This window comes from Lepisma saccharinum, chromosome 28, assembly GCF_977018435.1.
Source record: "Lepisma saccharinum chromosome 28, izLepSacc3.1, whole genome shotgun sequence".
Taxonomy (NCBI): Eukaryota; Metazoa; Arthropoda; class Insecta; order Zygentoma; family Lepismatidae; genus Lepisma; species Lepisma saccharinum.
The window spans coordinates 28363070-28435158 of record NC_139256.1 but is presented as its reverse complement, the minus strand read 5'-3'; positions in this window follow the sequence as shown (position 1 = coordinate 28435158).

Here is a 72089-nt window from a genome sequence, read left to right as displayed (position 1 = left end):
TGAAAATATAAATGAAACAGACGTAAATAAGAATTGGGAGCACATACGTAATGCAATAGAATCAGCAGCTAAAGAAAGTATAGGATACCATAAACCGAGAAAAAGTAAGCCATGGTTTGATAATGAATGTCATAATCTAATAGAAATAAGAAATCAGGCTAGACTTAGGTGGTTAAATAACTCTGATGATACAAATCTAAACAATTATAATAGAATAAAGCGAGAAGTTAACCACACGTTTAGAAGTAAAAAAAGAGATTACTTGAAAACCAAAATTAACGAAATTGAAACAAACAGCAAAAATAAAAATATCAGAGATTTATATAAAGGTGTAAATGAATTTAGAAAGGGGTGGCAACCTAAAGTAAACTTGATAAAAGATAAAGACGGTGATTTTCTAGCTGACCCAAGTGATATTCTAAATAGATGGAAGAACTACTTTAATGACCTTTTAAATGTCCATGTAGGAGATAAATCAGAAGTGAATGAAGTACACACAGCAGAACCTTTAGTTCCAGAACCCAACTTGACTGAAGTTAAAGATGCTATTAAAAGGCTAAAGAATAACAAAGCACCTGGCATTGATTTAATACCAGCTGAGTTAATTAAATATGGTGGAAATTCATTAATGTATCAAATTCATAAATTAATCTGTTTAATATGGAATAAAGAAGAAATCCCTCAACAGTGGAAAGAATCCATAATTGTTCCTGTGTTTAAAAAAGGTGATAAAATGAACTGCAATAATTACCGTGGAATTTCTCTACTCTCAACAACATATAAAATATTATCTAACATTCTTTTAACAAGACTAACCCCATATGCTAATGAAATTATAGGTGATTATCAATGTGGATTTAAACGTAACAGATCAACTACAGATCAAATTTTTCACATCAGACAGACACTTGAAAGAAAGTGGGAATATAATCAAAATGTTCATCAGCTATTCATTGATTTCAAAAAAGCATATGATTCAGTCAAAAGAGATAAACTATATAATATATTAGTTGAGTTTGGAATACCTAAGAAGCTTGTTAGTATGATAAAAGTATGCACCAGTGAAACAGAAAGTAAAATTCGTGTGGGTATTAATATGTCTGACAAATTTACAATTCATGATGGGTTAAAACAAGGAGATGCATTATCTCCTTTGCTCTTTAATTTTGCCTTAGAATATGCTGTTAGGAAGGTAAAAGAAACTAAAGAAGGACTAAAATTAAATGGTGTGACTCAGTTGTTAGCATATGCAGATGATGTAGACTTACTGGGGGATGATGTGAATACAATTAAGAATAATGCTAAAATATTTTTCAAAACTGCTAAAGAGATAGGTTTGGAAGTTAACAAAGAGAAAACTAAATATATGCTTACAGACCGAAACCAAGTGTTAGGTAATAATCAAAATCTAATTATTGATAACAACTCGTTTGAACCAGTTTCCAAATTCAAATACTTAGGAGTAATATTAACAAATGAAAATTATATTAAAGAGGAAATAAAAAGTAGGCTTAATTCAGGAAATGCATGTTACTTCTCTCTTCATAAACTTTTGTCTTCTCGTTTAATATCTAAGAAACTGAAAGTTAAAATATACAAAACAGTAATTTTGCCTGTAGTATTATATGCATGTGAAACTTGGTCCCTTACATTGAAAGAGGAACATAAATTGAGAGTATTTGAAAATAAGATCCTTAGGAAAATATTTGGACCTAAAAGGGATGAGGAGACAGGTGAGTGGAGAAGGTTACATAATTTAGAACTACATAATTTGTATTCATGTCCAGATATTATTAGAATAATTAAATCAAGAAGACTTAGGTGGGCAGGCCATGTGGCACGAATGGGAGAGGAACGAGGAGTTTACAGGATTCTTGTTGGGAAACCTGATGGTAAGAGACCTGTAGGAAGGCCAAGACGAAGATGGAGGGACAACGTTGAGATGGACCTAAGGGAAATCGGTAGGGATGGAAAAGAGTATATAGAACTTGCTCAAAATAGGGAAAGATGGAAGGCCTGTGTTGCTGCAGCCATGAACCTTCGGGTTTAAGAAGGCTAGAGAGTTAGTTAGTTAGTTATTAAAGAGGAAATAAAAAGTAGGCTTAATTCAGGAAATGCATTTTACTTCTCTCTTCATAAACTTTTGTCTTCTCGTTTAATATCTAAGAAACTAAAAGTTAAAATATACAAAAACAGTAATTTTGCATGTAGTATTATATGGATGTGAAACTTGGTCCCTTACATTGAAAGAGAAACATAAATTGAGAGTATTTGAAAATAAGATCCTTAGGAAAATCTTTGGATCTAAAAGGGATGAGGAGACAGGCGAGTGGAGAAGGTTACATAATTTAGAACTACCTAATTTGTATTCATGTCCAGATATTATTAGAATAATTAAATCAAGAAGACTTAGGTGGGCAGGCCATGTGGCACGAATGGGAGAGGAAAGAGGAGTTTACAGGATTCTTGTTGGGAAACCTGATGGTAAGAGACCTGTAGGAAGGCCAAGACGAAGAAGGAGGGACAACGTTGAGATGGACCTAAGGGAAATCGGTAGGGATGGAAAAGAGTATATAGAACTTGCTCAAGATAGGGAAAGATGGAAGGCCTGTGTTGCTGTAGCCATGAACCTTCGGGTTTAAGAAGGCTAGAGAGTTAGTTAGTGCTTAGAGTACGGCAAACTGTTCAGAGATATGTATATTAACCTTGTGTGTGTATAACACTACTTTTATGACATCCCAAACGGAACACCTGGTATATTAATTATAATAATTACAACAATTACAATAATTACGAACTCTCGCTGCATAAATATCTCGAATAACAAGTATCCAAAGGGAGTGCAAGATAGGTCCACCAGTGAATTCTGCCTCCTATGTACATTGTATTGTAGCGCTACAGCCAGGATGGGTCTTTTCCTTCCTCAAGAGGGCCTGCCATTCATTTCGTCTGGCGGCAAGAGCTTTCCAGTTCATACACCCAGCTCTTTCTGCATCCTCTTCAATTTACTTCTTCCATCTCAACTTCTGTCTTCCTTTAAGCCGTCTACCTCCAGGTTGACACAAGCACTTTCCTTTCTGGATCGTTTTCATTGAGACACATAACATGGCCTGCCCACCTTAGCAGAATAAATTCTATAAATGTACACATTGTACATAACTTATGCACACATTTATGTTTTACCAACAAAAAATTTAAAAGTGGGAAAATTTGTTGAAAAAGAGTTGTGTTCTGCACAAGTTTTGTCATATGTTATTCTGGTAAACCAACCCTCTCTCCTCACGAAAATTAGTGGGTTTTCCCATTACAATTTTTTTGGTTCCCGTGTGCAAATCTATGGTAGAATAAAGCGGTTACTTGATATTAATCGACATGTGCCGAAGGATAAAGAAGCCCTACCCTAACATCACCTAAATGTGACTTCATGGCACGGTTCTATATGCAAACTTAACTTTTACCTTAACGAACAAAATTAATACCGAAATATTAGAACATTTTAGGGAACAATTCAATTTATTTTCGCAGTTTAAAAATCGAAAAATTAGATGATGTGAACCTGACAGCCCCTCTGGTAATCTATGTGATAATATAATAAATTTGACCATTTGGTAAGGAATACAACGACGATTTCTTCGTATTATAATTTCGATATGTAAAATTGTAACTTTTCTGCAAAAATATCGATTGAAAATATTCCGATTTTTCAAACATTTGGAGCTTAAGCCTCTTTTCCCTTCCCAGTCGAAGGTCCGAGAATATCACCATCATTTTTCTGTTTCTGCACATTCAAATAACAGCTATTCTCTGCCATAGATTTCCGCTCCTCCCCAATGAGTAAACCCACTAATTTTCGTGGCGAGAGGAGGTTAGTTTGTCAGAATAACTTGTGACAAAACTCGTGCCGAACTTTTCAAACCACATTTTACAGCAAATCTTTCTGCGTAGTCCAGCCAGAGCATGCGTGTACAAAGAACTCCACTTCCCAGCCCCCACACCCCTTCCACCCGTCCTGCAAAATGGCCACAGACTTTTCTTTTGAGCCACCAGAAACCGTGAACAAAAGAACTCAACCGTTTTTCTCTTCACTGAAGAGCTCTTTTGGTCCGACTTTCGGTGTGTGGTCGCAGCCGTCTTCCCTTGACAAAGGACTCGAGAATCTCCAAACCAACTCCGTCTTCTCTAGCTGCCTTCCTACCAACTTTTTTTTCTCCCGTTTTTGGAAATGTTCCAAGTTACCTTCATTGCGAGAAGTGAATTGGAGGTTTTCGTAATTTTTTCCCTTCAAAAGAGTCTCTTTGCACAATGCATGTACTTCCTCGAGGAGGCGTTACTGTGTGGTGGGCAAGGGTGTGCTCTAGCCAACCCTCATCTTTCCTCTAACCGAGAAAAGTGCATAGCATTCCCCCAAAATCAAAAGGTGAACGTACGAATCATGCTCCAAGTAATTACACAAAGTGAATATGTGTGTAAGGAGTGCCCCTTTCCTAAGACACCCAAATGGCAACATTCCTTCCACTTTGTACACCCTGGACTACATTTTGCAGACTATACTATATCCAGGGAATGTCTGGAGCAATGTCGCGCGTAGCCGTAGAGAAGGGAAGAATGAAAGTGGTCCGAGCGATGCCTTGCATGCTACTGTACAGGCTGCTAACTGCAGTCGTTTTTCCCTCCACGCAATCCCGTTCTCTCGCACGTGTTCATTGGTCAAGCCTTCTCGAGTTACTACTTGCGCAGAGACTTGTTTTTGTTTGCTTATTCCAGAGATTCCATGGACAGAGTATAGCAAGGTTCTGACGTCTTGATACAGCCACTATAATCCTCTGTAAAGCTCGTGTCGTCCCTATATATTTGTGATTGTCCCTTCATCATCTCATCTTATCATTCATCCTCATCATTTGGCAATTAGCCAAAAGTGGCAGAAAAGCGAAGTAAAATAAACTAAATATATCAGTTAATCAAACAGAGCGAATAGTAGAAATCCAGTTTATTCTCCTGATTGATGGGTTAAGATAATAACTGAACTGTGATTTAATCACTGTGATTCCTAAATATTCATATATCACTGTGATTCATAAATCACTGTGATTCTTAAATCACTGTGATTCATAAATCACTGTGATTCTTAAATCACTGTGATTCATAAATCACTGTAATTCATAAATCACTGTGATTCTTAAATCACAAGCCGACCTCCGTGGCGGAGTAGTTAGTGCAGCGTGCTCCGATACCGAGGGCCCGATCCATTGTTCGAATCCCGGCCTATCACCCTATCATAACTCATTTTCGTCGCCACGATTGGCTAAAAGTAAAAAAAAGACTGTAATTATAAAAAATCAAATCACATATAATCATTAATTTCTATTACAATTATTTTCAACTGTGTACGCATTGTTTTAGGATGAAGCTTACATCAAATGAATTAACTTCGGCAATGATACTGTGACATTGATTAAAGAGATGAAGTTTTCTCCAAAGCATTTTTCACTTCATTTATACATTCATTTCTAAATTAGAGCTTAATTAGCGTATTAAATGTGGATAATTTTGCCCACAAAGCGTGTCGTTTTTAATTATAATGTTCGCATTCGTGCGCTCCATCTAGTGCATTTTTCAGAAAGCTCTTGTGCAGAAAACCGAGGTTTGTAACTGGAATCCTGAGCAAGACACTTGATTCAATGCGTGTCAGACCTTAACATACAATTTAATCAAAGACAGGTCTTCTCTGGTGACATTTCAGACGATAGGAAACCTTGGAGGCAAGGGTTGCTTGTTATAAATATTTTATTTTGTTTTTAAATGCATCTTTAATTAAGAGAAGGGGAAGAGCCAATTCCAAGAACTCAACAAGGAAGACTCTTCCCTGAAAACAAATTAGAGACGTTCAGAAACTTGGAAGTTGCTCGTATTCATTTGTAGCAAGCTCTAATTGGTTAATGAGCTGCTTGGAGGGAAGTCTCGCAGGCGTATAAGGAGCCAGGTTGGTTGTCAAAGCGACATCTACTGTTGGGATCAGAAATTTTCTTCGTCCCCCTATACTGAGCGCTGACCAGTCTCTAATAGTCTATCGATAGAATATTTCCGAACGAGGGAAAGTATCGATTCGCACGGCCATTTTAAAGTTTCAGCCTGTATCATTATAAGTTTATATTCGTTAACTTACTTAATTGGTAACCATTATCGATATTTCAGTTGAACAGAATGTGAAACGAGTTAAACTTCAGTTTCCTAACTCATCGCCTCCAGTCAAGGGCGCCCGCAGTAAGGGGGCATTGGAGGCACTTGCTCCCCATGAGATTTCTGGAAAGAGTTAATGTGTCTCGAATGGTAAAATTGTAGCGATATTTTACAAGTGACATCTGTGTTATTTTCTTCGACTTACAGGCCGTAAGTTACAGCAACTATTATTATTATTATTATTATTATTATTATTATTATTTGAAATAGGATTACATTTAAGCTTACAGTCTATTTTATACTGACTAGGGATGGCCAAACGGATCCGGATCCGAAAAATCCGGATCCGTTCGGATCCGGATCCAAAAGTTACGGATCGAGATGCGGATCCGAAAATTCCGGATCCGGGTCTGAAAGTTTCGGATCTGGATCCGGATCCGAAAATTCCGGATCCGGATCCGAGAGTTTCGTATCTCAATCCCAATATAATATTAATACACCTTAAAAGGTATTATGATCTTATTATGGTTACAAAGAAATTTTTCATTAGTTAGTCCTACAAGAATTTTTTTCAAGTGTTGTTCCTAAAATACTTTGCTACGCATCGGCTAACACACTCGTGCACAAAAATAATCTTACTTGTTTAACATAAAATGTCAGAGGTGATTTTGTAAATGCCATTGAAACGAATATGTATTCATTCGAATGTATTGGAAATGAAAACGCACATAAATGTGAGACATTCCATTCCAGGATGAAACCTTTCACACATATAACAAGATAGAAATGTTATACAAAAATTATACAATTGTTCTACAGTTACAGTTTTACAAATTAAAATAAAACATTATAATATATGCAGTGTTATAATATTACAAAGTGTAAGACTAACAAGGGAGGTTATCTAAGTGTCCCCCTCCGATTTCCATGAAACTTGGCAGGCATATAGTGGGGTCCAAAGGAAGAAATACGTGTTTTTTTGTTTCAGATAAAAAACGGGTTTAGGGGGCAAAACCCCCTCAAATGTCAAGATGAGGACAAATTGAAGTGAGGATCTGATCCCTGTGTGGGCATTTGACCTATGTGTCCCCCTCCGATTTCCATGAAACTTTGCAGGTGTATAGTGGGGCCCAAAGGAAGAAATACGTGTTCTTTTTTGTTTCAGCTAAAAAACGGTTTTACATTGCAAAGCCCACTCAATTGTCAAGATGAGGACAAATTGAAGTGGGGATCTGACCCCTGTGTCCCCCTCCGATTTCCATGAAACTTGGCAGGTGTATAGAGGGGCCCAAAGGAAAAAATACGTGTTTTTTTGTTTCGGCTAAAAAAAAACTGTTTAGAGGGCAAAACCCGCCTCAAATGTCAAGATGAGGACAAATTGACGTGGGGATCATCTGACCCCCTGTGTCCCCCTCCGATTCCCATGAAATTTGACAGGTGTATAGAGAGGCCCTATGCCCCCTGTTTCTTCCTATGCCATATTTACATGCTTTCGGGGTCAGATCCCCACTTCAATTTCTCCTCATCTTGACATTTGGGGGGGGGGGCCCTATACACCTGCCAAGTTTCATGGAAATCGGAGGTGGAGACTTTGACCTCCCTTGTAAGTGTATTAATTAATTACAATCGCGCACGCGCGCACACACACTATATATATACGTATGTGTGTGTATGTATGCATATTATATATATATGTATATTAGCAGGTAACAATATGTTATAAGCACATTCTTACTTTCCAAAGAAGAGCATGTGGAATGGCAAAACGGATCCGGATCCTAAAATTCCGGATCCGGATCCAAAAGTACCGGATCCGGATCCGAAAGTTCTGGATCCGGATCTGGTATTTTCGGATCCTGAACCAACAGGATCCGGATTTCGGATCCGCCAGGATCCGGATCTGGCCATCCCTAATACTGACTTATCTAACTATAAAAAACAGCATTTTGTCAGTATATAGTTATGCAAATTGTATATAGATATACAGAATATGGAAATTACAAATGTATGTAACTTTTAAAACAAACAAGTAGTGGTAATAGTAGTAGGAGTAACAAAAATAATACCAACAATAAAAACTAACTAAGTAACTAACTTTCTAGCCTTCTTAAACCCGAAGGTTCATGGCTGCAGCAACACAGGCCTTCCATCTTTCCCTATCTTGAGCAAGATCTATATACTCTTTTCCATCCCTACCGATTTCCCTCAGGTCCATCTCAACGTTGTCCCTCCATCTTCGTCTTGGCCTTCCTACGGGTCTCTTACCATCAGGTTTCCCAACAAGAATCCTGTAAACTCCTCTTTCCTCTCCCATTCTTGGTCACTTACATTGAAAGAGGAGCATAAATTGAGAGTATTTGAAAATAAGATTCTTTGGAAAATCTTAGGACCTAAAAGGGATGAGGAGACAGGTGAGTGGAGAAGGTTACATAATTTAGAACTACATAATTTGTATTCATGTCCAGATATTATTAGCAACAATAAAAACAGTAATAATATAAATAATAGAGGAAAAGGTCTAAATATGGGCCCCCTTTCTATTTTGTCATTTTCGGAGGAAAATAATATATCATGCACCTGCCCTTAAAATTCATATCTATGAAATATATACTTAAATGTAATAGCATGCTAAAGTATAGAAGGTCTCCCTTTTTTTTTTTTTTAAAAAAAAAGCAATTTCCAAAAAATGGTAAAATGATGTACAGTAGAGCGTCGATTATCCGAAGTAATTGGGGGACATGGGTGTTCGGAAAACTGGTTTGTTCGGATAATCGAACTGTACATGTTTATTTGCCAAAAAGAAGTACTGTACAGTAAATTTATTCATAAAAACAGGCATCTCTTTAAGTATGTATTACAAAGTAACGTACAAAGGCAACTTTAGTAGGAATATATAGTATGTGGTACAGTTTATTAAACAAAAATATGTACATATTACATACGCATTTTGCATGAACAATACGCACAGTACACAAAATTAATGTTTAAAAAAATCCTTTATTTTGGTCTGTCTAAGCAAGCCTACACGCTTACGAGCAGCTAAGTCACGTACTTTTTTCATTACAGATATCTGAAAGTGAGCGAGTACACAGTTCGGTTAAGCGGTCGTTCGGTTGACTGACGTTCGGATAATCGACGCTCTACTGTATTTAAAAATTATGGTCTAAATATGGGCTACTAGTGGCAATATCACAAATAGCAATTAAAATTAAAAAAAACAAACAGTCATTTATCGCGAAAACATTATAAAATTCATATTTATGAATAAGCTGTTGTTTAGAAAATCACGCGGAATGAGAAAAATCGAAATTAAGAAAAACATCCAAATATTTGTTGAAAATGTGATCTCAGCATTAGACCTCATGTCATAGCCCATATTTAGACCATCATGATATTTTTCTTCTTCAATTTATTTTCGCTCTCTGTGGTAGCCTACATATTTCACAAACAAATTATGGCATTATAAAAGCCCACATTTGTTTCATGTACTGCTAATATCATAACCTATACAAAGCAGATGAGAATTCAGAAAACGCTGAGTTAAAACATACCTGCCAAAATTTTTGGAGATTGCAATTCTATAACAGCGTCCAAGGCCGAAACTAACCACCACTTTCTCTTGCGAATTGGCGTCGCAACGTTTGTCCTTGACAGATAACCAGTTCCAATAGCCTCTGCCAGGCTGCAGCACCCTGGAGCGCTGATAACTCCAAACCCCATATTTGAACCTTCGCCCATATTTAGACCTTCTCCTCTAATAATAAAGAAATGTTTCTATGACGCTGCCTCCCTTTTCCATGAAGCATTTCTATGAATGTGATAATTGCTATGATATTTGGTACAGTGGTCGCGAAGATATTAACGAACATTCTAGACAGTCGACCACATCCTGTTATCGTCATACTTTCGTTAATAATACGGGAGCAAAAATACGCGTGGAATGCTCTCGGCAACTACATTTTTGTGTATGAATTAGGTTCATTATTATAATCATCATCATTTCTTTTAAAGATATACACACTGAAGCATTTGTATTTTTGATATTTACTGTATCTTTTCTTCGCGGCGATGATGATAATGATGATTGCATGAAACGACAAGGGGAACCCCACAAAACGTTCTTAGTGCCATCGACTAGTGACACACACTTCCAGACTGTAAAATAGCATTCATTGCACATGAGGGTCCAAACAGCAAACGACACGTTCATATTGCGTACTCGCGTGCTACTTGTTACTTCGGTCGGAAAGCTCCTTAAAGGAGCGCTACAGGGGGAGTTTCGAACTAAGTGACAAGCGACATGGTGCCTTCAGTCTATTAGCAAGCGTTCGCTGCTAATTGTTCGAACAACAGATAGGCGACACGATAAACCGCACATTACAACAACAGATCTAGGCGACAGGATAAGCCACACGTGTCGCTTTGTCGCTTGTGCGTCGCTCAAACTGGGCCATTTCCTCAATAGCTTGCAACATGTTGCCGTGGTTTGTTGTTCGCGCATGCGCGATGCAATGAGTGTCTTGCTTTAGGGAGATTGCGCACCAAAGCGACAAGCGGCACGCGCAACTTATCGCTTGAGGATTTCATTAACCGAACGCTGGCCTGTGCTTCTCGTCATGCCGCTACGATGTGAGATGTTGCTCTTGATTGGCTCGTTTCCAAGCAACACGTGTCGCTTCGGTGTGAAAGTTGCCTTGGACCGAAGGACCCGTGTCGCTTTGGTGTAAAATATCCTTGAGGAAACGGTGCAGTCAGAGCTTGTGTCCCTACGGTTCGAAAGGCTGCATTGATTACGGACTGCTCGCTTCCAAGCGATACTTGTGGTTTGTCGCCTCGGTATGAAATATCTCTTAGGATACTATTTATATTCTAATAACATAGAAAAATAAAACTGTAGTACACAATCCAACACCTGACGTACGGAATCACTTGGCGATGTTTCTTCTTGTGTTATGCGAGCTATATATTTATTAATTTTATTTTACTTTTGTTTCCAAATTAATGGAATTTTGTGACTGCAAATCACTCCACAAATATAACTGTTTCCATCAATTCACGTACCGCATTACAAGACAAACAAATCTACACAATATATTCCAAAAAACTGACTAAGCTACATTACTTTCATAAGAAAATTAGCATTCGTACTGATCGCACTGCCATCTATGTTTTTCATCCGTGTGGGAACTAGTTTCTTGGGTCGTTTTCCACACTACGTTATTCAAGGCGCTGTACTTTCGTTAAGACGGTGTTGCCTTTTTTCTGACATTTACTGTGTAGCGTAAACTGTGATTATTACCGCGATGAGATTAAAGACTAGTGAAATTAGGCGTTATATTACAATTATTAATAGTTAATATTATAGGGTGGCTACAAATAATTGAAGCGGTTTCATGATGTTACTTTACATGTATTATTGAACGTATCACGAAGTAACTATAAGTTTTGTAGAGAAACTCAACAAGTTTTGTGACACATTACAAGTTATGGGAGTTTTCTGTTCGCCGTGACACCATTTTTGAAATTGAGTTGGTGTTTTAAGTCCACTTTATGTACAGTAAGGTTAATCGGGACTGGACCTACGGTTTAAAGTGGGACCCGAACCACTGTGCCATGTGCCTTCACCGGGTATCGAACCCGGGACACCTTGATTTAAAATTTAGAGTTTACAGCCCCTTCTTCTTCAGCGAAGAACCATTACAGAATACGGGTGTCTTGACGTGTTAGAAAATTGGCTCATGCTACAGTTGGAGACTGACAGTGAGAACTTTATCCACCAGTTGGATGGTGCTCCGCCCCAGTTCCATCACGATGCCCATCGAATTCTTATCCACCAGAGTGTCAAACCGATGGATCGGTCGTTGTGGAAATAATGATCAACAACTGCTCTCATTGCCTATCTACTCAACGTGTGGCTCACAGCGCCTATCCTATGCAGTTTCTAGCCATCGTTACTGCTAGAAATCCTCTGGCTCTGTCCGAAAGGAACAAAGTACAGACTTGAAGTATGGTATTGGCGGAAGTGACGTCACCTAGTACAGTTCGAAAGCGCCAAGAACAGAAGTACGAAAGTACACAGCTCGTAGTACAGATGGCTGGTGACTAGGTCACGTGGTTTCCGCACTCGTTGTTCATTTGTTTAAAATCACGGAGGTAAAAAGCCAGCAGCACAGGTAGATATGGGGCCAGCAAGTTGTTGGTCATAGTTCTTCTAATGTGTGGAAATGTATGTGTACGAACATTTGAAAATGCAATGTGATTTCTATGGTGAAAAACAAGTGTTTAAATGGCGAGGAAAACAACGAGTACTCAGTTTTATCTACTGATCGTATTTGGCGCTGCAGTCGAAGTGCAATTCGAAAGACTTTCACTTCCAGTCCACGACTTGAAGACCGCACTCCAAGACCATACTCGGAGGATGGTCGCTTCAAGTACGGTCTAGCACCTTTCGGACACGGCCTAAGTTCATTTAACACTTCCAATACTTACTTCATACTTCCACGGACGTTATTTGCTCAGGGTATCCACAATAACGCGCTGGGACACTTGCTTGAAACGACAATGTAACTATGTGTGGTGGATATGTTGTCCATATATCACCATTACTTGCTGTATGTTCATGTATTCAAATCAATAAATCCTGGCAGGGATGAAACACAAGGCTCTCAACTTCATTTGGGCGTCTCTTATACTAGTCTCAAATTTTGATTTAGCGGTTACTTTGCTAGCCCTTAATCTGTTTCGCGGTTATTTCGTTCCGTCTTTCGATTGCAACTTTGTATCTCTCCGCGCTTCAATCTTCGATCCTGACAGCACCACTTTCTTCCTCACGGTTCACCCGAGGACTTCAGCTTAAGACAGTGACACCACTTGGTGACGTAGTCGCGTCGATTAAGGGCTTTAGCTCTATCGCATCTGTCAAAGCCGAACACGTGACACGGGGTTTCATTTTGCCACCTCCTGCGGGGCTGCGATCGCGAGATGATAACGATGGTCTTGGATTACCCTCGCCACTGCAGTCACGCTTTGATCAACTTCCTCGTAAATTTCTCTCTCCGCCTCCTTTTGTTCGCCTTCGGGCGTCGTGGCTAACTAGACAGAAGGAGAGATTTACGGCGAGTCTAGCCACAAAAAATGAACCTTTTTGTTCAATATAATGGTACACTGAGATCAGAGGATAGAAACACTGAAGCTATCAATAATACTTGAAGATGTATTGCTGTAGTCACACAGAGATAGTTGCCAAGTCAGTGATGTCTGTTTTGAGTTTGTTTTCAAGTTCAGTTTATGCACAGGAGGGTTATTCTGGACTGCCGAACCACGATCCCATACAGCACACAAATGTCCAAAAGACATCCATTGGATATTCCTTGGATATTCTGGTCGGAATTTCTGGATATCCAATAGATATCGAGGAATATCCAATAGACATTCATTGGATGTCCCCTGGATAACCATTTGTCCACATACGTGATATCCAGGGGATATCCAGAAATGGATATGTTATGGGCGTTTCCGGATCGCTTTTAGATATCAGGTGGGACATTATATGCTTTCATTTAGACATTTTTTCTACGTACTTTGGATATCGTATGGATATGAAAAGCTAATTTCTTAGACTACATTTGGATATTATCTGGATATCATTTATCAGTAAAAAAACTTTTGTGGAGCTAAGGGGATTTCATAGAGTTCTACACATTTCTAACATGCACGCCTCTCTCTCTCACACACACACACACACACACCACGCACGGACGCACACAAACTCACACACACTCACAACACGAACGGATGCACTCACAAAACCACACACTCGCACGTCTACACATCCGAAAAATATCTTACATACGCACGCATTTCCATGATAAGCAGAGTATAGACAGCTTGTTCTTCACTGCGACGTGTATTTATCGCAACTTCCTGATTCAAACTGGCGACAACCAGTGAGAGACAATACACTTTCACCTGGACTTGCGCGCGCATGCGTGACTCGCTGGGACACAAACAATGGCCGCACGAGTGATTGTCTGAATATCCATGCTGGAATCTAATATGGACGTAAAATGGATATGGATCTTATAATATCCTATGAATATTCTTTAGAGATTTGTGATGCTATAGGCGAGCATAGACCCGATTCTTGTCTGCATTTAATTGTAGCGTTTCTGATTGTAAGATTTTAAGAAGTCTCAATCGCTAATAATAGAAAATAACAAGACGCTCACGAACAAGGAAAACCGTTACAAGCTTCTGATTCACTCAGGCCTCGGGCGTAAAACACGCTTACTGAAAATGATGTGCAAAGCTACTGCCTGTGCTAAATATAAGGAACAGATTTTCCAGCTTGACACTAAGCAGGATTGACTCGATTTTAGTGTCGATTGTATTGTAGCGTTGAGTAAGGCTAAATCGAAATTTTCTGATTCTAAGAAGAAAAAAATTAAATCACTAAGTAACAGGTAAATAAGTTTAGAGACGCTAATGCATCAATGCAATTATTGTTTCAATTCCAATTCACATAATGGAAATACTATGATCATTTTCTAATAACCTAAACACATCCTATTTATGTTCATTGTTGGATATTCAGTTCTGGCCATATGTATTGGATATCCAGAATTCGAAGTGTGTTTTGGATATCCCGTCTTGGACAATATCCAGATATATTTTGGATATCCAGATTCGGATGTGTTTCGGATATCTCTTTTTGGACAAGATGTAGATATGTTTTGGATACCCAGAATTGGATGTATTTTAGATATCCCGTTTCGGAAAAGATCTGGCAACGTATTGGATATTTGGAATTGAACAATGTTTCTGACAGCCAGTTCTATACATGTTTGGGCTATGTATTAGATATCTAGAATTGGTCGAGTTTCAGATATCCAGTTCTGGATATCCCATAGACGTTCAATGGATATCCAGAAATGGATATCTAATGGACATCTAATGGATATCCATATAAATGGATCTGATCTGGACATTGTGGATATCTAATGGATATCCATTGAAGATTTGTAATGTATGGGATGTGCCTCCACCGGGTATTGAAGCTGGGACCCAATGATTACAATGCGACAACGTTACCACTACGGCATCAGGCAGCCCCTAGGATTTCTTTTCAGGTCATGATGGTTGCTAAAATAAATATACACTCCTCTTCACATAAAGTCGCACATATAAGATTAGACAGTTGAAATATGTTGCTTTACGTACACTTTATGCACAGATAGGCTAATCGGGACATGACCTAAAGTATAAAGTGGGAACGAACCATTATGTCTCTCCGCCGAGTATCGAACCCGAGGACATTTTGATTACACCACAAGGCGATGACGCTATCACTACACCATACGCCAGAAACCGGGATGTCTTTAAGGTCGTCGTGGTTGCTAAAATCGGTACAAAGAGTTAGAAAAATTTATGGTTTTGAATTCTCAACGAAATGACGAAACTATATTTCATCTAAAAAGACAGCCACTTTCCAACATGGTAGTCTATCTCTGTGGCGGAGTGGTTAACGTTGCTAAGATTGGGTACTTAAATATCCGCATTTGTAGAAGGGTGCTGTAAATAGTTCCATTGCTGGTGCACCTATTGTGAGTTTCAGATATAATGAAATATTTAAGGATAATGTGATATAGTGTCAGTTAAAGAGCTATTTGAGCTTAATTTGTGTTTTTCTTTCTTATCGACTAGATTTCTGTATGTAGGGTTGCACATGTTTTCTGCATTTTAACACAGACCTATTGCTCACTTACATCTTTTTTTAACTTTGAGTTAGTGCTTGTATACCTTAATAAGAATGAGCCTTTGGGGCAGTGATGTGACGTAGACTATAAGTTTACGTCTACATGCGTTGTCTACACGTAATCTACGCGTAGATTACATTGGGTTGTAGTTTACATAGACTACGTAGACAATCTAAAGTGCATTAAAATTAATTTTCAAGGTTTTCATGAAAGGAAAGTGACATTTTCAACTATATTGGTTCCTAACGAAATGAAAAGAATCCTATTTACAACAAAATATCTCTACTCTTCTATTATCAACTATGGAAGAAGATAAATAGTATGCAAAAAACAACAACAGATGGCAGTCGTGAGGCAAGAGTGGTCATTTTCCCATAAAACACTAGAATATTTCCTATATTAGGTTTTTTCCTATGTGAGAAATTGTTCGAATTTGGAAGAAAGAGTATGAAAAGTTCTCCTGACACATCAGCAACTGATACGCAGTATAATTTTATTTTTATTTCACGACGCCCTTTGCTAAGTTATCACCTTTCGCAATGTTGTTTACATATATTACGTAATCTACGTGAATAAAATAGTCTACGTGTAAAATGTAGACTATTGTTGTTTACGTGTAGACACACATCACTGCTTTGGGGTCTACGTGCAGTTACTTATGAGTAGGGAGACAAATTTATGGTAAATAAAAGCTGAGGAGAGCGGTAAATAAAATGTTAGATAAGCGATACATACCAGCGGTGGAAAAAAAAAATTGGCACACACTTTTTCATCATGAGAGGAAACAACATACAAAAGCGCTATAAATTGATAAACTACTTCATTTTTATATACTGTACACATACACAAGTACTTAGATTTCAACTGTAATTGCCAGTAGCGGCGATTGGGTGGGGCAAGGATAGATTACTTTTCTTGCTAGACAAGGCTTAGTATTTAGAGGACATAGTGCGGGGGCAAAGAAAGCTAGCAAGTTCAATGAAACTGGAAGTTGAGTAGACATTCGGGGGAAGAAAGGAATGCAACTTGACAGGGAGCGAAGTTTTCGAACTGGCATTATGTGCATGGGAAATCCCAATTTGCAGCGTCCTCCTGATGTGATCGAAGATAAAACGTTCTTCAGCTGCAAGTGGTAGGAAACGTTAGGCAAACGTTTCGTTACAAATCGACAGTTTGCGCGCACAATCTCGATTGCCGGTTTTTGCGTGTTTTCTACTTAATTTGATGACATTTCACGGTTATTTCGCGAAAGAGCGTTCATTTCGTGGAAAAGCACACATTTCGCATTACTTCGCGAATAAAACTCATGCATATTTCATCATTGGGGGTGTAGTTACGTGCAGAATGTTCAAAATTGCATCTTTTTTCACATTTCGCGATTTCGCGCATCGCGAAAATTCAATGTCCCTACTTATGTTATGAGCCACTGTAAACGCCTTTTCACCCATCTGCCTGCGAACGAGGCCATTCTCGAACTTTCTTTTCCATTAGTAAACTTGCTGGTGTGGTAAGCATGCACAAAGATATTGAATATTTTCATTTGCTGAGAAATTTCTGTACGTTTTAGGCTGACAGAGGGCAAGAAACCACTCCTCTCACTCGCGCAAGTGCCTATAGGAGGAGCCATCTTTAAAATAACAAGAATGATGTTTTGAAGCTCACTTGATTAGTGTTGCAGTAGTTTTGTAAATTGTCGTTGGTACCTCATGTAAATTTGAAGTGTATGCAGTCTGTCCTACAATTTTCAATGGACTTTTAATATTTTCATTTGACTCTCGTAGTAAAATATTCTATTTGAGATAGTACAAGCTTCAATATTAATCAAATGACCAATTAAATACAACCTCTGACAATTAAGTTCGGTGAATGATCCTGAATATCGAAAGTAGACGAATTCTTAATGAAACCTATCTTACTGTCCTTCGAAGTAGTCCCCTCCCATGGCTATGCACCGTTGAGAACGGCTGTACATGTTCTGGAAACTTTTAGAAAAGTCTTCTTTCGGGATGGTGTTCAAGATCCTCGTCACGTTTCGTTGGATGTCCGGAATATCCTCAAATCTCTGACCTTTCAAAGCGATTTTGAGGCGTGGGAAGAGAAAGAAATCTGGAGGATTCAGATCCAAATTTCTTGCAATGCATTGCTACAGAGGATGAGACCTGGTGTGTTAGGTACGACCCTGAAACGAAACGCCAAAGCATGGAATGGCGTTCTCCTGCATCACCCCGTCGGAAGAAGGCCAAGGCGGAAAAATTGTTGTTCCCTCCGGCAGGAATTCCTTGTGGATCATGCCATCACTGTCAGAGAAAGTGATAAGCATCGTCTTGATGCGTGATTTTTACGCCTTGACCTTCTTCCGACGGGGTGATGCAGGAAAACGCCATTCCATGCTTTGGCGTTTCGTTTCAAGGTCGTACCTAACACACCAGCTCTCATCCTCTGTAGCAATGCATTGCAAGAAATTTGGATCTGAATCCTCCAGATTTCTTTCTCTTTCCACGCCTCAAAATCGGTTTGAAAGGTCAGAGATATGAGGATATTCCGGACATCCAACGAAACGTGACGAGGGTCTTGAACACCATCCCGAAAGAAGACTTTTCTAAAAGTTTCCAGGACATGTACAGCCGTTCTCAACGGTGCATAGCCATGGGAGGGGACTACTTCGAAGGACAGTAAGATAGGTTTCATTAAGAATTCGTCTACTTTCGATATTCAGGATCATTCACCGAACTTTATTGTCAGAGGTTGTATAACTGTAGAACTAGTCTTACTCAAATTACGCGCCTAAGAGCCCTTCTGCTACAAAATGATTTATATTTTAATTAGGGCAAATGCTCCCAAAACCCCTTCCTGGGAATCGGGATCCAGCTCTCGCTGTGTTTCAATTGGTAGTCAGCATTGATAATCTCTGGAACCATCTCCCATTGCAGAGAACATATTTAGCACTGACAGGGTTTCTGAGAACTCCCTCTGCAACATGTGTTTTGTGCGAGCGGAGGGATATGCCGCTCGTAATGAGCTCCTTCCTATTAATTGCTCACCCAGAAATTCCAGCGGAGTTGAAACATTTGGAGGGCGCCTTGTCATTGCCGAGCGGGAAGGCAATGCTGTGACTTCGGTTCCTTTATATTTAGCCGTCTGCAACTGACTCGTTGTTCGCAATAAGGGCTCGAGTTAAGATGGTAGGGAGGGTGGGAAAATGCAGAGGGAAGGAGAGATGGTTACAGAGAGGGAGAGAAACCAATAGGAAGCATTTAAATACGGAGACCCCCCTCCCACACACACACATACATAGAGGAAGAATTGTTGTTGAATTGATGTTTTAAGTCCATTTTATGCACAAAAAGGCTGATCGGGACTGGACCTACAGTTTAAAGTGCGATTGGAACCACTATGATATATGCCTCCACCGGATATCGAACCCGGAACACCTTGACTGCAAGACGACGACATTACCGATACGCCATCGGGGAGGCAACATAGAGGAAGAGAAAGGGTAGAACGGAGAGGCAATTAGTAAAAGAGAGAAAGGAAGGGATACAGAGAAAATTTGGAAACAGAAGGAGTGATGGGAAAAAGGTGGAGAAGGGGGACAGAGAAACAGAAAGACTGTGGAGATAAAGAGAGAGAGAGAGAGAGAGGGATGGATGGATATAGAAATAGAAATAGATACAGAGAGAAGTTGAAAGAAGAGAAACAGAAGAGAGAGGGTGAGATAGAAAAGAAGAGAGAGATGGGGAGGTGAGATATATAGAAAAGAAGAGAGAGAAACAAAGAGAGATTGAAAAGGAAGAGAAAGAGAAAAATAAGAGAGAAACAAAGACAAATTGAAAAGGAAGAGAAAGAGAAAAGGAAAGAGATGGCGCAAAGAAGGTGGAGAGGAAAACAAGAGGAACAGAGATAAGTTGACATTAGAGAGAAACAGAAAGACGATAGAGATGGCAAGGATGGAACAAAGAGAGACAAAGAGAAGCTGGTTACAGAGAAACAGAGACGAAGAGAAAGTAGAGAGAGGGAGAATGAGACAGACAGAGTGAGAGAATGAAGCTCCCACACAGAGGGAGACAGACATAATTGAAAAGAGGGAAACTGAAGAAGATAGACACACATAGAGAGAATGACAGGCACCGATAAGACTAAAGAGAGAAATGAAAAGAGAGAGACTCACAAGGAGACAGATGGAAGGTGAGAGAAATATACTGACAGAGACATGCGAACAGAGAAGTGATAAACCAAAAAAGAATTAGACAATAGACAGGAAAAGCAAGGGAGAGAGAGGAGAGAAGCAAACGGGGGTATATGTGCATAATAATTTTTAATAATTATAACCGTATTGGAGGTATATCAATCGGGAAAACTTTTATTTCCTTTCTTAATTTTTATTATTTAGCGTCTATTTTCTGTCTCTTTTAATTGCGACTATGAGGATGAGTGATGCTGTGTTGAAATTGATGAAGGGACACTCACAAAGAACAGGACGGGATTCGAACCCGAAATCTATGGCCGACGGAGGTCGGCTGCGTTTGTGAATGAGTCCAGCAGCTTCTCTAGCCATTTTTGGCTTTTCTCCTTGAGAAAGACATACGATGGTTGCTATAGCTTTCCTGGAAAAAAGAGAGCGTCAGATATCGTGAAAATGTAGTTAACTGCTAAAAAAGAAACCTTGCCTCCTTTTCCTCACGAAATTCATGGACTCACAACTCCCTGCTTGCCTGAAATTGCAAAACGCCAATAGAACAATCGCGATTTCTAAAGCATCAGGAAGAGTACCAATTAGTCTGTCTACCGGCCGTAGAAAGTACAAGAAAACACTGCCTTCAAAAGGTTCATTTCTCATCTGACGTCCCCCCTCCCCTCCCTGCTATGATCTGGAGTCTTTCCAGAAGGAATTTTAAAAAGGTCAAGTGAAATTCTTGGAGGACTCTTTGTGTCATTCATAATGGCAACACGTGGGGGCTTTGCTGTCGCATTTCAAGATCATATTTCGAGTATTTTTCCCCTCTAAGTAAAGAAAATAAGACACTCGACCCTATGAAAACCTTTCCAAGAGTGCTAAGATGTTCAAGATATAACATCTTTGTCAATATGAAACCTTGGGCTGGTGATATGGAACCACCCACACACACATTTTTCACAATTTTCTTTTTTCGCATATTTGCTGTAATGCTGACACTACACCAAATTCATTTTCTTCACAGAGGGGCGTGCGAAACTAAATTTTATACAAAAGGGGAAAAATTTTAAGACATTGCAAATCAAATTCAGACAATGTTGACCCGTTAGAGCGGATATACTGGGAAATATTTTATTAACTACTAAGGATTGTTAATATAAATGCTTCGATTTGATTTTTGTTATTTAACTTCGCTTTTCTGCCACTTTGGCTAGTCGCGACGATATGATGAAACTGATGAAGAGACATTCACGAAAAACACCCATGCCCAGGCTGGGATTCGAATCCAGGAACCCTAGCGTCGTAGCGCTTCGAAGGCAGTAATGGTTCGAAATTGAGGGTAAATCCAGGTGTATTGTGATGAATTACCATCCGAATTTCATGACCATTCATAAAATTAATGGATCAAAACTATATAATCACCCTATGCACAAATATTTATTTTATGTACGGTAGTTTGGGCGAATAGGACCATTTTCAAGAAAATCACCTTGAACTACTGTATTGAATGTTTTAATGTAGGATTTTTTTACAGAAATATAATGAACCGTATGTCTACCACAGAGTCCCCATCAAATTTTGCTTTTCAAAAATTGTATAATGTTATATAATATAATAAAAGAAATACATGCATTGGTCCTATTCACCCTAACATGTCCGGCTGAATAGGGTCACTTGTAAGGTAAATAGGGCCACATATATTTTATGCATATTAACTGCACCAACCATACAAAATCCATACATAATATGAAAAATCACTCAGAGTACAATATTTCAGAAAAGAAAATTATAAAATGGCAAGATTTGCAATCTCATAAGTGCCAATGTTGGGAACGTTTCTTTTCTTATGTTCCTGATACAACTCAGTAGCTTTTCTCTGGCTTATTCCTGCTCTCACTGCCTGTTCTGCTTTCCTTACGTCATCTTCACTCCATTTCTGCTGTGTTTTACGATTATATTTCCCTATCTGAAATAAAAAAAGAACGAGAAAAAGAACATTACTTTTATTTATCAACGTCAGGCCAATTACGTACATTTCACATTTTAATCAGAAAAAGCGGCCCTATTCACCCTGATTGGTAATATATAAAAAAAATGAGTTGGCAACCCTGCTTTGGTTCATTTCCGATAAAGGAGGAATACATGACAAGTTGTCTCGGTCTTTGTTGAAGCTAAGAAAACAACAACGCCTAACAAGAATGAATACAAGACAGAAATATTAACAATAGGCCATATTTCATAACACTTATCTTCGATTGTTGCTGAAAACTGCTGCCCAACATAAGCATCCAACGTTTACGGAATCCAATTGCACAATAACCTCCTCACTTTTATAAAATGTTACATTGATTTATGTTGTGAGTGGCCCTATTCATCTGATGGCGCTATTCGCCCCAATCTACCCTACGAGGACTATACAAAATGAAACGGCTCTTTCGTGTTACTTGTTATAATGGTTAATCAATTTTATCCCCTTCAGCTTCGTTCGGTACGGGTTTTGTGAAATAGCTTGGAGGTCCCGTAGTGTATGTTCTTTACACTCTACTATCATCGGGAACGGCTTCCTTCCAGGTCATCCTCGAAAACAGAAAGATGTCCGTAGTTGCCAAGTCAGGAGAATAGGAGAGGTGGGGGTACAATGGGTATTATGCTTCGCCTAAACTCTTGAATAAGCCCTGGAGCATTATCTAAATTTTGTTCGGCGCTTCAGGCTACAGATACGAAACACGGTACACGGCCTCACTTGAATACTTTTACACTGGAAATGAAACAGCATAGACGAAAGCAAAGCATAAACGGAATATTACTTCTAAAGAATCTCCCTACGTGGTGCTAGTAGAAGAATAACGAGCATCGATATATTTGGCGCTGTTTCGAAAGTTTCTTTTTGGACAGACTCCGTACATATTGACGAAAAATAATGTTTAACAATAACAGTGTCTTTAAGTAATAAGATTTTGAAAGAATATACATATTGATTATTCATATTAATGTGCACTGTATGTTCTTTCAAAAACTTATTATTTAAAGACTTGACACATTGATTATTCATATCAATATGTATATTCCTTCAAAAACTTATTATTTAAAGCCACTGTTATTGTTAAACTGTAAAAATATGTTTGACTCCGGAAGATATTTTTTCCATTACATTATTTTTCGTCAATATATACGAGGTCTGTCCAAAAATAAACTTTCGAAGCAGCACCAAATATATCGATGCGCCGACCGTCTATCCTAATCATCCTTTTTTGATGACATGGTGTAAGTTAAAAGAGTAAATTTCTGAACGAACACATGTTTTAGAAATGAAATTATCAATGTATTATAATATATGCTCCCTTCTAAGAGTGAATGGTAAGGGAGGGGTCGAAGGAGATTTGCCCCCCTAGTACATTTTGAGGGTGCAGATGGTCTTTTCATTCCAAACTCGGCGCCTATGCTTCAGTATCTGTGATTTCTCCTAATAATCTTTTATCATCTTCGTTACAATTGTCGCAATATGGTAGAAAAGCGACGTGAAATAGAATACACAAAGCACTTAAGATAGTGAAAACTCATAAGAGCTGGAAACTCTGACGCCTGTTGCTCCTTGGCAACGCTGTAAACCATTTGAAACCTTTCTCCGATGTCTGCTAATTGCACGAGAAGATTAACGATGCCCCTTCCCTTGCTAGCAAGAGCTTAGGTCCATGTTTCCAATATGGTTGGTTTCTGTTTGCGTATCGCTCTGGTAGGAAACATATATCCGACTCGGTCTGTAATCTTTGTTGAAAACCATCCCCGAGCTATAAGACTCCAATATTAACTTCATAAGCGTCTGCTATGATTTTGCACTCTGAACAACTTGGTAGATTCTATTTCACACCGATTGACGTGAGCTCCAATAGTATTGGTAGCTGATGCAGCCAATCAAATACTCGCTCCTGTGTATTTTGGGGCTGTTTGACATTCTTATGGATGCCTTCATGTTTTCTAGGTTTTAGAACGGTGTTGGATAATTGACAATGAAGGCATCAAACAAAAAATGACTTAAACGTATTCGAAATGTGATCCTGACAGTAAATGCTCTGAGAATTTATGTCAGGCTATGTCGTTGCTACATTTTTCAATTCTTTGGTCTATACGTTGTGGTGAAAATGGTCTTGAGAACTTATTTCTCTTACAAGGAGAGGATACAGCTTGGGAAACGGAGTTTGGGAAGGGACTTCGTACCCTATAGGTATAGATATTGATATGCTGAGGTAACAACGGCCACTAGCCAGCCATTTGCGACAAAATGCGTTTAAAAGTTTCGAAGTTTTCGATGCGCGCCTCATTTGGCGAAAATATTGTCCGTGAAGTTGATCGATGCCCAGGTGGTAGCGTATCAGTTTCACGTGCCAAAGGTCCTGGGTTCGATTCCCGTTTTATTGGAAATTGCTGGCTAGTGCGCGCTAGTACCTTGGCATATCAATCTCTTTAGGTTACTGGTTTCTCCGATGGCGCAGTGGTAGCGTCATCACCTTGTAATCAAGGGGTCCAGAGTTTCGATATCCGGTGGGGGCACATAGTGGTTCGGATCCCACTTTAAATTCTAGGCCCCGTCCCGATCAGCCTTGATGTGCATAAAATGGACTTAAAACACCAACTAAATCAATCAATAAATATTTAGGGTACCCTATCACTACACGCAGTGGCGGTGATTTAATTCCAGAACTGGGGGGGGGGAAGGACAGTTTACTTTCCCTTGGTGGATAAGGTTTAGCATGGTGCAGGGGAAAAAGTGGCAAAAAGTCGGGGGCAACTGCTATCTTGCCCCCCATAATCGTTGCCATTGAACAAAAAATACTGTCCCAAACTGAATTTCTCTCTCCTTGTTAGTAAAGGAAAAGATAACCCTATATCCCGTTATGGCATATGGGGAAAAGCCTCGCAAATTCACAGTCTCGGCCATTCTCAGAGGTGATGGGATCAACACCACGCTTTAGCCGCCTTTATTCCCCACCTCAGTTATCCATTTTTTGAGGCTTGGTGAATCCCACAGCCGCTACATTAGACGGGAAAATTCCCAGGTGATATCCACCATCCCGTGAATCGAACCCGAGTCTTCTGCGTTGCGGCCAGACGGCATACCGACTGAACCAGCGCGTTCTCCCCGAGAAAGGTTTAAAGGGGGAGACCTAGAGATTGGTTACCAAGTAAATGAATAAATCAAATTAAATATTTTACCGAAAAACGTCTCAGACGATCTTCAGAGATGGAAATGGAGGAAGACGGAACTTCGCGCATCTGACCTCCACATGTACAGTCACGGACACTTCTGGATTGTAGTGGCCTCATTTACTTTTGATGGAATCTCTACAACGCAGAAGTGTCCGTGACTGTACAAGCCAAGTTCCCCAAACCTGCTATGAGGGATGTACTTTGCAAAACAAAAAGTTATGATAAAGGTTCTTTAGTTCCAGAACATTTGATTTGGGAGAGACAATCCCACTGCCGATAGTACATCAAAAGTATACTTCTCTCTAGATTTTAGTTGAAACAGATTTGAGTAATTCTGTGATATTTAAGATGGACTGAAAACCAAGCATAGTATGGTCTCAAATCAGGTAAAACATTGAATGATAGGAATGTACAGGCACACACCATATTTGTTCACCCAGATCACCGCTTCTGTTTTAGAGCATCCCTTTATTGAACCTCAATTCAAAGAGACTGTAGGGAATTTGTAGGATGAAACTAAGCACGGTTAGTTCCATTCCTCTCTTAATGCGAAATGACGTGTCCTCGGGTTTCAACAATTCCAAGCGTTCCTTGGCTTGAATTAACTTCGAGGAACAGTTGCTCCATCGGAATCCTCAGCATTCAATTTTATCTCCACCATTGTCTTGTGACAGTAGGATTCCGCTTGTGATATCAGGACAAGGACAATGGAAAAGGAAGACTTACGGTGTCGATGGATCAAGGGTTGTAACTTTGGTCCCCTCTTGGCATATCTTTGAAATGTTATCTTCTTTGCACGGTTACACGTCGTGATGTCGATGAAAACTAGCGGTTATCCTAATTGCCTGCAACCCAGAAGTTCTGGTTGTTATAGTGGTTGCATACCGTTCCAGGATATTCTCAACTTCTAAATTGAATCTGCCAGTCGATACCACTTCCTTTCTAACTTATTGATTGATTTGGTTTATTTTACTTCTCATTTCTGCCACTTTTGGCTAATTGCGAAGTTAAGAATGAGTGATGATGAGATTAATGAAAGGATACTTAGAAACACCCATGCTTAAGCTAGGGTTGAAACCCGTAACCCCTGACTTCCATGCTGTTGTTGATATTTGAACAAGCACAATAGAAAAAAAAGGTACATGTGACCCAGTTTGACATGCTGTGGACTACAATTGACGGAGAAAGATGACGGAAGGTTTGAATGGGGAGAGGGAGATCACCTCTCTGTCCCCCACACAATCTTAGTCCAGGCATGGAAGCACTGCAACGTCAAAGAGGAAAAAAACTCATGCTTTTCACACTTCTTAAATTATACTCTGATCATTTTAATTGGCCCAAGAGTTTTTGCCATAAATCAAATTGTTTAAGGTTATTTGGTTTGATATAATTATACAAGGTAACCAAAAAAGTTCTTGCCGTTCTAGAGCAATGATAAACAAAGAGCAATACAGTGGACGGTACGTATAGAGTCCAGCGCAGATAATTCTGCCGTGCAATGCGCGACAGAACTAAAGAAGCAGTGTTGCTAATGGAGCAGATAGAAAAATCGCTGCGGTGCGCCGATGCACAGCTGTTACGTACAACAATAAAATTAGAGAATTCAGGTCTATCTAACGTTGAGTTTTAAACGTCATGCATTATACCAGGACTAGGATTAATATGTACTAACAAGTGACTATGTATGTAGCTACATACATATGGACTAAAAATTCGCAAAATATGAACTAACACATAAGTAAAATTACCAAAAATGCTGCAAAGAAGACTTCTTCATACGATTCCTTATTTGAGTGATTTCAAACAAAATAAAAAAATATATATATTATTTTTCATTGCATTAATGCACTGGTGGCGTTCTAACTTTTCACTCCCAAAACCCGTATACACTGGTATGGAACTGCAACGGCAGATAATAACATGCCAACGTGTTAAACCGCTACAATTGCACCATAACACTCCTCCTGAAGCAGTATTATTATTTCCTCTCTGAGATCGGCGACAGTCGGTTGCCTTTGTTGTACATTTACAAAGGATGCCGGCTTCCACAACAATAACAAGTACATATACTGCCACTAGACGATAAGCTGCGCGGCTTTTTCTTTTGTTATGAACCAGGGCCGGCGCTAGTCATTTTGCCTCCCTGGGAGGTGGCGGCAGATGCCGCTCTATTTCGACCCCCCCGGTCATTACGCAGCAACGGAAAATTGAAAATCAATATATTCCTAACTAAAACATCAAAATATAAAATAAATAATGAGACTTCTTATGCTATTTCAATACTATTCAGCGCAAAAGAATATCTCGCTCGATCACAGTTTTCAATAGGCTTATTTTTTTCTTCTCTTCAAATTTTGCCGCTCTGGGCGATGGGACGGTTCGCCCTCCCCTTCCGCCGGCCCTGCTATGAACTTGGTCACCCATCAAAGCATGGCAATTTTAACACAGAAAACAATATGTATCGCATTAAGCAGCAAAAATGACAGCCTCCTCTATGCAATTTCTACAAGAACACGTGCCGGAGCCAGAGTTGAAATGATGTTGGAGCCACATAATTTATTTATTTTGAATAATTCCAAAATTATGAAATATGAACAATTTGTTGCTGCTGTTCGCTGCTCTCTTGCCAAAATGCTTTATTGGGATGCTAACACCATGACTGGCTTCCTCCTTCATGAACTCGTGCACGTTGCTTAGAATTTCCCGAGCTTGGCTATGCAAGGTTTTTGATTTCAACTTCGACAGAACTGGAGGCATTATGGAATTTAACGTTCATCAGCAAACACACACTTTTACATAAACACACGCAATACACGCACACAACGTCAAACCGGTCAAATACTTAGTATAAAATAAAAATATGGTGCTTCCAATCCAACAAAACTCACCGCCACTTTACCTGCTTTCCCCTTCCGTGACAGAAATAGTGCTTCATTATTACAGTTGGCAACACTAGTTACTAGCTAGCCAATGAACATGCACTGCATAAAAGAAGCAACGACTCCGCCGTGCTATATTGCCACATTGCCGTCCCTGCTGACCGGTGGGAACCGCGAGCTGGAGCGCTGTTCAATTGTTTTCAATGAAGTTTGCGCGAGTGTGTCCAGGAATGGAATGACAATATGGCAACAATAGCGAAGGTTTTCGAGCAGGGTAGAACACGTGATGCTAAGAGAGAGGGAGACGAAACGAAAATACGTTTCTACGCAACGGCAAATTTACGTGTGTGGCACTCTACCTTTAGGTTTCGAAGTAATCTCCAACAGCATCCAACATTTTTTGCCAACGTTCCTGCAGCTGCACAATACCCGTTGAATATGGTGGATGGCACAGTGTCTCCCAGCCAAGTTGCTGAAGGGTCTCCCGGGTCCTCTTTGCCACATGTGGCTTGGCATTGTCGTGCAGGAACAGCACACCCTTGCGATTCACCAATGCCGGCTCCTTCTGCCGCAATGCACGGTGCACCCTTTGCAACTGCTGAGAGTAGAGGTCAGCAGTGATGGTCTGACCAGGTGGAAGGAGCTCGTAATGCACCACTTGCCGACAATTCCACCATACAGAGAGCATAACCTCTCGTGGGTGCAGAGGTGGTCTTGAGGTGTGAGGAACAGGGTAACGTGGCGACAACCAATGTCTGGTACGCTTGGGAGTGTCATAGAGGACCCACGTTTTGTCACCAGTGAGCAAGCGATCAAATATGGGTGTGTTCAGGTGCCGAGTGTGCAAGGACAAACAGGCTTTCACTCGTTTTTCCTTGTTGGCTGCCGACAATGTGTGAGGTACCCACTTGCTTAACTTGTATGACTTCCCTATCCCATGCAGGTGCAGTCTGACTGTTTCAGCGGAAACATGGAACCTTTCTGCAAGTTCATCACACGTTAGACCACTGTCCTCCTCGATGGCTGCTTTCAGGGCCTCGTCATCCAACACATCCGCGAGGTTCATCTGAAAGGCTCACATCTCCCGAACGAAATTTCTGGAACCAATGCCTGGCAGTGCGTTCGTTCACGGCATTCTCCCCAAATGTCTGGCAAATGCGGCGACTTGATGCGGCAGCTGACAGGCCCACTTTAAAGTCATACAACATACACACGCGAACGAGCTGCTTCGATACCTCCATTTTTCTTCGACACTGGATGAACTATGACTGCTGTGTGTGCACAACGTGCCTGTATTACTGACAGTCGATGGTCAGACTAACTCCCGATCGCTTGGCAGGTACGTGAGTGATTTCGTTTCCTCTCTGTGAGCGCATGATTAATGGGACGTCCAAAAACTACAATCCTTGCTCTTCTGAGACATGCACGTGTACCAACTCGACCTAGATTTAGTGCAAAGTTCACTGTTCACTATTTCAATATTTTGTGAAAGATTAATTGTTTTGCAAGAAGATTAAATGTTTTTTTTGGACACTGTCAGCGTTAGATCATAAGGCGAGATGTATAACTAAACCTCAACTTTCGAACAGTTCCCTCCACGATCTGGGCTCTCGTCTCCTGGAAGAGCTTGCCAGTTATCACGCGAGTACTTCCACTCACTTCTTAAAACCCGTTTGCACATACTCGCGAGTTCGAAAATCTACGGGTCAGGGTAACTCTCGAGTTGAGATCATTTTCCATTTCATCAATCTGAAAGGCATAGCACACCGCCCTAGCCACGAAATACGTAGCCTCAGAGCAAGTGCCTAAACGTCATAAAGATGGAGGCACGTGATTGGTTACCTGCTTCGAGTAGGCGTGGTTCTACTCGTGGTGTGGTTTAATGAAAGAGAAAGGATGGAGGCAACATGACATTGGTCACGTGACAACTAGCACGACAGAAGCACGGGATGAAGACTGGAGAAACATTTACTTGAAAATATGTTGATATATTATTGCAGCTTGGAATCATAGTAAGTAGTTAGTGATGGTTGTAGTAGATTTCGACATATACATCTACCTTAACGTAATATTCACGTTCCTTTTATGGATATACTGTTCCACTTTCTGCGTTACTAGATGTATGCTTATGTTGGTATTGCATCTGCACTTTTACAAACTCTGTATCGCACAATGTGGACAGTAAATATCTACCAAAGTATGTATTTAATATTAGGTTATGTATTTGTCAATTTTTTATATACATAGTTTGAGTTTATTAATTCCCATTTTACATTTATTTAGTTTTGAAATTCTGAAGTGATACCGGTTGCAGATGGCAGGCGTTACTCCGCTCCACGTAGGTTAACTCCACTTTTACTCCGATCTATTCTTACCCACCGTTTCTGTTGGCGCAACACATATTCAGTCGATTCGTGGGTTAACAGTGAGTTTAGTCTTACTCGCGAGTAAATAGAAGTTGGTGCAAATGGGTATCAGTAGGAACATTGAATTTTTGCGATGCGCGAAATCGCTAAATGTGGAAAAAAAAGATGCAATTTTGAACATTCTGCACGTAACTACACACCCAATGATGAAATATGCATGAGTTTTATTCGCGAAGTAATGCGAAATGTGAGCTTTTCCACGAAATGAACGATTTTTCGCGAAATAACCTTGAAATATCATCAAATTAAGTAGAAAACACGCAAAAACCGGCAATCGAGGTTCTGCGCGCAAACTGTCGATTTGTAACGAAACGTTTGCTAAAGTTTGCTACCACTTGCAGCTGAAGAACGTTTTATCTTCGATCACATCAGGAAGACGCTGCAAATCGGGATTTCCCATGCACATAATGTCAGTTCGAAAACTTTGCTCCCTGTCAAGCTGCATTCCTTTCTTCCCCCGAATGTCTACTCAACTTCCAGTTTAATTGAACTTGCTAGCTGTAGCAGCGATAAGATTAGTCTGTTCCCGCACATCAAGGGAAACAATGGTGTCATTTGTGTTCAGACGTGAATGAATTTTGTTTATCAGCATGTGATTTTCAACATGTGTTTGTGTATGTGCAGTACTGATTATTTTATTTGTTGGACAGCAAGAATATCCTTTAAATATATACAATGAATAAATCACTCGAGATATGCAATTTAGAAATGAAGTGATTTTGTGTTGATTTTTTCTTTTTGGTTGGACAGCTAAGTACTTGTGTGTGTACAGTACATAAAAATGAAGTCTTTTTTTCAATTTAAAGCTCATTTGTATGTTGTTTCCTCTCATAATGAAAAAGTGTGTGCCAATTTTTTTTTTCCACCGCTGGTATATACCGCTGATCTAACATTTTATTTACCGCTCTTCTCAGTTTTTATTTACCATAAATTTGTCTCCCTAGGTATCAGTTGCACGTGAGTTAACTCCGTTTTTACTCATGGATCTCGGAGGGTAAAGTTGACTCTCTTCTGTAGCTTACCCGGCGTTTCTGTTGGTGCAACAGATATTCAGCCGATTCGTGGGTTAACTGTGAGTTACGTTTACTCACGAGTTGGTGCAAACGGGCAAAAGAGGAGGTCTGGAGAGAGCACGTGCTTTCCTCTCTGCTAATCAGAGCTCATCCTTTCCTTTTGGAGGGGAATTTGAACTTGCTTGCTACGTTCACGCCGGAGGTAAGGGAAAGCACATGGGAAGCAGATACTTCATGGTGAACTGAAAAGAATTTTCCAGATATCCATAGTTTCTGCATGGAAATTCCCACAGAGCAATACTCTACGCCATCACCCATCAATGTAGCTTTTAACAAACGGGCTGAAAATTGCATGAGCTAGCTAATTGATCTAAATTTGATAACCGTTAATTGCCGTTCCCATACCCCAAAGGCTCATCAGACAGGACTATGCTTATGTCCAGGCTAATTCAAATTGACAGGCGTAATCCTCATTATGAAACTTTGAAGCCAGAGGAGGGGGTGCGGGGTGCAGAGAGAAGGGTACAAAAAAAGAGGAGCAAATCCCACCCTGCGGTAAATGAGGTGGATTTTTTTTATCTCTCTCCCGTTTGGTACCGGGAAAGTCATTTTCTAAATTTGATTCCAGCCCTATGGTAGAGATTATCCCCGAGCTATTCGGCTACGCTTTTGAACCTAGCCGTAGAACAAGCCGAGTAAAGAAAAACCAATAAGAATCACCGAAAGAGAGACCAAAAATTACCGAAGCTAAAAAAGGGACGGAAATTAATTTAATATTTCGTAGTGTGCATGATGTCATCTGGATATTAATTAGTTTTTATTACGAAACACTACAGAACATCAAACGGACTCTGAAATTATGTTTTTTTTTATCTTTCCCCACTCACTCTTATCCGTTCATATTTGATACAACTTTTCGGCTTTGAACTTGCAAAAAAGTGTTCGGTTTTTGTTTGTTCAGCAAATTATCTCCTTACCACAAATTCTGTTTCATGACCTTTCGTGTAATACCTCTCGCTTCCGATAAAGGTAATTGGAATGGTTTCAAGAAGGGTTCTATAACTGTGGGATTAAGCAGTAACTTTTTGAGGTATTTTCTGCAGGCCTTTTAAAGGAAAAAAGAATCTATAAGGATTTGTTTAGATGATACGGAAAAATGAAAAGGCCTGGAGGGGAATCCTTGGAAATACTGCTATCTAACGGTCCCTCTGGTCATATCGACCGGGAGTTGCTTGTTATCCAATGATGCTTTGATTTTCATTCTAGAATATCCATCGTATCCTCACATGCCAAGTATGGATTGTCCACAAATAGAACCTAAAGCGTGTCAATTGACAGATATATGTTGACTCCAATAACACATTAACGTGCATAAATGTGCACTTTTATCATCTGATGTTCCTTATGATGCACTAAAAATGCATAAATTCGTAAAAATCCTCAAATATTCAAATACAGTAGATTAAAGCAGCTCCAAATCACAGACAAATGCATGCATTAGATATACTTTTGGCCTGGATAAACGCGACCACATCCTTCCCATCTCAAGCATATATAATATTTTAACAATGCCCAACAGGAGGCTACTGCACTATCTATCTTTCATTCATGATCTGCAAACTGAACGTAAACCAGCGTACTTATTTGAAAAATTATGTAATCGCAACACAATTCACAGCCACGGGACACGTCGTCACAACGAACTTGACATTCCTCACCATTCGAATAGGCTATATACCTCATCCTTTTCTATATCTGCCCGAAAGCATGGAATGCACTACCAACAAATGTGAAATCCATAAAACTCAATAAGAGTTTCAAAATTAAATTGAAAGAAATGCTTCTACAGGAGCAGCAGCAGAACAGTAGCACGTACTACAAGTGAACTGGCACTCAAGAAACGACAAAACACTCATATTCTATAACTTTAACTATTGGAATTTTATTAATATCTTCAAATTATTATTATTATTTACTTAAATGCAACCTTATGTTAACATTCACATTTATATTTTTTCTTTTCACATTTGTATTTTTTTAAAAATATCTTCTTGTTCTTTCACATTTATATTATCTTATGACTAATATTACGGAAATGAGAATATTCGTAATTGTAGGCAATGTGATTTTTTATTTCTCTTTAGTGTAATCCATTTGTACTCGTATATTATCATATTATATTATATATACTTATATTTTCTTATGTAGCTCATGACAAGGGTTAGGTGGCAGAGTAGCCTACGGCTGAACCTCAACCGCTAAATAAAGGAATTATTATTAATATTATTATCATTTTCCAGACAGGAACTTGACAATCAGGAATGCGGTGTCAGACAGACATTACCTTAGCTCTTCCTGGTCACCAACGGCGTACATATGTAAACAGGTGAAAGCCAGGAAGAGGCCACAGGTGACTGACTCCACATTGCTTAGCAAAATCTATGACAATAAATATAGGGGACACGAGAGGTCAGGAGCCAGTTCTTAGTGCAAACGTTAAGAGAGGCAGAACGAGGAATGAGCGAGGAAACGTTGGATCATCAGACAAGATAATTTCAAAGTTATCAAAAGTACATATTAGCTGTGAAATGATGCATTAAAATTGAAATTTTGTTGTCTTTGAAATGATCAGATGATAATAGTGCCCTTTTATGCATGTATGTGTGTATTTTCACACACCAAAAAGTGCATCATTTGTAGTTTATGCACTTTAATGTTAATGTGTTATTGGAGTCAACAAATATGTGCCAATTGACACGTTTTTGGTTTTGTGTGCAGAGACTTGCCGTTAGTGGAGGGAGGAGAAAACTAGTTGAAATGCAATCATTAAACACATTTTTCTTTTGTCAGACACACCAAGTAATTGGTAAAAATCAAGGGGCAATAGACGATGCAAGGTTGATTTCAGGATAGAGTGTGAGTTGAAAGGCACGTATAGTCAACCCGCTGTATTCGTTGAAGAGCTCTCTCGTATGCAAGTATGGACTGCAAAGCGAATATCGGTGCTGTGGCGTTGTAAAAGCGGCGGAAGGGAGGGAGTGAGAGAGGCAGGAGTCTTCGTCGGTCGCGTTCGTGCATTGGGAAAACTATCAGCATCTCATTAGTGATGGTCACCATCGTTAGTCCAAACTAAATATCGACAAATTAGTGGGATAAAATATTTGATTACTTTTTTCGACTAATATTAGCTTGAATGACCGCAACACGAGCACCCTTTCCATTTGGTTTTTTATCTGATGGAATTTCCAACCGGCAGTGACCTTTCCAAAGGAGATCCTTCTGATTTACTTTACAATAAACAATCCCCAACGTCAGACATCGTTGTGTGGAATGGGTCGTCCTAGGTTTCGACTAATATTAGTGGGAAATGTAGTCTACTGATAGTTCGACTTATATCATACCGAGGTTGTTCGCTTTATATCCGACCATTGTCGATTCGGTGCTTCCACCTGGCGTTTCATGCTGGAACCATGGGTCTGCTGGCGGGAGCAGTGTTGTGTCTGACCTTGTAGGTGCGTGAGTGTTGGTAGTGAATGTTATCAAATGGCGCCGAAAATCAACCGGTATTGGGAGGGTTACGTAATGGCCCTTTTCCATGCTAAGTTTTCATACGCACGCATTGTGAAACTGTATGAAAAGTACCTGGCGGGTTTCAAATGGAAGAAAGTTGTCACAATGGATGAATCATATGTCCATCTCAATGCTGGTGGTCACATTCGGGCGATCACATACCGTGACATTGACGGCAAGGGGCGCAGAAACTTTGTTCGTCAGTGCAGGGAAAGTTTCCCTCGTGGCTTTATGCTTGTGACGGGATTCGGATATGAGGATAAGTTGATGATACGCAAGGTGGACAAAAACGTGAAGGTGAATGCCAGATACTTCCAAGACTCCATTCTGACACCTATCTATCGGAGAGACATCCCAAAATTGTATGGAATGGACGCGAACCAGGTGATGATCCATATGGACAAGGCTTCGAGTCATACCGCCAGAACATCACTACGTTTTTATCAGGAAATGGCAGAGGAATTAGGAATTCGTGTCATTCCGTTTGAAGACGTTCCTGTGAAAAGCCCAGATGCCAGTCCAATGGATTTTTACGCATTTGGACTGTTGAAACGACGTCTTCAACATCGCCGCCCGCGCACCCTGGATGGCCTATGGAAAGCTTGCAGGGAGGAGTGGGACAGAATTCGCATGCCTGTCCTGCGCCGGAGCTTGCTGCAATGGAAACTGCGATGCCGGGCGATAGTCCACAATGCTGGGGGTCCAATAGAACATGATCGGTGGTGGCGGCGCGGTATCTCTTAAGGTGAGTACCCGTCAAAAATGGTCGGATATAAGGCGAACAACCTTCTGTACGGACGATTCCACTATCTCGACTAATATTAAACGAATGACCAATTCGACTACATCCACAGATATTAGTCGAACGAGTAACTTAACTACTTCGACTAATGTCAGTCGACTAATTTTTCAATTGACTAATTTTAATTAGGGCGGGGACTCCACGTTGTTGTTGTGGTATCGTCGTCTCCTTGTAATCAAGAAGTCCCGGGTTCAATACCAAGTTGATTGATTGGTTTGCTTTATTTTACTTCTCTTTTGTGCCACTTTTGGCTAATTTGCGAAGATGGGGATGAATGATGATAAGATAAAATTGATGAATGGACACTCACAAACATCCATGCCCAGCCCGAGTTCGAACCCGGGACCCCTGGCGTCGTAACGTGATGTCCTAACCACTCCGCCACGGGAGCCGGCAGTAAACAAGTGGTGGCACATAGTGGTTCTGATTCAACTGTAAACTATTGGTCCAGTCCAGATTAGACTATTTAGACACATAGTAGACTAAAATAGAAAAAAATCAAAGAAGTGTGCAAAAATATCCCAACAAATGGCACTGATATATGTAATAAAATAAATAGGTCTATGTAATTTCCAATTACATTCTGTTTACTTACTCCTCTTATGTTTTTATTCTAACATTACAAATAGTTCACTACGTAAGAAATTATAATTCCATTAGTTATAAATTTGTATTCCTGTTATGGTATGTTTATGGACATTTCCAGGTCATAAATGCATTTTTATTACACTTAATCTGGTGACTTTCTTATATAAATTGTGTTCCTGGCCATCAATTGTTCGTTACCGACGTAACATTCACAAGTATTCTTGAGACAGTTTTGCATTTTTCACTGCATATTCATTACTTCATTCAATATTAACACTACACATAAAATGATTGTTCATGCAAATAATAATAATAACCACTAAAATTTGGTTGTCTGTTATTTTGATTATTCCCATAATAGAATATTAAATATTCTGTTACTGGGGTAACACAAAAGGGACATAGTTCTTCAGTTCCATACATATTGCAAAATTTCTGTGAGATCTAAAGAAATAAAGACAATCTTTACACAATTTTTTTCCCCGCATATATGTTGTTTACTTTAGGCTCATTATATCTTGCTAGTTGCTTAGATCGAAAGAGAAGAAATATATGCAATATTTTCCGAACACCCTGTATATTCCTTACAAATACGTATGCTTTTTTTTCTTTTTTGTTTTATTTCGAATCCTCTCAGAAGCTGATTTAGGTGGCAGACATCTTGCTTTTTAGCTACAAAATAAGGTGAATATACCTTTAAGAACAGTAATACGAATTGAAACATTCTCGATGTATCATTCCTGGCTTTGGTTTGGTTTGAGTTGATATTTTAAGTCCACTTTATGCACAGTAAGGCTAACCGGGACAGGACCTACGGTTTAAAGTGGGATCCGAACGACTATGCCATGTGCCTTCACCGGCTATCGAACCCTGGACCCCTGATTACAAGGCAACGACGCTATATCATTACTGGCCTAACGGTGTTACCTTAGTAACGTTAGTATCTGCTGCTTTAGTGTGGAAATATATGTAACATTTATATTGTTTGGTTGGTATTTCTGTTCTTTAGAACATGTATTGGCATTTTCTGTTTAGAGCTAATAGTTTGCACATAATAACAATTTCACAACAATGTCTGTTACGGACGTAACAACAAAAGTGGCCACGTTTAAAGGGAAAGTTAAGCATGATGTCATCCTTGCAATGTTTAAATTTTTTTATGAAAGTGAACATTCACCTTTGGTTTTCACTAGGTCATATTTGTTTTCAGGCTGGCAATAATGCTGATTAATAATATATGTACATGTACCGCAATGAAGATAGTCCCCTCCCTTGGGTCACAAGGGAGGATGTGGGTCAAATAAGTATCAGAACTGAAAATTTAAGACGTTATATATGTACGCTATATTATGTCTAGTGTCCTATTTCCCATGGAATTGCCCTATTCTAATCGTATGGCCAACTCTTGTACTCAGTGGTCTCCACAGGGGGCGTTCATGACCCGCCTGCGTCATAGGAAGTTTTTTAGGGGACAACATTTTATAGTTTAGCTACCAATTCTACACTCCTCACAAAAAGTTTGGAATATTGTTACATTAGCCACCAAAAGTGTGGAATATTGTAATATTAAGCAAAGAATGTAATAGGGACGGTGGCAAATGTTGACGAAAACAGGAGAACGTCAGCAGACAGATACATAGCATGTGTAGTTGCATTCCAAGGCAACAGACATCGCTGCCTGCAATTGGTTTCTTCTGGCCGTGCACCCGTGCCATTGACTCAGTCCGTAAAGAGAGGTGTCTATGGAGCAGTGAAAGAGTCTAATGACGAACGATCACAATGTTCATTTCGCAGTTTGATCTAATCAGAATAGTGGCATTGCTGCAGGGAGGTCGTACACAGGCGGAGGTAGCGTGCCTTTTTTGGGGTTATGCATGGGGAAGTCTTCAAAATATGGACACTGTTCAGGGAGACCAACGGCGTTTGTGACTTACGGAGGAGTGGCCGCCCAAGAGTGACAACACCACGGCAGGACCACATAACGGCACGTATTTGACCTACGGCAACTGTTCGTGAAGAAGTGAGCTCGTGCGAGCATCTGGCATCCATGTCTCGACCCAAACAATTCGCAATCGGCTGCATAGTGTACACTTGGGGTCCTACAGGCCTGAGCGATGTGTACCCCTACAGAATCGTCATCGGGGGGAGAGACAAAGATGGGTCCTCCAGCATCTCAGCTGAGGTTTGCAAGAATGGCGTCATGTGATGTTTACCAACAAAACACGGATAGTACTGTAGCCTGACACACGACAAACACGGGTTTGGAGACGTAAACAACATGGCGTTAAGTACCAGCATGTGCAAGAAGTTGTGGAGTCATGTTTTGGGCAGGCATCATGTATGGTCGTCGGACACCGCTCATTTCTATTAGTGATGGGTTCAAGCCGTTCATTTGTGCGAGTCGACTCATGAGCGCTCGCTCACTGAGAAGAGTCGTTCAAATGAGTCGTTCAAAAGAGTCGTCAAGCTTCTTTTTCTCGAAACACATGCCTGAAGAGGAGGAAGGGGGGTAGGAGGTGTTGAAGCACATGATTGTATTTAAATAAACGAACACAACGGAATATATCAGCCTCCGTCCTTCAAGATTAATAAATTGTATTGCATTTTTGTGTATGTGTGTGTGCGTGTAGCCGACTAGATGGCCAAGATTCTGAAGTAATCGACATTTGATCTTGTCACAGAAGTTCCTGGGTTCTAGTCCCGGTCTGGGCAAGGATATTCTTTATGAGTGTCCCTTCATCTATATCATCACGCATCATCCTCATCGTCGCGATTACTTAAAATTTGAAGAAAAGCGGCATAAAATAAGAAAAATACAAATACGAGTCTGTGTGTGTGGATATACATATGTGTAAACAATAAACACACACGCACAAACAAAATTTATTGCACATACTTGTTTTCATTACTCTGCCTCATGAGTGAGATTTTCTATATTTGTATCTTGTTTCAGTTTACATTTCATGCTGCGGATAATGCAAATTATGCAGTACGATAGCATACACAGAAATGCTATATAATTATATCAACCTTTTATTAGTAATAACGTGCATTTACATATTCTTCCTTTTTTTGCATTCGATCACTGGTTTTAATATCGCAACAAATGTGAGAAAGCGAGTCAACAAAATGCACTCCAGATCTGCGCTGCGACACATGCTTGCATTTCCACGAGCATCGCTCGTTCACGACTCTTGAAACAGCACGAAGAGTCACAGCACAGTCCCACGACTCTTTCCCCATCATTCGTTCACGACTCTCGAGACGGCACGAAGAGTCATTAAGCACCTTAACGACTCGCTCGCCTTAACGACTCTTCTCCTCCCTCATCGTTCACGACTCTCGAGACGGCACGAAGAGTCATTAAGCACCTTAACGACTCGCTCGCCTTAGCGACTCTTCTCCTCCCTCATCGTTCACGACTCTCGAGACGGCACGAAGAGTCATTAAGCACCTTAACGACTCGCTCGCCTTAGCGACTCTTCTGCTCACTCGTCGTTCGCTCGCGAGTCGCGAGCTCTCTTACACAAGGCGCGGCGGCGGCAGTCTCGCCAGCAGACTGGATCTACAGTTTAGAGTAGGATCCACCCGCTCGCTCTCCGCGGATGGCTAACAGCTGTGTTTAAGAAATATATATCGCTCTTGAACATTATCCATGTCCATCCCATATCCATGTCCATAGCTTTTTGTTGTTCTACAGTCATTCAATATAAGTTTCTGCCAATATCATAATGTATGATCGAATTTCTATAAAGCGGGCCAAATTATACGTATGTATTTTTTTTAATGTTGCTTTCTACTAGTAAAACACCTTAACACGTAGGCTCACCGCAGATGGCCAACAGCTTTTTTTTTTACTTCGCTTTTCTGTCACTTTTTTTGGGTAATCGCGAAGATCAGGATGAGTAATGAGGTGTACTAACCACTCCACCATGGAGGCCGGCGCTTTAGAAAATAATTAAAAGTAACAGTCGCTTTCCACACTAAGTATTTTGTGTTGCAAATTATAAATTACTCCCCCCCCTTTTCTGATTCACCCTAATAGCATAGTGGTTAACGCTGTCATGTATTAAAATGCTTTGCTTGGCAAAAATTGTTATAAGTCCACTTTTATGCTCCAATAGGCTAATCGGGTCTTCCCGATGGCGTAGTGATAACGTCGCCGGTAATCAAGGGGTACCGTGTTCAATACAAAGTGGAGGTTCGGATCCCACTTTAAACTGTAGGTCCAGTCCCGACTATCCTATCTGCACATAAAGTGGACTTGAACAATAACAACTCAAAATAGGCTAATCGGAATATTGTAATCAAGAGGTCTGTGCCTAACACCTTCCCAAAATTTTTACAAGACTCCCCTAATATTTTTTACTAACATTTAATTTCTTGTAATTTTAGCGCTAATGGTTTGGCCGAACTTGAAATTACAGGACAAATTTGTTGGCTGTTCTTCGCTGCCCGTCATGGGCTGGGGTTGCGCGCTCTCTCTCTGCAAACAACAGTCGCGAGCTCGCGAGTCGACTCTTTCCTTCGTTCAAAGAGTCGTGGCACACTTTAGCGACTCTTTGAACGAAGGAAAGAGTCGACTCGCGAGCATGCTCCTTCCCCTCTCATCGTACACGGCACGTTTCTGCCCGCTTCAATCAACTAGGGGTAGGGAAAAGGAACCGGAGAGGACCCCCCCTCCCTCTCCTCTCCAGTCCCCATTTGCTGCCCGCAGAATCGACTTGCTTTCTTTCAAAAATTCCGGCCGCCAGGCGAGTATACACTTGCGCATGCGCCTTCCTCGCAAAATTCGTGGAAAGGAGAGGGAATAATGGAATAATAGTTGCTTGGCGGGCGGAGGAGTCGTGGCACACATACGACTCTTTGAACGTGTCGTTCAATTCTGGTGAACGAGTCGTTCACCGCTCACAAGAGAGAGTCGTTACTTTTGAACGACTCGTTCACGAACGACCCATCACTAATTTCTATACGAGGGAGGTTAACGGGCCGAAGGTATGTGGAGGACGTCCTTCCACCCTTCTTGCAACCATTTCGTGCCCAGTATGGCAATGGATTTGTGTTGGTGGACGATAAAGTACGCCATCACGGAGCACCGGTACCGAAACTTCCTGCGCGGGGCTGATATTCACCGCATGGACTGGCCCCCTATGTCACCAGATATGAACTGCATTGATTATATGTAGAAGTTGTTGAAAACTGTCATTTGTCGTCATCCACAGCCTGCAGGACCTCACTCACATTGCCCAGATGGAATGGGACCTTCTTTCCCAAGGATGACATTGATGTACTCATAGCAGGGATGTCTCGACGTGTCAGGGTACTTCACAAAACACGTGGAGGTCATACACGTTACTAAGTCACTGGGTACCAGTGAGTTGGACACACTTTGGTACGGAAACATCATCAGTCCTTTCCACCTGGACACATGTACACTTGTTTGTTTGCATTATTTGTGCTTGTTTCGGTTTGCTAGTGGACGGCCGCACCTGTTTTCAGTTTCTATCACTGTATGTACTCAGGCTGAATTATTGTGTGGTAGAATAAAGGTTTTACGTCCGTATTTCCTCAAATTTTCTTGATTTTCCAAACTTTTTGTGAGGAGTTCATATATCTTCACACAAAAATGAGGGGTCGTTTCGTTTGATTGACTTGTTATTGATTTTTAGTTACGGTCATTATGTACAGTTTTTCTACCTACCTGTGTGTGATCGCAGCGATAGGGTTGAAATGAGACACCACCTCTTATGCCTTTAGAATCGGTTTCAAAAGGGCTTACTGCGGAAACATTATTCATCTTGAGTCCGATATTATAAAAGTGGTGCAAAATGACGAAATTAACTATAAGTTTGCTGCAACAACTTCGCAAAATCAGAAGTTATTATCATTTACGTAAAATGTTATTTCAATCAATGTCAAATATGCATGTGAATGTCCATATTGTAAACAGTACCTAACGTAACCATATATTGTTTAAATATGTCTGTATTATATCGTTCCGCAAATTTTGTCTGACCAAAATAATTGGAGTATATAATTCGGCATAAAGGGGGCGGGGGGAATGTTCTACCTTTTGGGGGGAGTGCGTCATATGGGCACCTCTGCTTGTACTAGCCTTCAACTAAAACCCCTGCTTAGAAAGAATGCTAATTTTCATTGCCTCCTAAAGTCAGTCTCCAATTCGATTACCTGAAACGTTTGGCGCTGCAGAAGCAGGGGGGACATTTGTGCTGAACACAGCTTACTCCGGAGCCAGGAATGCCAACAACTAATTGGGCAAATTACATCGCGAATCCACCCACCCTTCTTTCTCCCTTCCTTTCATGTGTTCTGCAGGAGATTGGTATGCCACTCTCTCTTTCATTTCATTCCCATTCCTTCTTTTCACTGCTATCTCCATTATCTCTCGAGGGTTTTCATCAGGAGGAGAACGGGAAAGATAAGAGGATTGGGGGTTCCCCTTGAATGCGCGATCGCAAGACGCACGTGGATGATGGAGGATAACGATGCTATTCCTTCATCTTTCTCTCTCTGTGGTTTATTACGGTTTTTCCAGTTTTGAATTTTGATGGAAAAAGATTGTGATTTAGGTTCACTCAACCCTGGACTTGTTTTGAGCCATTCTCGTATATCGTTGGCTTATTTTATTCTTTTCACTGATTTCTTCGAGCTTCTTTCATGGTTCATACTTTTAATTTCAGCGACTCTTTTGTGACTGTGGTATAAAGGTACCTTTTCCTAGAAGTGTCAAGGTGTAAAAGTGCATCAACCTTTACACTCCTGTGTAAATTCGACTCACGTCTGTAGTCACTACTGTTTTCTTCATTTTTCTTATTCTTCAGTTAAATCCATAATTATTTTCGAAATTATTCTAAATTTTTTAATGTTTTTCGTTGTGTTCCAATTCTTGAAACTTTATTATCATTAGTTACTTTTGTATCCAGTATTTTGTTATTATATTATATTATTCTAATGTCCATAATATTTTTAGACCGATATATATGAAGCGTTGCGGATACGAAGGGCGAAACCAAGAAACGTACGTTTTGTAGGAAAATGTACAATTTCAAGTTGTGATACACAGGGCGAACTGAACGAAAGAACTTTGGAAATCACGCAAGAAAACTTTCCGATATGATGTTATGATCTTTTTGTTGAGTTAGCCGTGTGCCTCACAACTTGAAACGCATTTTCCTCAAAATGTACGTTTGTTGAGTTCGTCCTTCGTATCCGAAACGCTTCAAATGTGTTCATTGTGTTTCTCATGCTTATTGTATTTTTATTCTCTGTATCTCTCTTGTTATTCCGATGATAGGTTAAACAATTACTGCAACAGTTGGAAACAACGGACAAGCCAGAACATTTTTAGGAGGTGGGGGAGAATTCGGAAGAAAAGCTTCAGAAAGCACTCGTCTGTTTCAGGACCCAATTCTTTTAGTGCAATTATGCAGCATCCGTAATGAAATTGCGTTTGTGTTAGTGTTTTTATGTGTCCGTGTAATACATCAGGTTAAGCGTTATAGGTAGGGAAAGGATTTTAAAAAGGTTCTGAAAATGTTTTAAAAATAGGTGCTATAAACGGTGCTGGTAAAATGCCTGTATTCAATGCTCTCTTCTTTTGCGCCTTCTATATATAATGCGCGCGGACCGCAGAGAGAACTGTGTATATAATGCGCGCGGACCGCATAGAGAACGGTGGTTCTGCCGAATAGGTTTTGTAGAAGTTTGTGTTTTCTCTCGCGGGTTTTGCTACATTATCTTGGGAGCTATTGGAGCTGTATTTATTATATTATGCCATTTTATAGCTCTCGTTCTGCTCTACAAAATGAGACTATAGGATTTTCAGTAGCTGCTCAAGAAGAGTGAAAATCATTTAAGTTTCTGTCCAATTTTTTAACAAAGAAAAGGAAGGAAAAAGATGCTGAAGAATCTAAATTGACGTAAAAAGAGGACAAATGTGCTAATCTCACGAAAAGATGTCACAAGGTGTGGGTAAATTTTATTGATTTCATGTCCTAAAATAACACATCTCAAATAATCGGCATGAAGACAGCTACATTTTTGGTAAGATGCTGCACCTTAAAATCCGTTTCCTAGTTATAGTTACACAAAACGACAACCTTCAAACGTGCAACACATCTGATCGAGCGAATGACCATTAATAGCAGAGTCATTACTTCAATTCTTTCGTGGTCGTCCGTAAGACAGTTTTAGTGCGAGTGAACCCGTCAAACATACTTATTATTACGATGTGTCCAATTTCAATGTTTTTTGTTATAAAAAATTGACCGTAATTTGCACTCACAAGCTTCGCTGCCCTTTTGAAATTCATTGCATTTTTCGTCCCACTGGTGCGCCTGTTGTATTGGCTTTTATGCAATGTCAATTAGTATGTTCGAGGTACACGGAATTCCTCTTTTCATTTGTTTAATTTCGGATAATGAGGATTGGCATTCACTGCCACCAAATGTTAAGTTACTCTCTGTGTAATCGATGCATGTGGATTCATTTAGGTTTTTTGTTATTCAAAATGGTGTCCGGTAACTGTCGTGAATATAACCTGCCTCTAAACCTGTCCCTCCTAACCTAAAAAGTCTCCTTAGGCCTAATAGTGCATATGTGGTTAGGTTAGGAAGTGCATGGTTAGTGCTCATAGCATTTGGTGAAAGGTGCGTGTGCCCCACACCAGATCCTAGTATGAGGAGGGTCTTTCCTGTGACGTAGTGTTAACGTTGTCGCTTTGAAATCAAGGGGTATGAGGTTTGATATCCTGTGGAGGCACGTAGCGTTTCGGATGCGACTTTAAACTGTTCATAAAACGGACTTTCAAGAAACTTTCCAAACAAAACCCCTAAGTGGCAGGAAATTGTGACACCAAGAATAGGGTATAAGCTCCATGTGAGTCTTATGCTCAAACATATGGTCACAGATTAATGTTATTTTGTTTGAAGGCAATACTCTCGTTTCATTGATTGACTGTTCGGGGTGGTTAGCACAGGATCCTACGACAATACGACAATACGACCGGGAACTTCGGAGGGGAGCTGGACCCTTGATCGATGCCAGTTCAAATTTCCCCCTCCTTTGAAAACACCGCTATGATATTCAAAATCTGAAAAATTAAATATGCTTAGAATTCCGTCTAGAGTATTCACTTGAATCTTCATTCGCTGTTATCTAGATATTATCAATAGTTTAATAGACTCATGTAGCCACGAAACTACAGTAAAACCTCGTTAATCCGGACCCCGATAAGCCGGACTTCGCTTAATCCGGACAGACGAAAGGCAAAGAAAAAAAAAGCAGAATGCAAGGTTTTAAATGTGGCTAGAAGTTAACAAAAGAACTTCTCAAAGAAAAGGCAGTCAACCACTGATGAAATTCTGTTTCCCGCAGACTTTGTACTGTACTGTATAATGTATTAGGCCTATGCTCTTTAAATACACCATAATAAACATGTTTTGTTACTATAAACTGAGTTTTAATGCATTTTCTACTGTTCCTTTAGGTTATTTCAGTTAATCCGGACTTTAGTTAAACCGATCAACTTACCACCCCCACTAGTCCGGATTAACAAGGTTTCACTGAATTTAAAATATCTGGGCAACAGTGAAATAAACCACACGAAGATTCATGTTATTGCTCTAGAAAAAAATTCTAAGCAGGTGTAATTTTTTCAGTTTTGGAATATCATAGCGGTTTTTGAAGGAAGTGGAAAATTCGCAAAAAGCTGGCCCGGGACCAGCCAAAGGACTAGCCCTACCGAGGTAACGTATTCGATATGGCATATCCGGTGGAAGTACAGAGTGTCCGAAAAGTCACGCAACCCGGTGTTTACGACCGTATAACGGAATAGCGAAACGGAATGAGAAGAAACGCTTTCTGCCAAGAGAATGCTCTGTATATTGGGAAAATTTAGAGAGACAAACATATGTAAGAACATACATGTTTTAATAACAAATAAGCAAAGTGTTGCCAAAGGCGGAAAACAAATATTTGCAAATCGTGTGTATTGATGCACAGAACTCACTGAGGTAAATTATTGCAACATTTCACAATACCAACGAACAATTTGTATGGCCATTTATTGAATTTGACAGAAAAAGAACTTTGACGAAGTTTCAAAAACATTGCAGAAGGGAATAAATGAGCTGTGTTAGAAATCGATGTTTTCACAATATTACGCAGGACACTGGCAACACTGTTGGTGTCACGTGTCACTAACAGACGTGTTTCACCTCAGGCTATCACACTAAGGCACTTTTAACGACAAAGGAGAAAGTTGGTTATTCTCGAACATATGCAATAAATTACATACACCTTGCAACCCTGAAATGTGGGTACAGAAGAACGTGTATCAATTGTTATGTTTTCTGTGCCTTAGGTGGTTGCTGTTAGCCGCGAACGGCATTCCAGATTGTGTCTACTTATGCTGACGTCGTGTGTGTGTTTTTAAAATGCCATATTCTACACAGGAAAGAGTGTTTATTGTTGAAGAATATATCCGAACATCGTCATGTTCTTGCGTAAGAGAAGCATTTAGGGATAATCATCAGTGACACATCGGGAATGAAAAAAACAACACTAATTTATAAACTTTTGTTACCCTATAATAATTCTTGGTTTTAACCTTCGACATATTCTACTTATTGCTCTTAGATAATAATACGAAATATTAAATTCATTGTGATTATGCTTAATTTATATTATAGGACACCTGTACTTCAACCTAAGGGATAAAAATCTCTGACTCTTTCAGACCCATAAAAAATTGTGGGAATAGGCCTAAGGCCTCGCACCTATCTATAGTCGGCCCTGATATCAAGCATACCCAAAACCTTTCCCGAGGATCCTAAATCCATATTCAAACTGAGAGAAGAGATTAGGAATTTTAAAAACATTTTTCTAAAACAAAAGAGAAGTGTGTTATACACCTCAAAATGCTTGAATATCATAAAGGAATATGGGAAATTATTCTGGAATTCCAGGAATTCTGCATGAATTTCAATTTGCGGCCGCAGCATCCGGCCTCCAGAAATGCTCCTTTCTCCAGCATCTGCATTTAGCATCGGAGTCGCCTTCGGTCACGTGCACTCTCCTTGCCCCTTTGGCAAACTCGGTCAACTCATTACCTGATGACTGATCTCAATCACAATCAGATGCTAAACTGGCTCAGTTTTCCGCAAACCGTTGCTGTTCTTCGATCGGATTAGGCAGGTTCAATTGATACTGTTGCAACAATGGAATATGTTACTGTTACTGGAACCTCTGAAACGACGGCATCCTATATTGTTATCGATGACGATTGCTACTCACAGCGTTTCCAACGAAATGCAGTAAAAAATGCATATCCCGGAACCTCTATAAGAAGGAAACCTGTAAATACGGAAAAAAAAAGTCCCCAGAACGAACCGATTTTATACCTGAAAATGACCTGCTTAAGGCGGAAACGGAACGCCATTTAGAGACCAACGAGATGTTTTCATTCTCAGTAAGACGGAAATTTCTTCCTTTATTTTTTTCGCTCGCAAGAAAACAATGCAATACTGTAAGTGGAACGCGCCTCTGTTGCCACTCGCTTATCGGTAACATTGTCGATATGAAAGAATGCGCTACAATACTCATAGCTGTTACGATTCAGTATCTTTCTTTCATCTCTTACCCTCTTTCTCCACCTTTCTTTGTCTATTTCTCCTCTGTTCTTACACATCTTTCTATTTTTCTTGTTATCTCTCTTTGTTTCTTTCTTCTTCTTCACTTTTATCTCAATCTTTCTTCACCTCTCTTATTCCATCTTTCAATCTTTCTCTTTCCCTCTATGCACATCGCGCTACGACGCCAGATGTCCCGGGTTCGAAAAGATACATAAGGACGTACTGTACGTTCTTACAATACTGTAAAAAGTGTACCAACACGTTGTGTAGTTACATAATTGTAATATCTGCTATGCTTATTGCGTCTGTATCGCATTCTTATTCATGTACGTACATGCATTAGTACCCTACATTATAAGTAATGCGAAATGTAAATCTGTCTTTTCATTATTTCCTGCAGCGCTCTATACTGTATTTAAAGTCAACCCTGTATAAGAAGGAAAACTGTTAAGACGAAAACTTTTGCTCGGAACCATCATGTTCCGGGATAGACAGGTTTTACTGTATATTCTTAAATCATGCCTGATACATAAAATCTGATGGTACGTTCAAAGAAGGCCACGAATACTTGCCCCAAGTTGAAGCTGCTGTTATAATTGAGCATTTTCCAGGATTTAAAGTATTGCTGTAATTGCTGTATTGCTGTAATTATTCAGTTTCCAATGTTTCTAATATATTTTTCTTCTGTACTTTACTCTCTAGGATTCAGGCTTCGCAGATAGCCTAGCTAGCCTAGAATATACGCTCCTGTATTCCACGTAAAGTTGAAGTCTTGATTCGAATGCCAGTTTGGTATCTGACACAGCTCGGGAGGAAGCCGACCAGACGCGCATCTGGCTTCGAGCCAGCACTTGTTTCTCTGAAAAGTGCTGTTCCTTGTTACTTAAACCTCTAGTGTTTAGAGATCTTTTGCGACGTTATACTCCCACGCAAGGGCGGCCGCACGATTTTTATTATTATTATTATTATTATTATTATTATTATTATTATTATTATTATTATTATTATTATTACTGCTATTATTGTTGCTATTATTTTTGTGTTTATTATTATTATCATTATCATTACTACTATAACTACTACTACTACTACTTATGTTATTTTTAAAATGATATACATTTGTAATTTCTACATTCTATGTGTAACGTGTAGCAGTGTCCACGTTACAAATATGTATATAAACTTAATATTTTTATTTTTTGTAGCTATAATTCTATATGTTAATGGTTAATTACCAAGTAATGTGGAACACACCTCGTATATAAACTATACATCCTGGTGTTAGTTATAATTTCCAAGAGTTTGTTTCTTTCTGCCAGCAAGCTGAGCTGGAAGTTTATTATCGGTGACAACACTGCAGGAAAGCTAACCCTATTGTGTAAGAGCCAGGCAGACTCCACATTATGAAAACGTTGTCACAGAGAAAAGACGAAAGATTAGGCTGTCTTTTCCACTCTGTATCTGCCGTGTCCCTTGGCGGACAATAATTAGACGTATATCGTAATAATCCCTGATTCTTTAGCTGCAAGACAGTATTTTCAGAATTTAGTTACGTTAACGCGAAAGGAAGTTATGCCCGCGCAAAACAAAACCTGTATATAAATATTTTGCTTAACATTTTCACGTTGTATATTTTTTTCTTTCCTTGTTGGCATATTGCGTGGCCGTTTTAGGGATAGAGGGTAGTGGAAAGAAGCCATACTCCCTGGTCGAATTAAATACTGAATATAACATTTAAAATTCTATTACATATTTATTTATCACAAAAGGGTAAAAATAATAATTGTTACATGTAACTGATTATGTTCCTCATTGATATTTAGTTAATTTGTATTTTATTGTGATGTAAAATTGTTGTTAAGATAAAAGTTTGTAAATCCATCACGGCACCGAGAAATCCTATATAAGCAGCGAAGCTCGGTGGCCAAGGAAAAGCCGAGTCCTACGGGACGTTACTTACACCACTACCTACCAATGAAGAATGATGATGATGATGGCCCGTGGCCTTTTGTATTCGAACTTCTGATAAATGCGAGACACGTATAACCGTCTTTCCTTTCAACGCTCGAACTTCTGCTTTCACATCCACTTCGATATTAGAAATTAGTTCATTCTGGGATTACCTTAGGACAGTTACTTAGCTCTTCTGGTCAGAAGGCTTATGTTCTCTCTGTTCTATGCTCCTGGTCAGGAGATATAATTGTGAGAGTTGTGATTGTCTTGGGATATGCCGGAATTCGGGATCGGCCGATAGACTGTTGGTAGTCAACGTTTGTGACCCTGGTCAGGGTACACCTTTTCTTATTCTGTGGTCACGGAAGAATTTTCGGTTCTCTGGTCAGAGGCTGGAGAGAGAAAAGGAAGTTGGATACTTAACTGGATATCGACAGAACCTAGTGGGAAGAAGGATTGTCGACTGCTTGTAGAATCTTGGTCAAGATCTATAAGTAGGTTGAGACCCTTTGACCCAGAATTGCGACGAACCTTTAATCGAGAACTGAAGCAGCCGGATAAACCCGAACCTTGAGCCGAGGAGACTCAAGTCCCGAAGAGTTACTTAGCGTAAAGCCGAGGCTTAATACATCAACCAAGTAACTGTATACTTAACATAATTAGTTAATTCATCTAGAACAAAAAGCTGTTTTTTATAGTTAGATAATCAGTGTAAAATAGACTGTAAGCTTAAATGGAACCCTTTTTATAATAATAATAATAATAATAATAATAATAATAATAATAATAATAATAATAATAGTTGCTGTAACTTACTTTCTGTAAGTAACAGAAAACAATATTCTTTTTATAAATTATTTCTACAATTTCACCATCCGAATTACATGAACTCTTTCTAGAAATCTTAGGGAGGGGAGGTGGCAAATGCCCCTGCTGGTGCCCGTGCTCCCAAGGTCTCCATACTGTATGAAGTAATAGCACAACGCAACCTACCAAAGATAACTGCAACCGCGCGTTATGCAATCTCTAAAGAAACTGAATTGGCAACATTTCATTTACTCCACGTGGACTTGACAAGTACTGTCAGTTTCTAAAACGGACGCAATTGGAGAGAATGTTTTGAGGGGAGGATTTACTTGTGTACTTGGCATGTGGTTGTCAGAGGGAAACTGATATTTCGGAACTTTCTTTGAAGTAAAGTGGCGTTCAAATCAGGACTTTAACTTTACTGGTCGCTTTCTTTTACTATCCTGCCATCGTGAGCGCGTTAACATCTTGTAATTAAGGGATCCTAGGTTCGAATCCCGGTGGAAGCTCATATTAGTTCGTATCCCGCTTTAAACTGCTGGTATCTATATAAAGTGGCTATTGAAAATTTGTTTCTAGAATCCTCTTATCGCAGTAGATTTGGCAACACACACAATGTATTGCAGTGAAGCGTGTATTTCAGGATCTAGATGTCCTATTTGTATTGCCGCTTACTGTACATTGGATTATAGTTCAAATGAAATTATTGAGATTATCATTGATATTTAAATGAATATTATTGTTATGTTTCTCCCGTGTTTTTATGTACTTCTTGTTTTGAATACGGGAGGGGGATCCAGCGGGCAGAGCGAAGCAGCACCCGCTGCTGGGAAGATTGGTAACTACAGTCGTCCCCCCCACGCAGTCCCGTTCCTCTAACGTGTTCATTGGTGGAGTTGTCTCGCGTCACTACTTGCGTAGAGATTTGTTTTCGTTCGTCTGCTCGAGAAATACCCGGGATAGAGTGTATGTAAAAGCATCGAAACATGTGCAGTAAAACGTCTCAATAACGGACAGGCCTGGGGAAAAAATAAATGTCCGTTATTAAGAAGTGTCCGCTATTCAGAAAAAAGTGTAGGATGTTACACATTAGGATAAGCATATTACAGTACGTATTTTACAAACATAATGTTTTTTTCTACATACAAGTAACAAAATACTGTACTGCATACGGTGAATTTAAATTTACTAAAGTATCCCTAGATACATTACAAATTTTAAAAAAAGAAAGTACAGTACACATCATGTAATCCTTTGTTAAATTACTGCATTCAAAATGTCACACTTCTCAAGATAACTACAAAGAATACTGTGTAGAGGGAGATTATTTCCATAACATTTTTGGCTGTTATGCATTTGAAGCTTCGAAACGAGTCACAACTCTCGTAGCAGCCAATCAACGAAGCGAGCTACTGACGTCATCTCATGTTAGAACCTATCGCTAAGCCCCCTACTCCGGCTCTACACGCCCACTAGGCTCGCTAGTCAGACTCGCGTAGTCCGCTGGAGATGTTCCGAATGTAATTCGACTCTACTGTCTGCACTTTTAAAAATAAATACGTTCGGTGTAACATGAAACAATGCGCGCTAGTTCGAAATGCTGGCCATTGTTGTGTCGAATTCCAGGAATTGCGACCGTTTTCTTTCAGGCTGTCCGTTATTGAGAAGTTTTATTAGCGTTGTGGAAGTAGTTTTCAGTGTCAGCGTCCGTAATTAAGTATGTTCGTTATTGAGAAGTAATTTTGCCATTAAACACCATGTATTTCTGTCGGGGAATTTAAAAATGTCTGTTATTCAGAGGTGTCCGTTGGGAGAAGGTTTACTGTATTCACAAAGACATGCAAAGTATATCTTGCAAATATGTAGGTTAACTAAACAGAGGTAGATTATAAACCAGACCTTACTTTAGAACAGAAAACGTACAGCATTAAACAATAAACTGTTCGTTATCTTTAACTGAAGCCCAGCAAATTAACTACGCCAAATCCAACAGGTCTGTTGCCGCTACATTGTGCAGAGGTAATCCGATGTGCATGTTTCGGTGCAAAATTACAACCATGCTTTTTAGAATATGCAAAGAGGAAAGAAGGAATATCGAACGAGCACGATTTTTTTTTTCAAACTCGGGCTTCACAAAAACGGAATCGCGAGAAATGACGTTTAATATTTACGTCATTTCCTGTGGCCGAGTCGCACAAAAAAGCAACAGGCGTGCATTGAAACGACCAGAATGCAGTGCGAACCATAGACCCCGGTGTGTTTAGTATTCATCATCGCTATTCCGACGCGGCACCCTATCTAAGTCACAGGAGCTTTCACACCCCCGCCTACTCCCCCACACGCTTGCAGTGTTGCCAACATCTGACGGCACAATTTCCCTTTTTCGTCCATTTTTTCCCTTCACATAAAGAAATCGTATAATAATAATAATAATAATAATAATAATAATTACTACTACTAGTAGTAGTAGTAGTATCAGCAACATATTCCTTGGCCCTTGTTCGTACATATTAAAATCAAAATGTTAAACAAATTCTTCACATACCCGTAACAGATGTTCCAGGTTCGAATCCTTGTAAGTTAGGCATGAATGTACAATCGTGTTTCTTCCAAAATCCATTACATAAGTTCAACGTTGATCATCATTTTAATTTTTAACCGAATACGTAGGAAGAAGACGTAAAGTAAATATTTTATTAATATAAATAGACATTAGGCTAATACTCAAGAGAAGATCCCACTTTAAACTGTAGGTCCAGTCCCGATTAGCCTTACTGTGCATAAAGTGGACTTAAAACACCAAATCAACCAACCAAATCAAAATAAGCTATAAGAAATAACAGCAAAAGGTTATGAAAAGGAGAGTGGAATTAATATAATGTTTAATGCGTGTTCCAATATTGAGTCTGATGGCTTAACATTTACCTGATTTGTTTTGTATTTTTGAAGGAATTTCCCCCTTTCGCTTAAAATTCGGTCCGAAATTCCCTGCAAAAGGGAAATTTCCCTCGATGTGGCAACACTGATGCCGACAGCTTTAGTGGGACGACAAAGGCGCATGAGCTTAACCCTGCCCCTTTTTTCCATCCTCTGAACATCGCCCGTATAAAATGGATTTTTTCCCTACTTCCCTCTCGCTACATTGTGCAAACATATGATGCTCATAGTCCACCGTTGAACTCACTCGTGCTTTTCATCAGCGTTGCCAACTTCACCGTCTTCACGTACTGTCATGATAATTTCATGTTAGGTACGAGCGTACGGTTCTGTAGGAAATTTTGGATGAATCGAAATGACCGATTGGTTTGTTTTTTCTTGCTTCGCTTCTGTGCCACTTTTGGTTAATCGCGAATCTGAGATGAAAAGCCATAACATTTAATTGGTGCAAGGTTATCACAAACATGTGTGGGATAGAGTACAGTCTTCACAATGGAATCCACTGGCAGTGCGTCCAGACGCCAAAGATTCGTTAGTCTGCACAATGCAGTGCACGGTTTACTACGTGGAAGAGAGGTTGGTGTTCGGATGTCTTCAGAATGAACATCCAAGAATTAGCAATGACGTGTCATTATTGATTTGTTTTATTTGATTTTTATTTGCCGTCGCTTTTCTGCCACTTTTGGCTAATCGCGACGATGAGGATGAGGTATGATATAATGCCATTGATGAAGGGACACTCACAAAGAACACCCATGCTCAGGTCAGGATTCGACTGATTGATTGAATTGTTGTTTTAAGTCCACTTTATGCACAGAAAGGCTAATCGGGACTGGACCTACTGTTTAAAGTGGGATGAACCACTGTGCCATGTGCCTCCACCGGGCATCGAACCCGGGACCCCTTCAGTACAAGGCGACGACCGGGATTCGAACCCGGACCTCTGGTGAAGTAGCGCGTTGAGCTAACCACTCCATCACGTAGGTCGACTTGTGCCAATATTTAACTGTGATACAATTATGATTCTACTATTGTGGTGGGAATAGGCTGCATCTTCAGAAAATGTGAAAAATGAAATTATTTCAACACAAAATACAGGGTGTTCATAAAGTCCCGGTACCATTACAAAAACATATACTACGACATGTTTGAATAGTACCTTCTTCCTCAGTTGGAGGAATTCCAGCCAACCATAATCTTTCAACAAGATGGGGCACCCCCTCATTGGTCTAAGGATGTTCGAGGTCTTCTGGTTAGGCATTTACCTGGTACTGGATAGGCAGTGATGGATCTAGTCCCTTTCCATCGCGCTCTCCTGATATCACACCCTTGGATTTCTTTTACTGGGGGAATGTCAAAGATTCTGTTTACCGCACTCCTGTTCCAGATGTTGCTACTCTTCGAAGAAAAATAACGGAGAGTATACTAACTGTTACTGGTGATATGCTGGGGCGTGTATAGGCAGAAGTGGATTACCGTCTTGATGTTCTGAGAGCAACTAGAGGGGCGCACATTGAGGTGTATGGCATATAAACGTGGAGAGTTGTAGCTCATTTTGCAATGAACAGCATTGTTCTATTGCATGGGAGTTTCGGAGCTATGTTTTTGTAATGGTACCGAGACTTTATGAACACCCTGTATTACTTTAACAGTATGAAAAGAACATTCATAAGACTAAGAAACAGTTGTCGTTGTGCAGAATGTTTGGAGTTCCCACTGGGTATTGAACCCGGATCGCTGGCAAGAAGGGCGAAGGGGTTGCCCATTAAGCTGCGCGGGATCTCATATTGCTGTCTGCCTGCTGCTACATACAGTGGCGTAAGGCATTTTTGTTGAAGGTCATAACAGCCCCCCCCCCCCACCTGCCTCAATTTGGCCCATGATGCCTAATGCTGGAAAAAAAAAGACCATTTACAAAAAAAAAAAACGAACACGTGGCACCTCCTTTTTGATTGGTTTAGTGTATTTTACTTCGCTTTCTGCCATTTTTGTCTAATCGCGAATGGGGATGACTGATGATACGATGAAATTGAAGAGGTTTTCGCAAAAATCACCTATGCTTAGGCCGGGAATCGAACCTAGGAACCCTGGCGTCGTAGCGCGCGGTGCTAATGACTCCGACATTGGCCCGGCACTCTAATTTCCGAAGATTCAGAGCATGCCACTGGTCACACACACACACACACATATACTGAGAATATAATACAAGTGTATGTTCAAGGAAATGACAATTCGCTCCATTTGGCGTTCGTTTCGTTTTTGACGGTTTTGACATTGGGATGAGTTGGCAACGCTGCTTTTCAGGCAGAATTTGACAATGAAAAGGGTAGCGAAGATCATAAGCGAATTGAGAGGAAGTGTAATTTTCAAAAACAGATCCACCCTATCTCTCTCTCAGCGTGTAGATATTACCATCAACAATGACCAAACAAAGGAAAGAGTAGTTTTTCATCTGCCAAATCCAATTTTTCCTGTGTTTGCTTTCGTTTCGTGCGTATTTCGCTTTTCGATCTCCTCTCTGGCATCCATCAAGTCAAATGACAGGTTCGAATTAAAAGCACCCAAAGAATACACAGACTTTATTAGTGCTGATTCAAATTGAGAAACTTAAGAGTTTCAAAGTAACATTTAGCCTATATATAACTATTTCTACCTCGTATATACTTGTATATTCGCATTTTAGCCGTAATAGTGTAACAGAGGGCATGGGTGACGACAGGAGGGATTGAATTTTATTATTTGTTTCCTAGTTAAGTCTAATTCAACGGAAGTTTGCACATTTTACAGAAATTAATGACGTAATTTCAATTATATCTTTTATATTATTCAGTAATTCGAACAGAGGTTTATTTTCCTTGAAATTCCTATTGAGTTTCATATGTAATTCGAATTTTCGAACCTTTCATTTAGATAATTCGAAGGCAGCTATCCAGAGACTGTTATAGTAGGAGAGAGAAAGTGTGTTTGCTGGTATTCAGCTTCCGTCCTCTCCTCAATAGCATGGGATTGCCCATCCCTTTGTGTAAGTGTTCGTCCTTGAAACGCATTAACAAATGATTTGTGAAAGTCTTATGTGTCCTCAGTTGTCAGTTGTGATTACTGCTCTCTCCACGAAAATAGACCAATCAAGGTCGGAGCATCCCCTTGCCTCCTCCACACCCCTGGCCCTCCAATGTTGCCACATTTCTAAGTTGCTCATTCGACACTTCGCGCGCTGGACGTGTTCATTTAATTTCGTTCGTTGAAATTGTTGCTTATTGGCAACACTGAAGGTGAGCGGCGTGACCTTGTGTTATGTCCTAATATTTATGACATAAACATAAAAACATGTCAAGATTGGAACTTCATAAATAAGTATATTCAAACTTATAACAAGGTGGATTACATTTCAAAACTTAAAATCATACATCAAAACACACAAACAAGATGCATAATCGTTGCTATGTACAGACTATGTACATTGGTCATAGATGTTACTTTACCATATACAATAATGCATTTTATAGTATATATCACTTTGACTGGACTATTTTCATGGCTTTAGCTTTAGTCAGGGTACATTGTTTACAATGTGGATTTTGTGTGTTAATACAGTGTACTTATTAAGACTTGATTTCCACTACAGGCCCACTCATAAAATACGGCAATTTCTACTGTAAGGTCCACTATATGATTATACTGTATTACAGTAGTTCTGTTTAATTGATTTTCTTTAATAATGCCATGTTCTTGTTAATTCGAATTTTGGATAATTCGGAATTTTTTCATTTCCCTTTAGAATTAACATGAGTCCATTGTGTTAGTTATCTCGATTTGGCTATTGAAAAACCTAGAGAGAGATGTGCAATTATGAATATTCGTGTATTGAAATCTGAACTGATTTAATACAAGAATTGATTGATTGATTGATTGATTGGGTGTTTAAGTCCACTTTATGCGCACTAAGGCTAATCGGGACTGGACCTACAGTTTAAAGTTGGATCCATAATACAAAAATATTTGATCTAATTCGAATATGTTCCATTCCCAATATGAACTCGGTGTTAACCCAGCATCGTAAAGACAACTGGAGAATTAAGCAATACTAGTGAACACCTGTCTCGAATGACAAAGAAGAGCGGCGAATCATTGACCACAGCTCACTCAAACAAGCCGCTTGGCTAGCCTTGGCTGTACTATGCCTTAAAAGATATAAACTCTGCATTGGTTTATGAAAACAATATGTATTGAACCCTCTTAAATTCCGTAACAAGTTTCTACGTAAGTAAAACCCATACAACGATTTTTCGTTTCGTCATCACCATCAGCAAATACATTTTATTCGACTTACAGCTTTATATTTGGCTGTTTACGCCCAGTAAACATTTTATATTTATAGACATTTTTTTACATAAATTTCTACGTATTAAGTTCAAATACATTCTTAATGAACTTGTTTTACATAACTACTTTCACTCATTCATCATAAAAGACACATTTACAATATCATATTAGCTTGTCTCATAAAAGCAAGCATAATATATCCAAGGAGATTATCTGTTTCGTACAAAAATGAAGGCAAATTTATGGATAAAGGCACATTAATTTAATGCGTTGTACAAAATATTTCGTTTCTCTGCGTAAATAGGGCATTTACATGGGCAAGTTAAGGACGTAGACATGTATATACACGAATTTTCACCTTTGTGTAAGGGATGCTTACACATATTTAAGAAACGAATGTCATAATGACATGTACAATTATATTTTTCAAGAATGTCAGGTCTTCGAACTTGTACAGAGGGGTGCACAAGTATTGCTGGGAAAATGTTCCATGATTATTTTAAATTTTCTATTAAATTCTGCGTGGATTTTAGGACTGGCTTTTTATGTACACTTTGCAGACGTCGTCAGCAGTTCGTTTACCATTTCATTTTGTTTCAATTCCTTAAAATCTCATTGAGTAAAAGAAAGAGAATAAACATGATGATGAACAACTTGCTAGGTAATACTTATGCATTCCACTGTACTGCTTTTACGATAACAATTACCGTAATTTTGCCCCAACCTTTCTGTTTTCTGAACCATTCCGTGATCAGAAAGAGTAAAAAAATCGAATTATATTAAAATTGGAAAGTTAGAATTTGATTTACTAGGGGATTTATGAATAAGTGGACCTTTATAATAAAACAAAAAATGCTATATTTAATTACAAGCTGCGTGGCAGAAATGATCAAAATTGGATTACTTTTCGAAACAAAGAGTTTACATATTTAACTATACAGATGACATTTAATGCGATTTTTAAGTGAAAAGCTTGTAGACTGAATGAATCTTTTGTGCTTGCCAACTGTTCGACGTAGCGTAGGATTAGCTTTACCGCTTTCACAGTAATCAACCACTTCACGATTGGCCAGTTTCCCGTTGTTTGAACGGCCAGCAAAGTAATTGGTAGCAACGATTGTAGTGACCTAATGCTAGCCATTATTTCGCACGGGTGAAATCGGCTATTGCACATTTCGGATTCGTTCCCCCTAGAATTGCAAGGACAAAAAAGACGAATCCAAACGAGGAAGCAATTGTCTGTTTTTAGTACTGATTAAAAATCCCTCTTTCTCTCCCTCCGTGATTGTAGTGTGGGGGTCGAGGGGGAGGGATGGGGCTTGGAATCGGGACTCCAGGTGCGGTCCTGTTGGTTTCGAGCGGGATCAGGTGGAGTTCCTGGATTCGCGATGCTTATTTGACACATTTGGTCCACTGAAGTATTTAGGGAGTTTATCGTCTGTCTGATTTGCTCGGCTCCGCTTCTCTACTCTGACTGGCTTCACTGTTTGCCAATTTTGTACGCTGGTACTGACAGCACAAGTGTTCAAATGATCCGTCTTGGGTACGAGGGGTGTTCAAAAAGTAACGGCACTCTGCACCAATTTAGGCCCCCCCTTGGGGTAAATCCATGTGTTTCAACCTACCTTCATGTTGATGGCATGACATCTTTCGAGTCTTATTCTTACATACATGGCAATTCATAATGAATGGTACAGTGTCTCTCAAAAGTTTTAGGACAACGACATTTTAAACTAGGCAACCCAATTTACACAAGGTGTTGGTGGGTTGCGTGTAGAGTTAGGCTCAATTTCAGGGTTGCCACATGCACAATAAATATTTATAAAATACGCGAAAGAAATAAAAACAAGTATTAGTGTATAAAAAGTATTAAAAATATCAATATTATATCGCAAGTGACAAAATTCTTTCTGAAAGAAAAATAATAGGTTTTCTAGCATTTCATCGCTCATGAGTCTACAGAAAGGAGAAGAGGTGAGCGAAAACGAGAGGTGACAAAGGACAGGAGAAAGAGAAAGCGAGAGGAGAAGAGGAAAAGTAGAGGAGAGAATAGACGAGGAGAGGATATGTAGTGAGGAGAATGGAAAAATATTCAAGGAGAGATTAGGAAAATGGAACAAAGAAGAGAAAAGAGAAGGAAAACGAGATGAGAGAAGAGTGGAGAGTAGAGTAAAGGAGAGAAAAAGAGAAGAACGAAAAGAAGAGGAGAAAAGTGCGTGGAGTCGGAGATCTAAGACAGGAAAGGAGATACGAGGAGTGGAGATGAGTGGGATGGAGATAAGATGCGAGAAAAGTAGGGAAGGCGATGATATGAAATAAAAGCAGAGCAGAAGGAGGGGAGAGAAGAAGGAGAAGGAGAAGAACAGAAGGGACTGAAGAGAAGAGGTAGTTGCACAAAATATCGTCTCAGAGTCAAGAATTGATGCATTGGTCAAATTATCGACATGAAACATTCAATAACATTTTGAAATGTATTGGAGAATGTATTAAATCGGGTACGAAATGCCTTTTGGCTTAGTTCAGAGCAAGGTAAAATCTTCCATGTAAGATCTTTGATTTTACCTGCGATTATACCACTAAAAACATGAATGTAATTTTAATATTTATAAGAATTATCCAATTTTTGTCCACTTCTCGGTTCGTTGAAATGGAGATTTTGTAATTTAATATTTCCCGTCACCCCATCGTTAATTCCAAACTGAATCATTCCGTTTCACACGGCGTGGGCAATGAACACAATGGGATAGGTCTAAAACTTACGAAAATTTTCTGCCACCGGAAGGGTTTGAACCTACGACCATCAGATTAACACTCTTGAACGTTAAACACTACACTACAAGCTTTCGCTCCTGAAAGTAAGTAGAAGGAGCTGACCAATGTGAAATGTAGATGCAACTCTCCTCCTACATGTAATGTGCAAACAATACTTGTTTGTAACAAAGAAAACGAGGGTAGTACGACTCGGCGAAAACATTTAATGGAGAATTGCATATGATGAGAACTTCTCATTCGATATTTGCGGAGGTATCCTTGCATTGAACTCGAGTGGGGAAAAGGGGTAAAATTAGTATGTCCTGAATTGTCACAAATATAAATAGTTATTTCATTAATATTTGTCAGTGTCTTTGAAGCAGTACACAATTATCGTTAAAGTATTATAATTCACGATCTTATACATGAAAATATCCCTTTGAACGTATGTCAATTCATTTATTTGTTTATTTTTTTATAAATTCCATTTGCGTAACAATGTAGCTACTATACACTGCTATTACAATTAATGTTACCATGCTCTTGTTTGTAATAAAAGGAGAATTAAAAAAAGAAGACCTCCTAAGAAGGATCGAACCTGGGACCACAATCAATGCTTCCAAGAACTCTAACCAATACATCACACCCTTACTTTTGATTGAAACAACAATTTTTAAGTATTCTGTCTCTCCAATATTGTAAATGAAGTTGGGTATACATGTGGTTGAACTTTTACTTTAATTTTGGATTGCTTTCTTGTAGTATAGCAGATATCTTCGAGAAATAATTTTCGAAGTGATGAAGAAAAACGAGAATATTGGTAGTTGTGAAAATGCGAGTTATTTCTTCTAACTTATTATTGTGATTAGACATTATTAATGAAAAATATCTAGAGGCTCGAACATTGCAGGACGATGTTCTTTTCCTGTGATACTGCAACAGACGAAATGCTTGTTTACTGACGCAAGTCTGGTGTTCGGAACAGTCTTATGAAATGTATTTGATCTTTGCGTAAGGTAACACGAAATAATTACACCGTTTGCGAACTACCAAATCTGCGCAACGTTAGACGTAAACAGGCAGAAAATTTTATTCTTCACACTTGACAGTAATAGTCAAGAGAGACTCGTGGGACACTGTGTTAAGGTTCTGGAGTAAATCCTTCTTATTTTTCTTCCTCGAAGGACAACAATTTTTAAAGTAGAGCAACAGTAGTTCCGCTCTTTCTTATTTCTTTTAAATATATATATATATATATACTATGAGAGAGAGAGACAGATATTACAAAATAGTTCAAATAGTGCGAGCGCGATTCAAAAGTCATGATAATTCTATGTTTAGAAAATAATATATTTATAAATTAAATGTTGCGTACTAGGAATTATTATTACAATAAAGAACATGTCTAATTGTGTGTTAAGAAAACAACAATAACAAAGAGATTCTCGCATCACGATTGCAGTTCGAAAAGTCAGGACAGGTATTGAAAGTAGCGCACTGTCCTGACTAAATCGGTGAATCGGACGTCTGCTAGCCTTGCATTATAAAACTAAAACCATCCAATATGCAGCCTGAAGACAATGGACGTCCGCAGGATTTTTTCCAGGGAGGGGCAAGGAAGGTATTTTTTTTCCAGGGGGGGCAAAAAGTCACATTTTCCCCCAAAAGAGTGTTGTTCCCTAAAAAAACAATGCTTAAATTCGAATTTATGGTGTTCATGCAATAATTAACACATATTATTGTGGCTAAAATGAAATTTTATGTGTGAAATACATATTTTTTGGTTGACTTTTATTTTCCAGGGGGGCACGAAGTTCTCATCATATGCAATTCTCCATTAAATGTTTTCGCCGAGTCGTACTACCTTCGTTTTCTTTGTTACAAACAAGTATTGTTTGCACATTACATGTAGGAGGAGAGTTGCATCTACATTTCACATTGGTCAGCTCCTTCTACTTACTTTCAGGAGCGAAAGCTTGTAGTGTAGTGTTTAACGTTCAAGAGTAGTAGTGTATATTAGTCGTTTCAACGCAGTACTTAGTAGGTATGCCTTTTTTTTATCAATCGAATATCACTTTTTGACATATTTTGACAATTTTTTGTCGATGTTTTAGCGTTTAGCGATGTTTTAGTACAAATTTTCACCATACTCATTTTTTTTTCCACTCGTACTTGGTAGGTATATTATGATCTTACGTGATACAACTTAACCTATCCTTTTTTTACGATTATTTAATTTTTTTTACGATCCTAAGTGATATAACTTAACCTATCATTTTTTTTATTTATGCACTGTTTGAACGTTATTATTTGAGGATCATATTTTGTAGGTATTTTTTTTTATCAATCGAATATAAGTTTTTGACATATTTTGACAATTTTTTGTCGATGTTTTAGCGTTTAGCGATGTTTTAGTACAAATTTTCACTACACTCATTTTTTCCATTTATACTTGGTAGGTATATCACGATCTTACGTGATACAACTTAACCTATCTTTTTTTTACGATCCTAAGTGATATAACTTAACCTATCATTTTTTTATTTACGCACCGAACTAACCTACAAGGGGGACTCTGTTTGTTTTAATATTTCAGTATTATAAGGTTTTCACAAATTTTATATAACCTAAAATGTGTTGGATGTTGATTTTTAGTATGTGGCAATTTTTTATGAATTTTAAAACTGCTCTGTGACCCTCTCGTTCTTCACGTCGTAGGCGAAGGACTTCTCTGCAATCAGGATGACACTGCATAGGGTATCCTCGGGCAAGGCATCGTGGAACTCGCAGACGACCTTGATGTTGGTTCGATCGTTGACCACAACCTTCTTCCTCTTAGATGTGTTGATGACGGTCATGGGTCTCCGGGCTTTGAATTCGCTGGGCGTGTAGTACATGTCCACGCTTCCCTCGGTCACGCGTTTGTAAGCCGTGTAAGCTTCGTAAAGTTTGAGGTAATCGTCTTTGGTCACGTCGAGGTTGTAATTCTCGCGCGGGAACACTTCGTTGCGTCCATTCTTCAGATAAACGTTCTTGATTTTGCAGTCGTCGAACTTGCTGGAATCTTTTTCCTGATTCTTGTCCCTCCCGGTCTGAAAAAGCACCACGACGAAATCTGGCATGTCGAACTGTATGTTGTTGAACTGCGTCGTCACGTCGAATTCCATGTGACTTCCCGACGCCATCTTCTGCACGCACTGGTAACCGTGAAAGTGAATCGACACCTGCGGACTTTTCAAGATCTCCGCTTTGTACTTGAGGGCGTAGTTCGTTTCGTATTCCACCACCGGCATTCTCAATTCCATGCTCCGGATGACGCATTTCGCCGCTTCGGGTAAAGTGTTGGCTATCGGCGTGGTGCCGTCCGGACCCAAAGTAGCGTATCGCATCAGTGCGTCGTTGTCGTTGGCCGCTCTTCGAAACGTGACCCTCAGTCCTCCCTTCCACATGATCTCCTTGTAGTCCGAGAAGAAACCAGGCAGCAGACGCATGGGAAAGAGCACCGTGTGACTTTTCGTCGATATTTTGGTTCCGGCTTCGAATCCCCCGGCCTGGTAGTACGCTGCGTCCGTTTTGGATAATTTCAATGTTCCCACTGCCGTCGACGTGATGCCTCTATAATCTATTCTGTCGATGACGGTGTTGTGTTTCCTCACCTCCACCTGCGAGAACAGGTGAGGCACGAAGTTGTCCACGAGTATCAAGTTTGCTGCTGCGGGAAACGCGTCTCCGCTTTCTTTCATCACCACGTCGAATTGAAGGTAGAGGTCCGCTCTGTGAGGATGAATAAACCCGTCGCCTACGTCCACGTCGTATTCGATCTCCCTGTTCGCTTCGTTCAGATTGGCGAACGTGCGACGGTTGGGAGGGAAAGATTGCAATTCGTAACTTTCGATTTGCTCCATTTTACATGTATGGTTATTTATTATACGTTGATCTCCACGATGGCCGTCGTAGTGGCACCTGCGAAATCCACCACGTCTCCTTTCTCGTTCGTCACCACCAACTCTATGTCGTCTATGCGGTTGCGACATACTGGAAAATAGATCGGCGAAGAGGGCGTGTAGATGATCGGTTCCATGAACTCGGAACTTGGTTTGAAAGTGGCTATGATTCCCGTCTGCTTGTGACTTCCTAACAATCCGTCCGAAGATTTCGTGATCATGCCTTCCGCCACGTTGCAGTGTACGTTCAGAGTCTCTATGGCCAAGAATTTAGGAATGTTGGTTGCTACGTGCTTGATGCCAGCTTCGAGTTTGGTGTCGTTCTCGAAACCTAAAAGTTCTCCCATGGTGCCCAGGTCCACGGTCTCCGTCGCGGATAGGATTTCCACTCTGTGCGTGACCGAATTTTGAGAAAGGTATGTGCCTTTGGGTAACTGAGCTTGCAAAGTGGAAAGATTGTATTGTCCTGGCGTGACGACGATGTGTTCGCTTCCGACGCTAATTTTGTTGTTGTGCTGGGTGACGTTAGGTATGAGGTACATGCTGTAGAATGCACGCAGAGCCACGGATTTAGGATAGACGATGTCGTCGTGCAGCGTGAGTTTCAAGATCGAAGATTCGCTCGTGAGATGGAACACGCCCATCCTAGTGATGCTGTTTGAGGTTCCACAATGCTTTCTGGAAATCCTCGATCGTAGGGTTATTTATTTTAGAGAGAAACGCGAGCACGGAGAGGCAGAGATGACCGCAGTTCACGTCTCCGAAATCTTGAATGCGTTCGTCGTTGTAGTATATGGAGGTTTTGTTCGTTTTCAGATAATGAATTAAATTTGTAGGTGGAACACCTCCGAAAGAATCGAAAACGAATGCTTTATCATTGTCGTTTTTGTGGTAACATATCCAATGCGTGCCTGGATTTTCTTGACCGTCCAAGTTGACTACTCCGCATTCTTTTTTTTTCACGGTTGAAGGTAACGAGTCGGACATGAAAACTCCTCTGAAGTGTTTAATTTGTAACGGTTCGATCAGAGATTCAATGTCTCGGTTGGTGAGTGCTTCTGTTTCTTTTTTTTAAACTTTCTCATCATGCCCTTCCCCTTTTTCTTCTCCATGGCCAGGTTGTGACGTTTCTGTTCTTCCAATTCCGCTTTGTTCTTCTTCGAGTCGATGACGGTTTTCGCGATGGCGGCACTTCCGCCAGCCAAACTTCCAACGGCCCCCAATGCTGCCAGGATGGCCGGGATGCTGAATATGAAACCTCCGACCTTTTGCTGTTTCCGCGAACGCTGCAATCTTTTCAATTGAGGTGTGCTGAGCAGCAATTTCATTCCGTGTCCTTTCGACAAGCAAGAACGTTTCTTCTCGCGTTGTTTCTTGGTGAGTAACCCATCGAGGGTACCTAGATTTTTAAGATTGGAGTATGGTATCTGGTACACGACACCCTTGGGCTTCATGTTGATGCTCTATGTGTTATTTTCACGGTATGTTATTTATATATATATTCTGAGATTTTTTTGTGTAGTTTTTTTTACGGTATGTTATTTATATATTTTCAAGGCTTCGCAGTCGTTACACAAATTCTATTACGTGCTTCGTTTTCTTGCCAAGAAGTTCCTTTGTCCCCTTGTACACGATTCGAGTTTTGTTCTCGATTAAAATAGATAGCTTCTCGTCGGATAACATGTTAGCGTATCGATCTGGTAAAAATAGACTGTATTGTGCGTTGAGCAACAGGCGTACCTTGGGACCATACTGGGTAGAAACGATTGAACCGGAAGTTATCGTGTAAGGTTTGTCGACTTCTAATTCCTGAATTTTTACATACTCGACTGACAAATTTAGCATTTGTTTTAATGCTTGGAGATCACTTATTTTTTCAGTCGTCATATCAAAGAAAAATTTCAAAGTGTTAAAGAGAAATTTAATTGTTTTTTTTTCACGATGTGTGTTATTTATATATACCGAAGATTATTTTTTTACAATGTGTGTTATTTATATATCAAGTTTTTTTTACGGTATGTTATTTATATACCCCACCCCAATTTTTGTTTCGTGTTCATGGCGATGGTGGTACCCAGTGCGGCGACCCGTTCACCCAGCGATGCGTCTCTGCTCACGAACCTTTCGAAAGCTGCATGTTCCAATTTTTTGTCTGCTTCGTGACGTGCGTCCAGATCCGTCTGCGTGGTGTTGTAGGCGATGTCGTGATCTTTGCACGCCGCGTCCAACGGATTCACACCCTTGTCTCCTCTCTCCAATCTTTTCTCGAGTTTGGTACCCGGTCCGCAGTACTGGTAGCCAGGTAAATGCATCTCGAAAGGTAACTTGTTGATGATGTCGTTCACGAGTCCCTTTCCTTCGGCCACGTTCCAAAATTTCGGAGGCAGCGTGTTGATGATTTTGATCAGGTAACCTATGCCCTTGTCGTCGTTCACGATGAAGTTGGAAAGTTTCGTGCTGATCATGTCCACGATGCCAACCTTCTCGTTGTAGAAATTACGATTGCCTGCATTCTCTTCGCCGGCTATCACCAACAATCGGTCCACGAGTTTCCTAACGTCGTCCACCCAAACGAATTCTTTGGGTAACGTGTTGTAGCGTTTGACGCCGCTGCCTGTTTTGACCTGGTTCCAAATCGGTTTGATGAGATTCCTGTACTTCTCGCCGCTGCTCGATTTCACCCTATTCTGCGAGGCGTCGTTGTTCTGGTACAAGGCATCCGTCATGATCAGAATTTCCTTGTAACTTTGGTAATCTTCGTCGGTGTAATCTTTCGGCTGCTTTTTGGCGACGAGTTCCCACAGTCCCACCGTACCCGGATACCTGTTCCAACTATCCTTGTCGCCTAAATTGACTTTAATGTCGTTGCCTTCGAAGGTCACCTTCGATTTCCCAATCTTCCACACCACACCGCCGCCTTCGTTGGTTTCCATGCTGGGATACAATCCGAACACTTCATCCTTGTCGAATTTCCCCGTGCTCAGGTAGTCTCGTGCCAAAGGTCCCAACTCGATTTTATCCGAAGACGACGACGTGCTGCCTATGGCTCGACGTCGTGCCGGTGCATCCTTCAGTTCGAACGGCGTCGAAGGAATGCTCGAAATGGGCGTGGGTACGGCGTAACTTTTAGCTGCGAGCGGTACGAGTTCATTAATCAAATTTTTATTTTGTTCCGTGACACTTTTAATTTCTTTACCTAGACTGCTGATGGCATCGATCACGGGTTGATCCTGACGTTTCTTCTCTTCGTAGAATCCGCGATTCTCGGATTTCCAACCTTTGAAGCGTTTCGCGAGGTAATCGCGAAGCTTGAGATTTTCGTCTTCGATTTTTCGTTTCGTCATGACGTTATTTATACACGTCGTTTCTCACAACGTTGCAACGTTTAGAAAGTCGTTGATTTTGTTTCTGTATTTTCCGTCGTTGGGTTTCCTCGTCATGTCGATCGTCGCGAATCCGAAATCGTCACCGTTCCAGCAAGTAGAGCAGCAGCGTTCCGAAAATTGATTGTAGTTCATGTCTCCGCCTACGTAGTCATCGTACGCGTGCTTGAGGTTGGTGTGATCTTGACGAAACAAACATATGAAATTAGCGTTGTCGCGCACTAACTGTTTTGGAATTTTGGAAAACGTTTGAGCTAGGTAGAAGCAATCCATTCCTTTGTGACGACCTTGCGTGAAAAAGTTGCGAATTTCATTTTGATTTTCCAGGATGGCGTCGTCGAACACAACGACTGAATTTTCACGACAATCGTCGAGTGGTTTTATTTCCGAGGCGAACGTTGCAATGTCCAGACCATCGTACAGTTTCATCAGTTGCTGGTATTTGGATTGCTCCAAACTTTTCGAGAACACGTACAGGTGCCTGTTCTTCCAATCTAACCAATTCGGTGCGAGGAGAAAATTGTCCACGAGCAGTGTCGTTTTCCCACACCCCGATGGACCTACGATCAGACAGCGGATGCTGTCGGGAAGCAACTTGCCGTTCTTTTTCTTCGTTTGACTTTCTGGATCCGGTAGACGCTTCACCACGTTCCACGTACTTACAAGATCACTTCGTCCGCGTCGATCCAACTCTTTTCCGGAAGTCCCAACCATTTGACAAACAGTTTGTCACCTTTCCTACGCAATACTTTCTCGATGAGGTACGTGTCGGGGTGTTTCGTTTTAGAGAGTTCCTCTTCGTAAAATCTCCCTTTCAAAATCTCGCCGCTACTATCTTTTATTATATACGTGTGTCGGTTTCCAGGTAGAACTCGAACCACCGTAAAGAGTTCCGTGCTCCAATTTTTTGTGAATCCCTTCTCGAAGGTGCGTTTGAATTTGCTGATCCTCGCCCGGTCTCCAATTTTGTATTTAGCTTTTTTTGTCGTGGGCGTGTACTTTGGGCAGTAAACGGTAGAAATTAAACGCTGCTCGTCGGACTTGGTAACGTCGGCTGGCTTCATACCTATCGTTCTGTGTACCGTATCATTATAGGTGTCGACGAGTTCCGGCAGGATGTCGACCCATTTGTAATTTCCCCGAAGCGTGAATCGTTTCCACATGTGTGTTTTCAAGGTTGGATTGAATCTTTCCACGATGCTGGCTTTGATGTGACTGAAGGTCGAATAATGTCGAATCTTGTGTTTTTGAATAAATTTTTGGAATACGGCGTTGTAAAATTCTTTACCGTTGTCCGTTTGCAGAAACCGTGGTCGTCTGCCACCGCTTTCGCGAAAAATTAATTTGAATGCTTCCGTGACGCACGTTCCCGTTTTCGCCTTCAAAGGTAGAGCCCATGCGAATTTCGAAAATGTGTCTATGACGGTGAGGAGGTACTTGTTGCCCTTGTTCAATTTATGTACGTTTTTCAAATTGCCGCTACTCATCTCCACGAGGTCACTTTGCCAGAGGTCGTCGATGCCCTTGGTTACCACAGCCAAACGTTCGTAGTTACGGCGTGCAGGTTTATGCAATTCTTCGACGATGGCTTGCCTAGACATTTTTTTTAGAGATTACGTTTCAAGAGAAGCACCAGCGTGATGGGATTCAAAGACGGCGGCACTTCGCTCGTGTTTTGAATGATCAGCTTATCGCCGGCACTCACGTCGAAAACGGTGAGATCTTCGTCTTCGTGTATTTCATATATGTTGCGCGTTTCGTTCCAACGTGCCAGAGGAATGTTTCCTGCTTTCTGGACACCACGATTCGATATCAAAGTCATGGTGGGAACGCTAGCTTTTCTACCGTGAGACCAGTACGAAAATTCGTTTATCTGAATCGTGCCATCGAGGAGAAACTTGTAGTACGGATGATAAGGATGCAACATGTACAGTTTGTTACCTTCGACGAACGTGGAGATTCTCTGTTGATTGGGTACGCTGTTGATTTCGATGGCTTGCAGAGAATGCAGTTTAGCGAATTTAGTGTCGACACCGAGCAGATTACTGTGAACTTGTCCGAGTTTATTTTCGATGGGCAGCAAATGCTCGACTATGGTATCCGTTACGGCAGAAAACGACGGTTTGATTTTCACTTCCACGTTCAACTGCTTGTAGTTTTCGTTGAGTTCTTGCAACTTGGCACCGAAAGAAGCCAGCGTCGATTCCTGCGTGGATTCCAGCACTCCAACTTGATCTCTGATGTTGACGACAATGTTCTGAAGGTTCTCGACTTGATTCAATTTCGAGCTCTTCTCGGTAAGATCGTTCACGATGCTTCGCATCTCTGTAAACTGCGTGTGAAGGTCGGCGACGCTCTGGGAAGTGGGCAGCGTCGACACCAGCGAACTAATTTCGTCTCGAATCTGTTCCACGTTCGCCGTTTCCGTTTCTAGTCGTTTCAGCATACGTGATATGTTTCTTTTCAAAGCGTGCAATTCTTTGGAGGTGGGGAGATTGGCCACCCTACTCTCGAGATCGCTTAATGAACTTTTGATGTCGTTCGAATCGGATAGTGCCGTCACCGCCGTTTTCAATTTTTCCAAATCTTCGCTCGAAGGCACGCTCGTCCGTAACGATTCCAAGTATGTTGTCGAGTACGTGATGAAAATGAGCGAGATTCGTTTCGACGTTCAAATTTTCTAAATATTCGATCTTCTGCTGAACCGTGCTCAACGTGTCTTGAATGCTCGTCAACGCTCTCGCTTCAGCGTGAATATTTTTAATTTCTTCGTTGATCAATTCCAAGGACGCCTGAAGCGTAGCGATGGTGGTTTGAATGTGTTCGAAATCTTGATAGGCCTCCAATTGAATTTTTATGTTCGCGACGCTTTTACCGATGACCTGCAGTTCGTCCGACGATGGTAGGTTCGTCATTGTATCTTCCAAAGTCTGCAACTTGGATTTAATTTCTTCCAACGTGCTGGTGAATTCTTCTTGTAATTTGGAAACGACGACGTGCAAGCGTTCTGCGTCTATATCGTTCACGACGGTTTGAAGTTCAGAGAAATTCTTTTCTATTGCGGAAGTTCGTTCTTCGATTTCGAGTTTCAGTTTTTCCAAATCTTCATTTTTCGATTGAAATTGCTGTAATTTGGCCAAATCATTTTGAAGCGAATCCACGCTCAACTGTATATTTTGAACGCTGTCGTAAGAAGGTACGTCGACATAATTTTTTATGAGCGTTTTCAGTTCGGAATCGATTTTCAGAATGGGGTCGAGACATTGCGTTTGGAGCGTAGCGATTTCCGACTCTAAACTTTTGTTTAAGGTCTCCTGCAAAGCGATCAAATCGGTCCTCAACTTCTTAACTCGAATGTCCAACATGAGAATCTCTTCTGCGTGGTCTACACGCTTGGTGTTGCCGAAAATGTCGTTAGGCATTTTTGGTTAACGGTTATTTATAATAGGATAGACGATTCGTAATTCTACAAAAAGAGGAATGAGTTTGTCGTAATCTCCGAGAAGTTCCACGTACAGGTAATCTCCTGCAGAAACATCGTACGTAATGTTAGAAAGCATCTTGTCGTGCTTAATTCGAAAAATGTTCTTGCCGGTAGAAATTTTGATTTCGCCTGCGTTTTCCGGATTCACGGTGATTTGAAGTTTCCCGTCGATCGGAATTTCGTAGAAATGTAAATTGTTATTAAAAACATAAAACATCTTGCCCACATCGTCATTCAGTTTCGTCCAAATGCTGTTGAGGTGAA